This window comes from Tachysurus vachellii, chromosome 21 (genome assembly GCF_030014155.1).
Source record: "Tachysurus vachellii isolate PV-2020 chromosome 21, HZAU_Pvac_v1, whole genome shotgun sequence".
Lineage (NCBI taxonomy): Eukaryota > Metazoa > Chordata > Actinopteri > Siluriformes > Bagridae > Tachysurus > Tachysurus vachellii.
In genome coordinates this window covers 19,159,996-19,232,084 of record NC_083480.1, presented here as the reverse complement: position 1 = coordinate 19,232,084, position 72,089 = coordinate 19,159,996, and the positions used below count along the sequence as shown (strand labels likewise).

Genomic DNA, 72,089 nt, shown 5'->3' with positions numbered 1-72,089 from the left:
TTAACTGTGTTTTTTTATTAGTGTCCAACACCTTTGAGAAGCAGACTCCAGAACAGACTGAATGGAGGTTTTATACTCTGCAACTCTAGCATAATGGTTGGAATGTACATTATGTGGTTATACCACTAATGTCTGAGATGAACTGCACATGAAGCTTGTAAGATTCCACACTCTCCTAACACTGAGTTGTTTTTAACTGCACAGACATGTTCAGGTCACCAAGTTTTATTGGATTTCCTGTGCACTGTTTTTTTACACAGTGCAAATTAATATTTTCATTGCAACACCAGCTCAGAACCTGCCCCCTCCCTGCCAGTAGTAATGACCTCAATTTATTGTTTACTGCCTCATTTCATAGTCTATATTTTTAGTAACTACAAGTTGTCAGAGAATAGTCAAGAGATACAATCCGCATTTGCCTGTCAAGTTAAATTATTGGGAGCTCAAGGATTTGAGCCATTTCATTTGAGGAAGCAATGTCCTGAGATCTGACAGTCGTGAGTCATAAGTAAGTAACCTACTTAAACAATCTACCTCAGAAATCCATGGACACAGCCACTCATAGCAACATCTGAAGAGTAGACTGGGTCCCCAAGTAAATGTGATTCCCAATGCAGTAGTCTATTCTTTGTGCTAGTTCCTCCTCACTACCCCTGAAATGAAGAAAAGATCACTCATCACTACAAGGCTCTTATAGTCATTCATATAGTTTCTACATTCTTATATTAGCTGCTAAGAGCCCACAGAAACGTCAAGAATGTTAAATCACCTAAAAGACTGAATTAAATGCAAACGTTGTAATTTTCTTCTCTAACTTCAAATTTACACTCATAAATATAAATGTTTAAATATATTGAAACCATCTGAATTGTTTATTTATAATAAAAAGTTGGTTGTGATGAAAAAAAAAAAAATACACCATAGATTTTAATGGGATTTAAGTTTATAATGTGTTCATTATCATTAAACCCTTAGATTATTTCCATTAAAAGGAAAATTCCTGATGGAAACCAAGACAATGATCATTATGTGACGGAAACTATTGGAGTTTTTAGCAGAACAGTTCAGTTGACTTTTGTCTCAGACACAAATTTAATTTAATTTCTGATTTCGACACATTTATTTTCACATTCAGGACATTTTAATTACTCCTTATAACTAGCTGTAGCATTTTTTACATCATACTAGCAGTCATGTTAGTGCTGTTAAAAATAATACTCTAAGCCCAAGGCTAAATACTAGATAAATAAAAGAAGTATGCAAATAGCTCAGCTAGATCTTATGTAAACAAATTAACCTCTTAGTAAAGTAAACTAAACTAATCAGCAGACTCCGGTTAGTGCTTAGCAGATTTGCTAGCTGATTTAAGATTATTATCCTAAAAAAGCTAATGCTGACTTTACAAACTGCTGGCTCATCAGCTCCTGTCATGCTAGCCTCCAAATTAGTGCCCAAATCTTATGATGTTACCATTAGCAAGTGAAATTCATGATTAAAAATGAATAAATAAATAAATAAATAAATAAATATGTTCTGGAGTTAGATACTTATGTTTGCATCTTTTTATTTATCTAGATACGTTTTGTAATTTATCTAGTTAAATTAGCTCAATGAACAATCTAACTATTTCATTTTAATCACTAGATAATTATATATGCTAATACCGTTTTTAGAAAGTAATTTTATAATCGATCCAACTAAGCTTTGTAAATTTGGTAGCTGAATTAGCGATCTAGTTAAATCTTGAATACTAGCTAGCTTTTTTATCCCAATATGCTTTACCATTTATTCCAAAATGATTGTTAAAAATAAGTTAACCAGTGAGCCAAATTCTAATTCTAGAGAACTCAAGTCCAGTGATTAACAGTAAAGAACATGTATTTTTTACTCTTAAGCACTCGAGTATTTTTAAATGTTTTCACTTGAACACTTGCTGTTTTACTTGGGTGTGATGTTGAAATAGATTCAGTACTTTTATCCATTAGAGGGTTCTCTGTGTGTTTCCACCCTGTTTACAGTATTATTTATGTAAGTAAGCATTTGGCTGAAATAAAACCCTGGGGTTTGTTTGTGTCATGCTAACACTATCACAATGCTCACTAGCAAATCTGAGCACTGTTGGTATTCACACTGACAGACTGAGGCTTATGTTCCTACAAACAGACTGTGTGAATATCACAAGTTGGAAATTTTTTCATTTCTTCACTAAGAGTTTAAAGTTTTGTTGACAGTAAAGTGTCAGTTCTACTGTACAGAGTTCCGGACGCTGTACTGTGAGGTTGTGTGTACAGGTGAAGTGTAATACAGAATACATTAGTATTACCCTAGTATTAATATTATAAACATTAGGAAAGTAAAAGGCAGTGAAAATCAGATTGTGTGAATATAAATAGAGTGCAAATAGATTATGCGCAGGAAAAAATGCAAAAAATATGCTATATTACACGGCTGGGTAGCTGTAGTGTGTGTGTGTGTGTGTGTGTTGAACTTTTTCACATTTTGACACGTTACAACCACAAACAAAAATGTATTTATTAGGATTTTATGTGACAGACCAACACAAAGTGGCACATAATTGTGAAGTGGAAGGAAAATGATAAATGTGTCCAAATGTATTTTACAAATAAATAACTGAACAGTGTGGTGTACAGTACATTTGTGTTCAGCCCCACTGAGTCAATACTTTGTAGAAACACCTTTCACTGTAATTACAGCTGCAGGACCTTTGGGGTTTGTCTCTAACAGCTTTGCACATCTAGAGAGTGAAATTTTTGCCCATTCTTCTTTACAAAATAGCTCAAGCTCAGTCAGACTGGATGACGAGCGTCTGTGAACAGCGAGTTTCATGTCTGGACTTTGACTGGGCCGCTCTAACACATGAATATGCTTTGATCTAAACCACTCCATTGTAGCTCTGGCTGTATGTTTAGGGTCATTGTCTTGCTGGAAGGTGAAGCTCCGCCCCAGTCTCAAGTCTTTTACAGGTTTACATCTAAGATTGTCCTGTATTTGTCTCCATCCATCTTCCCATCGACTCTGACCAGCTTCCCTGCTGAAGAAAAGCATCCCCACAACATGATGCTGCCACCACCATGTTTCACGGTGAGGATGGTGTGTTCAGGGTGATGTGCTGTGTGAGGTTTCTGCCACACATAACCTTTTGAATTTTGGCCAAAAAGTTATATTTTGGTCTCATCTGACCAGAGCACCTTCTCCCACATGCTCGCTGTGTCCCCACATGGGATTTCTTCTGGCTTTCTTTCAACAATGCCTTTCTTCTTGCTGCTCTTCCATAAAGAGCAGATCTGTGGAGTGCACGACTAATAGTTGTCCTGTGGACAGATTCTCCCACCTGAGCTGTGGATCTCTGCAGCTCCTCCAGAGTTACCATGGGCCTCTTGGCTGCTTCTCTGATTAATGCTCTCCTCACACGGCCTCAGTTTATTTGGACGTCCGTGTCTTGGTTGGCTTGCAGTCGTGCTCATACTCTTACCATTTCAGGATAATGGATCGTACATCATGCTCCGTGAGATGTTCGAGGCTTGGGATATTAATTTATAACCATAAACCTGCTTTAAACTTCTCCACAACTTTATCCCTGACCTGTCTGGTGTGTTCTTTGGTCTTCATGATGCTGTTTGTTCACTAATGTTCTCTAACACACTTCTGAGGGCTTCACGGAACAGCTGTATTTATACTGAGATTAAATGACACACAGGTGACTCTTTACTCATTAGGTGACTTCTGAAGGCAGGTTCACTGGATGTTAGTTAGGGGTATCAGAGTAAAGGGGGATGAATATAAATACACATCACACTCATATTTATTTGTAAAAAATATTTGGACACCGTTTCTTTCTGTCTATTTCATAAAATCCCAATAAAATAAATTTTTCTTTGTGGTTGTAACGAGTCAATATGTGGAAAAGTTCACACACACACACACACACACACACACACACCCACACACACACATACTCGCATTACACATACACACACATACATTACACATACATACACACACATACACACACACTCACATTACACATACACACACACACACATACACACACATGCACATACTCACATTACACATGCACACACACACATTACACATACACACACATTCACATTACACATACACACACATACACATACTCACATTACACATACACACACATACACACACATACACATACACACACATACTCACACATACACATACTCACATTACACATGCACACACACATTACACATACACACACACACTCACATTACACATACACACACACACATAGACACACATACACATACTCACATTACACATACACACACATTACACATACACACACACACATTACACATACACACACACACACACATTACACATACACACACTCACATTACACATACACACACTCACACATTACACATACACACACACACATTACACATACACACACACATTACACATACACACACACTCACATTACACATACACACACTCACACACAGTACATGTATCATATCTTTACTTGTTAGCACCTGGAGCTGAAAACATTCCTGAAGCAGCTGAAACTAAATAAGTGACAGGACAAAAAGGTTGATTTGTTGGAGTGAGATATAGGGATAGTGGTCACATGTCCTGTTTGTGCAGCTGGAGTAGGTGTGGTTTGTACAAGGTGAGGCTCTGAGCTCTGTGTTTCTACAATTCCACATAAAAGAAAGAAACTTATATACTTTATGTACAATGAGTTAATATTTTATTAGGTATGAGTCTGTGCACATCCATTTATACTGCAAATACAACTCCAGCTTTATTTCATATATATGAATAAAGTTGGGTTTTGCTGAGCTTTAGTGGCGTCTGTCGTCCCTATAGACTACAGCAGAGAGTGTATGTACATTCTGAGTGGGCTCAGGACGGCTCAAGCCGGGTTGCAGTGTGCAGGAGTTCGGTGGGACTTTGAACAGCTACACCTCTGAAATTAGATCCTGTCTGATGCTGACACCTTGTAGAGAACACGTTTGTTTCTTTGTTTAAAAAGATGACCTTGTGTGTAAAGAACAATATAAATTAAATGTATTATTATTGTTGTTTTTATTGTAGATTTTACACTTTGTGGTTTCTCAGTGACCTCATCTGTGTTTATTACTCAATGTTTTTATTACAAAAGAAGAAAATACTTATCATAATGAAGTCTGCTTCTCTGCTCTATAAACAGTATAAAACTGCTTCTCTACTCTATAAACAGTAAGTGGTGAGCAATGAAAGCTCTAGTTTTTGCAAATGTGGAAGTGTTGAGTGTTCTGAACAAAAAGGGCTTTATACAGTGTATAAACTATGGGTGCAATGTGTTTGTATTTCAATCTAGATAAAAAAAAAGCTTGGTGAAATATGTGACATCAGTTCAAAGTGAAAACCTCAATATGTAAAGCTGTAGTCTAAAGTCTCAGTGAAAAATGCAAAGCAAGCTGATCATTATGAACTTGCTATAGGTAACGTCCATAAGAAGTGCTGCTGAGGAATTTAAACCTGAAGCAAAAAAACCCTGTAGGAATGAGAGGTGTTCCACCCCTGCTCCTCAGAGAGCATCTGCCAATCATACACAGTTCCCATAATCTCTAAAATCTACCTTTAAGGCACGAACCCATTAAAAAGACCTGATGATGATAAATTTTCTTACTTTACATAACATGAAATTGCTGTGAATCCATTGGAGTCAGTGGTGGGAAGATTCAACCAGGCTATAAAAGACTGCTGAACTTCTCAAGCTCACTCATTCTCCAGAGTAAGACTAAAACACCTCCATCAACATGGCTAGCACCTTCTCCACCTACGGCAGCTTTGCATCTGGATCAGGGTTTGGTGCTGGAGGAGGAAGCCGGGTCAGTGCGATGCGGGCAGGAAGTGTCTATGGTGGAGCAGGAGGGTCTGGGGTTCGCATCTCCCAAGCTTCTCGGGCCTTATCTGTTGGTGGATCTGGAGGTAGAGTTGGTGGAGGCTTTATCTCTGGTGCAGGTTTTGGTGCAGGATTTGGAGATGGTGCAGGGTTCGGTGGGGGTGCAGGGTTTGGAGGTGGTGTTGGAGAAGCAGACTCTAGCATCATTGGCAATGAAAAGTTCACCATGCAGAACCTCAATGACCGTCTGGCCTCCTACCTGGAAAAGGTTCACTCACTAGAGAAAGCCAATGCAGACCTCGAGCTCAAGATACACCAGTTCCTAGACAGCAAGTCCTCCCCTACTGCGCGGGACCACTCTGGTTCCTTGGATGCCATCAGTGAGCTTCAAGCCAAGGTAGATAATTTAAAGATCAACTTGTAGGAAAAACATGCTTTGATTAACTGAAGTATGCAAGGCATCCAGATGTGTTCTTCACTGCATTCAGAGCTATTCTTCCTCACAATGCTCCCCAGGGTTGACCCTTTGGATTACTGCATGTCCTCTTACTTTATGTATTTTAATTGATGTTTTCAGATTCTGGATGTCATTCAGGTGAAGGGTACAGTCCACCTTAGCATCGACAATGCCAGTTTGGCTGCAGATGACTTCAGGATAAAGTAAGATCTTATTATGATGTAGAAAGTCCTAACTTTTTGAGGGTTAAAGGAGAGCCTTATCTTTTGCATTTTTAAAAAAAAAAAAAAAAAAAAAAACCTTTGACACTTTTTCATTGTAACTCTGACCAAATGTTTTAAACTCATGGTATCTTAAGTATGTAACTTAGTGATCCAGCATTAATGTATTCAATGTTAGAGATTTAAGCTCTTATGTACGTTGCTCTGGATAAGGGCGTCTGTCACATGCTGTAAATGTAAATGTAAATGTAAATGTAAATGAGATACTGGAAGACACTCTTCACTGTCTTTACACAGGTATGAGAATGAGTTGGCCATGCGTCAGTCTGTTGAGGCTGATATCGCTGGACTGAAGAGGTTGCTGGATGATTTAAACCTGACCAAGAAAGATCTCACTCTGCAGATTGAGGCCCTGACTGAGGAGCTGGTCTTCCTCAAGAAGAACCATGAGGAGGTCATGAATATTTACAAGCAAACAAATTGATTAACATACTTAAATATGTCATGCAGATATGTTAAAGTAGGTTAAGTAAAATTTCAGAGATTTGCTAGAATAACTTCTTGTTGAAATTAAAAGGAAACATCTGCAAATGTATTCAGGTTCTAACTGATTCCTCAAAGTCCAAACATGCAACTCTTCTATTTCTCCAGGAGCTGCTAGCAGCAGGTAGCCAGATGAGTGGGCAGATTCATGTTGAGGTTGATGCTGCACCACAGCAAGATCTCACCAGTGTCATGGCAGAAATCCGTGAGCACTATGAAGCCGTTGCTGCCAAGAGCCAGAGGGAGCTTGAGGGCTGGTTCCAGAAAAATGTGCGTTCCTACTGGTGCATAAATGATCAAAGCTTGACTACAGCATTTGACTTAATAGCTTTTGCAGTATACAGAGTTCAGGCTGTAAATAATGCTAGAACAGATTTGAGTTCCAATGATGTGAATTCAGGCTCCTGTTGTGGAAACATTGTAAGCTATGTAATCACAGCAGCTTGGGCTTACCAAACCTGAGACCCTTTTGATTATATTCACATAAAGCTTATCGTAACTCAGTGCTGTTTGTACATCGGCAGTCTGAGAACCTGAAACAGGAAGTTGCTGCCAGCACTGAGACACTGGCTGTCTCCAAAACAGAAGTGAACAGTGTGAAGGGCACATCACAGTCTTTGGAAATTGAGCTCCAGTCTCTGTTGGCCATGGTGAGACTAATCACTGACATTCACATCATCAGAATCTTGGAAGTACATTTGTGATAATAAGGCACATTTCCACTGGTTATTACCACAGAAAGCCTCCCTTGAGGGAACACTCTCTGAGACTCAAGCCCGTTATGCCATGCAGTTATCTGGATACCAAGTGCAGGTAAGGATCACGACTTCGCAAAGTTCTTCATTTGATTTTTATGCAAAGTTTTTGATTTTTTTAACACAAAGTTAAAGTGGGATTCTTTACTGTAGCGTTGTTTTCTTTGTTATTTATGTTTTTTCGAAACTAGGTGACGAGTATGGAGGAGCAGCTGGTGCAGCTTCGTTCTGATCTGGAGCGTCAGTCTCAGGAGTACCAGGTGCTGCTGGACATCAAGACCAGACTGGAGCTGGAGATTGCAGAGTACAGGAGACTGCTGGATGCTGAGGCCAGCAGCAGGTACATTTATCTTGGTGGACTCATTTATCTATAAATGTCATTCCTGTGGACACTAACGTCTATATTCCCTCTCTGTGTTTTATTAGTGCCTCGATGTCCTCCACCAAGAGCTCCACCACCAAAACTGCAATCATCACAGTGGTGGAAGAGGTGGTCGATGGGAAGGTCGTCTCTACCTCCTCTACATCTTTTACCAAGTAGTAAAGGATAAACTGGAAATGTTTTTTTGGAGTATAATTCAACAAGCATTTCTGTTTAAAAATAAAACATGTTCAATTGTGTTATTTTGTGGAAAATCTAACTGTCTCAAACACACACACACACACACACACACTCACACACACACACACACACGCAATTTAACCATTTGGTATTTCAAGTCAAGTCAAGAAGCTTTTATTGTCATTTACACAATATATAGCTGTTACAGTACACAGTGACATGAGACATTTCTCCAGGATCAGGGAGCTACATAAAACACACACAGAGCTAGAAGTTAGTCTTAGATACATAAAGTGTGTCTGTGTGACCTGGTGTACACAGTGTAGGACACAGTGTTGCTCATTAGGGATAGGGATAAATAAATAGTATTTAAAATGTTAAGTTAATCTTTTTTAAATTAATGTTAAACTTTAATTGCATATATTCACTTATTTATTTTTATAACTTATTGTTATATATTTATTTCTTTTTCTCTTTCTTCTGTTTCCATACTTCTGTAAAGCTGCTTTGAGACAATGGGAAATTGTTAAATTTATAAATTCTATACAAATAAATTGAATTTAATTGAATTGGATTAAATGAACACATTATTGTTATAGCAGCAGTTACATGTGATAATGTAAAGTTTTGTGCAAAACAACAAATGACTGAAATGTGAGACATTTTAACAGATGGAATTGGATGAAATGGAATTTTGGTGGAACATTTTTCAGAAACAGAACTGGAGCTGATTGTCTGCTTAAACAAGCCATTAAACTTAAAGACATTTCAAACAGAAAAGTTCAGATATTAAAGACACTTAAAGCAAATCCTGAGAACAATATGTTCTTATAAAAGAACAGATTTATTTCCCATCTATTCTCCACACCCACAAAACCCTCAAATATATTAAAGTATTACAAAATCTGCTTTATATCTGCTGATGAAGTTCCAGCTCAGCTTTCACCTCATACAGAAATACCCTGTAGGCCACTTATAATAACACACAGCAGCCTTTCAGTTTCACCCTTAAGAGCATTCCTGTGTGAAAGGGGTGATTTAGTCACTGCGGTCCCTCAGGTAGGAGATCACATGCAGTTGGTCTAAAGACTGAACTATTGCAGGTTCTTGCATGATCTTGTTCTGGCATGTGTTCAAATTCTACACTCATACAATTATTTTTAAAAACTCGATCCCAGGGTGACATTTGACCATGATGTACAAATTCCTCAAGCATTCCAAAGATGACAAGAAATGAAACGTTTTGTTTAAGGTTCTACGTCCTGAACATCATCAGGCACAAGCCAGGACTCATGAATGGATTCAGTAACTTTCTCAAACCCAAAGTCACTTCTCTATTTTGGAAACAAAGGAGATAAAAGACACAAATGTTCAGATGCACATAATGTTCAGACAAACCGAGAGCTTCATCAGATCCATCAGGTGAAATTTCACTGGTGTTGTTGATCACCTACTAAAGGGTTAAAAATCACACTTTGCAGCTCCAGTGAAAAAATAGATGTAACAAAGTCCATTGTGAAAGAACAATAAAAAAGAAATGAATTGAATTGAAAAGATGAATCTGGTCTTCAAATAACGTTCACTTACCTCCATCTAGTGTTCTCTAATTGTTTTATTGGCACTGCTGGAAAATCTGATCTAAACTCATGATGAATCACACTAAGGAGAGTGTTAATCACACTGAGGAGAGTGTTAATCACACTGAGGAGAGTGTTAATTAATCTGAGGGAGAGTGTCAATCACACTGAGGAGAGTGTTAATCACACTGAGGAGAGTGTTAATCACACTAAGGAGAGTGTTAATCACACTAAGGAGAGTGTTAATCACACTGAGGAGAGTGTTAATCACACTAAGGAGAGTGTTAATTGCTCTGAGGAGAGTGTTAATCACACTGAGGAGAGTGTTAATCATACTGAGGAGAGTGTTAATTGCTCTGAGGAGAGTGTTAATCACACTGAGGAGAGTGTTAATCACACTGAGGAGAGTGTTAATCACACTAAGGAGAGTGTTAATTAAACCGAGGAGAGTGTTAATCAGAGAGTGTTACTACCTCAGGTAGTATCTTTACTATGTTAAGTACCATGGTCCATTAACTTTTGTTTTCCCTGTAATGCAGAATGAGGCACGTGGCCATGTTACAAACAGCAGGTTTAACTCTGACATCATGTTTGTCTTTATTTACTAATAATCCCAGAAAACCAGGACACTTTCTAGGCTTAAATAATCCCAACCTAATACTTTGTCTGGTGATGATTTATTAACATACAAAGCTAGAAGGTTAAGTGCATTGTGGATGTGTTGATCTGCAGGACCTTTGTAGCAGAGCAGCAGTAAATGTGACAGTTGTAATGTTGTAGTTGGACACATGAGATCTGGAGAAACATGGAGAAGAAAAATGGTCTTTGGTTTGCAGGCCTTAAGGAAGACAACTGGTTTTGTGTCTCACTGAACGCTGCTCGAGGGATGAAGACGTCTCAGTAGTGAGTGAAGAGCCTGCAGGGGGCGCCGTCACCACTCTGTAGACTAAACACATCAAGGCCTGTATGGGGCACAGAGTACAGTATAAACACAGTGTTAGTGTTTAGGAGACAATAAAGGAAACAGAAACACAAACATGGGCCACTCAAATGTTTGATAAAAGCAGCCTGTGTTTTATTTTATGTAGAAATGTAATGTTGATGTTTTATAAAATATTTTATTTTATAAAGTGTTAAAAGGAAACAAACTAAAGCATAAAGTATTAGTAAAGTGTTCAGGTAACAGATTATAATTAATAATAATCAGTTATGATGTGAGTCACTTTATAATCCTGTTAAAGATCTGAGAACATCTGACTGAACATCTGACTGAACATCTGACTGAACATCTGACTGAGAACATCTGACTGAACACATCTGACTGAGAACATCTGGCTGAGAACATCTGGCTGAGAACATCTGACTGAGAACATCTGAGAACATCTGACTGAGAACATCTGACTGAGAAGATCTGACTGAAGATCTGACTGAGAAGATCTGACTGAGAACATCTGACTGAGAACATCTGACTGAGAACATCTGACTGAGATCTGACTGAGATCTGACTGAGAACATCTGACTGAGAACATCTGACTGAGAACATCTGGCTGAGAACATCTGACTGAAGATCTGACTGAGAACATCTGACTGAGAACATCTGACTGAGAACATCTGACTGAAGATCTGACTGAGAACATCTGACTGAGAACATCTGACAGAAGATCTGACTGAGAAGATCTGACTGAGAAGATCTGACTGAACATCTGACTGAGAACATCTGACTGAACATCTGACTGAGAACATCTGACTGAGAAGATCTGACTGAACATCTGACTGAGAACATCTGAGAACATCTGACTGAGAACATCGGAGAAGATCTGACTGAGAAGATCTGACTGTGAACATCTGACTGAAAACATCTGACTGAGAACATCTGACTGAACATCTGACTGAGAACATCTGACTGAACATCTGACTGAGAACATCTGAGAACATCTGAGAACATCTGACTGAGAAGATCTGTCTGAGAACATCTGAGAACATCTGACTGAGAAGATCTGACTGAGAACATCTGAGAACATCTGACTGAGAAGATCTGACTGAGAAGATCTGACTGAAGATCTGACTGAGAAGATCTGACTGAGAAGATCTGACTGAGAACATCTGACAGAACATCTGACTGAGATCTGACTGAGAACATCTGACTGAGAACATCTGACTGAGAACATCTGGCTGAGAACATCTGACTGAAGATCTGACTGAGAGGCTCTGACTGAGAACATCTGACTGAGAACATCTGACTGAGAACATCTGACTGAAGATCTGACTGAGAACATCTGACTGAAGATCTGACTGAGAAGATCTGACTGAGAAGATCTGACTGAACATCTGACTGAGAAGATCTGACTGAGAACATCTGACTGAAGATCTGACTGAGAACATCTGACTGAGAACATCTGACTGAGAACATCTGAGAACATCTGACTGAGAACATCTGAGAAGATCTGACCTAGAACATCTGACTGAGAACATCTGACTGAGAACATCTGACCTAGAACATCTGACCTAGAACATCTGACTGAGAACATCTGACTGAGAACATCTGACCTAGAACATCTGACTGAGAACATCTGACTGAGAACATCTGACTGAGAACATCTGACTGAGAACATCTGAGAACATCTGACTGAGAACATCTGAGAAAATCTGACTGAGAAGATCTGACTGAGAACATCTGAGAACATCTGACTGAGAAGATCTGACTGAGAAGATCTGACTGAGAAGATCTGACTGAGAACATCTGACCTAGAACATCTGACTGAGAACATCTGACTGAGATCTGACTGAGAACATCTGACCTAGAACATCTGACTGAGAAGATCTGACTGAGAACATCTGACTGAGAACATCTGACTGAGAAGATCTGAGAAGATCTGACTGAGAAGATCTGACTGAGAAGATCTGACTGAGAAGATCTGACTGAGAACATCTGGCCTAGAACATCTGACCTAGAACATCTGACTGAGAACATCTGACTGAGAACATCTGACTGAGAACATCTGACCTAGAACATCTGACCTAGAACATCTGACTGAGAACATCTGACTGAGATCTGACTGAGATCTGACTGAGAAGATCTGACTGAGAACATCTGACTGAGAACATCTGAGAACATCTGACTGAGAAGATCTGACTGAGAACATCTGAGAAGATCTGACCTAGAACATCTGACTGAGAACATCTGACCTAGAACATCTGACCTAGAACATCTGACTGAGAACATCTGACTGAGAACATCTGACTGAGAACATCTGACTTAGAAGATCTGAGAAGATCTGACTGAGAAGATCTGACTGAGAAGATCTGACTGAGAACATCTGACTGAGAACATCTGACCTAGAACATCTGACCTAGAACATCTGACTGAGAAGATCTGATTGAGAACATCTGACTGAGAACATCTGACTGAGAACATCTGACCTAGAACATCTGACCTAGAACATCTGACTGAGAACATCTGACTGAGATCTGACTGAGAAGATCTGACTGAGAAGATCTGACTGAGAACATCTGACTGAGAACATCTGACATAGAACATCTGACTGAGAACATCTGACTGAGAACATCTGACTGAGAACATCTGAGAACATCTGACTGAGAACATCTGAGAACATCTGACTGAGAACATCTGACTGAGAACATCTGACTGAGAACAAATACAGATGATCTTCTAGTCTTTCTTCCTTTCTCACATATTCACCAGATTATCTGTACTGAGCAGCTCAATGTTAGTGAAGAACTCTATTTATTCCCTAGGACCATTCACAGCAGAATGGGAACTGCTACACGTGAATCAGTAACGTGGGTCACGTCAGACGGCAGGAAGTACAAAGATCATGACTGAATTAACTGTGAAAATATTTTCATCATCCTATCATCGTATCTGAGCAGGAATGTGACCAGGCTCTCTGTGACACTGAGTAAAGGAACTTAGTATGCAGGAATACATGGGCACAAGGCAGGTCATGTGTGGTGTTCACCATCTACCTTCTGCTTCATCTCACCTCATATGCTCTGTGGTGTGTTGGAGTAATTCTTGTGCTCAGTAAAGATGTTTGTTAGCTTTCACGTAGCCACACCACAGCAGTCACACCCTGAAACATGCCAACAGATGCCAGCTGACACACCCAGAACCCAAGGCTGAAAACCACCAAGCAAACCTGATCTCACAGCATTTATATAAGCAGAGAAAAATGTTTCAAACAACAAACACCTTTGTTTATTCCTTAGACTTGTAGATATATTGTTCTTCCCTTGAACTCTGAATAAATGGGTTATTACAATTTTTTTACTGTATCAAATGCATGAAAATTCTGACTTAGTGAAAGAATATACTTAAAAAATACTTTACTGACTTTAGCTCATTATATATATATATATATGTATATATATATATATATATATATATATATATATATATATATATATATACACACACACACACACACACACACACACACACACACACACACACACCCATCATCAAGAAATGCTACAAGAGGCTTGTCATGAGGTACATCAAGACCGTCCAAACCTCTCCACACACAAAGCCATTGTCAGAACCCTCCACTTGGACTTTATCCACCTGGACAAAAAAAGAGACACATCCCTATAAATACTGTTCCTATACTTCAGTTCAGCATTCATCACATTCCCCAGCACCTGATTGAGGGCTTGAACAACTTCCTCTGCAACTGGATACAGGACTGAAAGAGAAAAGTCAGTACAGATCAGGGACTAGGTCTCCAACACCGCCCACCACACTGAGCACTGGGAACCCACAGGGCTGTATGCTCGGTCCAAAGCATTGTGGATGACCCCTAATCAGCCCACACCGCTCACACAGACTCTTCACCATGCTGCCCTACAGGGTACAGAAACATCCACTCAAGCCATCAGACTCCTTGATGCTCAGAGACTGGTCTGACACACACACACACACACACACACACACACACACACACACTCATTCAACTATACATCTCTGTTACTCTTCTCACAGTTCTATAAACTGTCTTTTTTGCAGGTGACATCATACTGACGCTTTAAACTGCTGCTATCACATTTCTACATAAGTTTACAATACAATTCACACTAAAAGCTACACAGACTTGTCGGTGCTATTTTGTTTTATGTGTCTGTCTTGTAAAGTATTATATTGTGTGTGTGCACTGTCTATTTTCTTGCACTGTCTGTTATCTTTCACTGTTTGTACAAGATTGCACACATGCACTTTATGGGCCTTTTTACACCTGGTCACTTCATGTGTTGTCTCTGATCCGATAGCTATCTGATTTGTTAAAACTGTTCCATTTACATTAGACCACATAAATGCGTCTTGGCGAATCGGATATCGATCCGATCTTTCTACTCCCGCCCAAAATGCTAATATATTTTACACTCATTTCTGGGGTAATTGAAATGAAACACACTTTGGTGTATGCGGTTGCTACAAAAAAACAGCATTTACTGTTTGCTGCATTTTTGCTGGCAGCAGCAGCGCATTTTAAGCCCCAACGAGACACCTGGGTGAAAGATCACCTGAGTGACGTAGTTCCGTTTGGGAGGAGTTTAGCGCTGACGTATGTGGCTTGAACAACCACATTCATTTACACCTGTCCAGTTTCATCTGAAACGCGTCCCAGACCACCTCCTGAAGGGGTTTGTACCATCGGATTTATATCAGTCTCCAAAACGTTTCGGAGGGCATTTAGACCTGGTCTTTTTACCATCGGATAGATATCTGATCACAGAAAACACATGAAGTGACCAGGTGTAAAAAGGCCCTCTGTCTTTTATGTGTTTTATGCTTTTTGACTTAACGTGACTTGATTTTGAAGTAGTCCTTGCTGGTCAGGATGTCACCATGTGAACTACATGGATATATAGGACTGAAAGATCAAGCCTATCTATTCCCACTGAGGAATTCCCATCAAAATAGCTTGTTAAAGTAATTGAAATGTCAAAGTTCTCATGATTGAAATGAGATTTATCTATATGCAAAAATGTTAATAGTACAATGATCCTATAATTTCTGTAATACACTATTCCCTAATTATCAGTGTAAAAGCTCCTTTTGAAGGTGAGATTGGCAAATAGCAGAGAGATGTAAATTTTATGTATTTGCATTTCTGTGATCTCTCTCTTTTCTCAAACTATAAAGCACATAAGATGTCTTCATCGGGAAGATGAAACAATTTTGTCAACATAATAAACACTGTTGCTATCATCTCTTTACTCTGAAATCTCACCTTGAGGGATTTGGATTTGGAGCAAATCCCCCTGAAGGTGTGAGAGGTGATAGCACACATGCCCCTGACAGCATAGCTATTAATTAAATAATCTTTAAAAACTTACCTTTAAGGAATGTTACCTGTTACATAACATTCAGTTTGTACATCCATGGGAACCTCCACTACTCAAATAGAGTTTGAAGGTTCAGCCAGGGTATAAAACTCCACTGAATTTCAAGTCCTCACTCACTCTCTAGAGTAAGACCGAAGTCTCCATCAGCATGTCATCATATGGTAGAACTGTATCAGAGTCCATGTCCATTAGAGGTGGTGTTGGACGAAGGGCTGGTGGCTTATGGGCTAGAAGTGCCCATGGTGGAGCAGGAGGCTCTGGTGTTTATATTTCTCAAGCCTCTCAGCCTTTGTTGGTTGGCACATCTAGAGGAGGTGTTGGTGGAGGCTTTGTTTCTGGTGTAGGTCTCGGTGGAGGCTTTGTTTCTGGTGTAGGTCTCGGTGGAGGCTTTGGTTCTGGTGTAGGTCTCGGTTCAGGCATTGGTGTAGGTCTTGGTTCAGGTATTGGAGTAAGCTCAGGTTATGGTGCTGTGCTTGGAAGTGGTGCTGGGTTTGGAAGTGGTGCTGGGTTTGGAAGTGGTGCTGGGTTTGGAAGTGGTGCTGATTTTAAATTCGGAACTGGGTTTGGAGGTGGCATTGGACGAATGGATGATGGCATAGTGGGCAATGAGAAGTTCACCATGAGGATCCTCAATGAGCGTCTGGCCTCCTACCTGAAGAAGGTGCACATTTTGCAAAAGGCCAATGCAGAACTTGAGCTGAAGATCAGTCAATTTGTGGACAGCAGGACTTCACCTACTGCACGAGACTACTCCGAATCCTTGTCTACCATCAGTGACCTCCAGACTAAAGTAAAACATTTAAAGTTGACTTATACTGTAGTATATTTATTAAAGTGAAAATAGTGTGCACGGTACATTTAGCATTTCTGCCTTGACTATTCATTATCTTCTTACTCATGGTTACACTTGATGTATTTGTACTGATTATTTTCAGATTCTGGATGCCATTCGGTTGAAAGGTGTGGTCCATATCAACCTTGACAATGCCACATTGGCTGCGGATGACTTTAGGAACAAGTAAAATCTCATGTTGTATTATTACAAATGATTTATATGAGAGGATATTAAGATATCATTTGAATAAAATTTATGTGTCTTCACACAGGTATGAGAATGAATTGGCCCAGCGTCAGGCTGTTGAGGCCGATATCTCTGGACTGAAGAGGCTGCTGGATGATATCAACTTGAGCAAGTCAGAGCTCACTCTGCAGATTGATGCACTGAATGAGGAGAAGGTCTACCTGAAGAAGATCCACAATGAGGTAATGAAGCTGGACATGCAAGCAAAATTTGACATTTACCATATCTGTTATGAAATGTCACTGAGTCATCTAGAACAATAAGGAGAGATTAAAAAAAGGCACAGATTTGCAATCTACTCAAGTATTCTTGTGTTCCAGAATTGGTGATCTTTATAAATGTATGTAAATAACCTTTGTGGATTAGTGAATTAAGGAGCAATAACTCTGATGTATTCCAAGGAAATGGTGACCACACGCAGCAAGATGAGTGGACAGATTCATGTGGAGGTGGAGTCTGCACCACAGCAAGATCTTACCAGCGTCCTGGAAGATATGCGAGATCACTATGAGACCATCGCTTCCAAGAACCGGAGAGATCTCGAGGCCTGGTTTAAGGGCAAAGTGGGTTCCTCCTGTTACAAATAATCATTCCATTCAAGAGTCCATGACCTGTAGATATCTGGGATTTACAGAAGTTCTCTTTTATTACGGTAAATAAACCATAACTCTGTTTTTACCATTGGCAGTTAGAGACCCTGAAACAAGAGGTTGCTACCACCGCAGGGACTGTAGATACATCCAAAACAGAACTGACTGTAGAGAAAACCAAAGTGCAGAGTCTGGATCTGGAGCTGCAGTCTGTTCTGGCCGTGGTGAGATTTACACTTCAGCTTTTTTCTTTCTAGACGAGTTGTAGTATAATCTCAATATAACCAACATTAACTGAGATGGTGTTTATTGTGTAATGTGGTGCATGTAAACAAACACCCACTGCATATGTGCTTACAGAATAAACATTTACTGAAATCTCCCACTTTGTCTCAACACAGAAATCATCCTTGGTTTCCAAACTGTCAGAGACACAGGCTTTCTACTCTACATGCTTGTCAGGATATCAACAGCAGGTGAGGCCGGATGAACCCTCATTAAAGTTTCTTTGTTAGAGATGATTGTCAAGTGTGCAAAAGTTTCATTTCAAATCATTGTTATTTTGAAACTAGAGCAAAATATAAAAGTCAGGTCAACGCTAGGAGTGTTAGCTATTTCATGCAAAAAAGCTGATAAGCTGCTAACCGAAGAAAGACGTGACAGCATGCAAGCTGGTGTTATAAACAATACATACATTTACATTTAAGGCATTTGGCAGACGTCCTTATCTAGAGTGAAGTCTCTATTAATGAATACATCAACACTGGTACACTAGGTTGCAGACTTAGGAAACCATCAACCTAAAACTCTGTTTGGTGGACTTATAGTACAATTTTTAATATATATTTTTATAATATAATGGGGAAAAATAAGTGCTAGTTAAAGTTGTTTGAATATAGCCAGTGACTCAGCTGACACCTAGGGGGAAGTTCAATCCATCTCCTCCGTGGCAGAACAGAAAAGAGAGATTGTGGGACCAGTGGAAATTTTACAGTGTATTTACCATACACAAAAATCACACCACTGCAGAAAACTGTTTAAGTTTGAGATGAAGACTGTGATATGTTAAATGCCTGCTGTCCAATCAACATTAATATTTAGTCTTATTAAAAAACAGTGTACACACACGTAACAAACATCAAGAGACCCCCAGACTTCACTGGGTGTCTGTTAGCTCTGTTTCCAGGACTTGAGCCTAAAGCATAATTGCACATTATTGAGCATTTTAAACACTTGTAAAAACATGCCAAAGTACGGTTATGTGGATCAAATGAGTAATTATGTTCTCATAACAAAGGTAACAAGTGTAGAGGTACAGCTGCTGCAGCTTCGAGCTGATCTGGAGCGTCAGAGTCGTGATTATCAGATGCTCCTGGACATCAAGACCAGACTGGAGATAGAGATCGCAGAGTACAGGAGACTGCTGGACATAGGGGCCAGTGGAAGGTAAATAAAATCCACAGAAATCAGATTAAATTCTTTTATCTACTGTGTCTTTGATATTTGAGTATATTTATGCTGCATTTGTGAGACAAAAGTGGAAATTTGTAAATTATAATACCATCATTTCACAGTTACACAAGGAAAGTGAAAATATGTAGATCAAGCTCATAAAAACTGCTTTGTACAGTTACAGGCCTGAGTGGATATTGGTTCTGTTCATCTACAGTGAACTTCTAACATTCAGGCAACCATAAACCTAAGCCTAACCCTAAGTCTAACCCTAACCTTAACCCTAACCCTAAACCTAAACCTAACCTTAACCTTAACCCTAACCCTAAGCCTTGTCTGAAATCACATTGATGTTAAATATACATCAGTCTGAACACAGGGAATGAACTGGTATCAAGTTGAGAAGTTTTAGAGCAGTGTTACTCATTGCGCGGCTCGTGAGCCTAATGCGGCTCGCCAAGCTTTAATATGTGGCTCGCATGGCAGTAAATAATACGATGAGATGATCATGTGGTTAAAATTTATTTTTCATTTAAATAACATTAAAAACAATCAGGGAAGCATAGAAAAACGAATGTGCTCTATTACAAATAATAATAATATATTTATATATATTATTTGACTCGTCACTGACAAACTGTCAGAAGCTAGTTTGTGTTTCATGCTAGTTAACAACTTGTGTTTACTGTACACACGGACTAAAAAATGGATTGATTTCTTATCAAACAATCCCGCACACAAAATGAACAGCAACAAAGCAATGTGACAGTGACAAAAGAGGTAACTGATGGGGAGCATGCATCATCCGCAACTCGAGTAATTATTGTATTGCAATATTGTACATTGTATTTAAGCAGATAAGCTATTTAAGACTGAATAACTTGGCATACTTTGCAGTGAAAGTGGCTCTCCTATTGACTTTGTCCTATCAGTGTGGCTCCCATGAAAAAAATAGTGAAGACCAATGTTTTAGAGCATTTTATGTGTTTTTACTAGTTGTAGGCAAAAAAAATGATAAGTTGGCAATTTTCCTGAAATGCAGCATTTCTCTCTCAGGTAGCAAAGATTGTATTGTATTGTATTAGAATGTATTACTTCCCACTCCATGAATAAAAACTTTACGCAAAAGGGTAAAAGATCTAACATTGTTGTCAATCTCTGTTCCATCAGTGTCTTAGTTGCTACCGACAAGAGCTCTGCTACCAAAGCTACTACCAAAGCTGCTGCCCAGGCTAAAGCAGAGGAGGCGTCTGAAAAAATAAAAGATGTCCCTTAGACAACAACAAATGACACGGTGGAATGTATTTCACTAAAGCATTCAGACAAGTAATAAAGAAACATTTCAATCATGATGGTTTAATAGTGTGTTTACTGTTCACACACACACACACACACACACACACACACACACACACACACCATAAGCGAAACTGCTGAAAATGAATAATTAATAGATTTATTCTTCTTTTCCTTTGGTCTTTTCCCGTTAGGGGTCACCACAGTGAATCATCTGTTTCCACCTAACTCTATTCTCATCATCCTCGACTCTCACACCAGTCACCTTCATGTCCTCATTTAAACACATCCATATGTCTCCTCTTTGTCCTTCCTCTTGACCTCTTACCTGCAGCTCCATCTCCAACATCCTTCTACCAATATAACATCTCCCTCCTCTGTACATGTTGTCAGGACTCAGCCCAGACTTTGGCCACATGCTTTTGTTTATGTTTGTGTCTGCCTGGCCCTTGTCCCTCCCTCCCCACCTCTGCACACCCGTTCCTTGTCCCTCCCTCCCCACCTCTGCACACCCGTTCCTTGTCCCTCCCTCCCCACCTCTGCACACCCGTTCCTTGTCCCTCCCTCCCCACCTCTGCACACCCGTTCCTTGTCCCTCCCTCCCCACCTCTGCACACCCGTTCCTTGTCCCTCCCTCCCCACCTCTGCACACCCGTTCCTTGTCCCTCCCTCCCCACCTCTGCACACCCGTTCCTTGTCCCTCCCTCCCCACCTCTGCACACCCGTTCCTTGTCCCTCCCTCCCCACCTCTGCACACCCGTTCCTTGTCCCTCCCTCCCCACCTCTGCACACCCGTTCCTTGTCCCTCCCTCCCCACCTCTGCACACACGTTCCTTATGTGGTTGTGTCGTGCCGTGTTGCCTATTGGCGGCGTGGAATCCTCACCTTATGTTGTCCTCTGTTGTTGTGTGTCCTAGTCTGTGTCCCTGTTTCATGTTTTTTAAGTTAAATAAATCCTGTTTATTTTTACGCTATCCTGCATTTGGGTCTGTTTTTACCCCCGTGTCGCTGACACATGTCCAAACCATCTCAATCTAGTCTCTCTGTCCTTGTCCCCAAAACAGCCAACCTGAGCTGTCCCTCTGATGTGCTCGTACCTAATCCTGTCCATCCTTGTCACTCCTAAAGGATTCTTTTCCTTATGCAACCCTCTCTCTTTATCTGGGCTTGGGACCGGTACATAAGTCACTCACTTACAACCGCTGGGGCTAGAATAATTAATTGATTTAATTATATAAATTAATGAATCTGTTTTTTTTTTGTTGTTTTGTTTTAGTCAAGGCCCATGTTATTATTTGTAATGAAAGGCACAGGCCACAAACATAGTTTAAGTTGATTCCCAACATACGGTACAGTACATGTACCTCACCTAGCCATGCAAACACTTACCTGGTCACCAGATCATAAAGTCTATGTCCTGCTTCCAGCTTCCAGTTTTAGCCTAGTGGTTAAGGTGTTGGATTACTGATCAGAAGGTCATGAGTTCAAATATAAATATATTGTGTAGTTGCTGTAGTCATTATCTTGGATGAGATGTTCTACACCTATATTTGTTTTATAGCTGAAATACTTTCAAAGATCATAATTGTTTATTCAGCATAAAATACTTGCTGTAAAGCCTTAGCTAAAATCATTTAGACATAACTGGGGTAATTGTGGTTATTTGTGGTCATATTAAATTTGACTTTAAAATTTAGTTACATCATATTCAATTGGAGTGTTGAGTCCATTTAATGATCAATTATCTTCTGATGTTACTGCATTAGTTTCTTATTAGTTTCTCATTAGTTGGTACACAAAGCAATTCTGCAAGATTCTCTAAACCCAGTTCAAATGTTTCCATATTCAAATTCTAATTTATTTGTATAGCACTTTGAACAATTGACGTTGATGTCTCAAAGCAGCTTTACATCACATAAACATAGAACAAAAAGTTCATTTAAAGATTAATGTAATACAAAATTCTAGATTAATATTAGATATATTTAAATGTGTTTGTATTTATCCCCAATGAACAAGTCTGAGGTGACTCAGGTGACTGTGGGGAGGAAAAACTCCCTTAGATGGTAAAGGAAGAAACCTTGAGAGGAACCAGACTCAAAGGGGAACCTCATCCTCATCTGGGTGACACTGGGGGTGTGATTATAAATATACAGTCTGATAAATGTTGTACTGATGAAGAGATTGTTGTCCTCAAAGACTACATGGAGTTGGAATCTCCTCTTAGAATGTCCAAATACTTAATGATGCAGAGTCCAACTGGAGCTGGTAGATCTGTAGATGTCTCAGGATTCTCACAGAGTCGCCCTCAACTCAGTGGAGGTCCAAAATCTTCATCACACAGAAGACGATCGGAGCTGGTACAATCAATGTCTGGATGCCTCGGGATGGCACACTATCAGGGAGCTAAATAAGAAAACGCTCTACCACCTTTAGTAGACTTAGATATTCTGGGAACTACCAGAAGTCCTGAGTTTTGTGATCTCAGAGAGCGTGAAGGATTGTAACGTGTTAGAAGACTAGTTAGATACATGGGAGCTAAACCATTAAGAGCCTTGTACGTAAGTAGCAGCAGTTTGTAATCAATTCTAAACTTAACAGGTAGCCAGTGTAGAGATGATAAAATTGGGGTTATATGGTCATACTTTCTTGTCCTAGTGAGAACTCTGGCAGCTGCATTTTGGACTAACTGTAGCCTATTTATTAAAGATGCAGGACAACCACCTAGTAATGCATTACAATAGTCCAGTCTAGAGGTCATGAAAGCATGAACTAGCTTCTCAGCATCAGATACAGACAGGATGTTTCTCAGCTTGGCAATATTTCTAAGGTGAAGAAGATTGTGTTTGTAATATGGTGATATGATTTTAAAGACAAGTTACTGGTTATTGGACCAATAAGTAGTTTTTCTGTCTTATCAGGGTTTAACAACAGAAAATTACAGGTCATGCAATCTTTTATCTCTTTAACTCTGTTAACATTTGACAATTTAGATTTCATCTGGTTTTGATGAGATATATAACTGAGTATCGTCAGCATAACAATGAAAACTAATCCCATGTCTTCTAATGATGTTCCCTAAAGGAAGCATTTCATTAAAGCATATGCCATGTTATGTTTACCTGCTGGGGGGATGTTGTAGCTCAGTGGATAAGTTGTTAGACTGCTGATCAGAAGGCTGTGAGTTTGAATCCCCAGGCCACCAAGCTACCAATGCTGGGCCCTTGAGCAAGACCCTTAACCCTCAGTTGCTTAGCTGTACTGTATAAATGAGATAAATGTGAGTCACTATAGATGAGTGTCTGGTAAATGTGTGGACAAAGAGAAGTGCCATTTGTGGCTTTCATCCTCTACGTTTTGTAGATTTTACATATTAAATATTACAGTTCTCATGGGGTTTGTCATGCTATTGCCCACGTCAGCAGATAGCACTAGCACTAACCCTAGCAGACATGCCTGAAGCCTGAAGCAAACTCAGAGCATCTGAATAACTGAAGAAAATACAATTATTTTTATTGATATATTCATTCATTCATTCATTCATTCATTTTCTATCGCTTATCCGAACTACCTCGGGTCGCGGGGAGCCTGTGCCTATCTCAGGCATCATCGGGCATCAAGGCAGGATACACCCTGGACGGAGTGCCAACCCATCACAGGGCACACACACACACACACTCTCATTCACTCACACAATCACACACTATGGACAATTTTCCAGAGATGCCAATCAACCTACCATGCATGTCTTTGGACCGGGGGAGGAAACCGGAGTACCCGGACGAAACCCCCGAGGCACGGGGAGAACATGCAAACTCCACACACACAAGGCGGAATTGAACCCACAACCCTGGAGGTGTGAGGCGAACATGCTAACCACTAAGCCACCGTGCCCCCCTATTGATATATTATTGCTTGATATTTATATTATCATAAAAACAACTCTCACTTAAAATAAATCCTTGCTTATTTCCTGAGCAAAACCAAAAGTGACTACATGGAATTCCATAAAACTGGAATAAGGTGAATACAGTAATAAAGAGTGATACTGTACATCTGATACTCCACAGTGAAAGTATGAATGCTTGAGTTTATTGTCCTGATAGCAGTTTGTAAGAAACTTTTCTGTACACAAGTGCTCCTTAGAGCCCTGTAGTATTTGATGTAATATTTACTTAATGATATTTTTGCTAATACAGCTAGTTTGCTGACTAGTTGACTTTTCTCTCCTTGGACTAGCAGTCTTGTACTGTATGGGGTTCAGGTGCTTAGTTCTCAGGTACTCGAGGTTCTTTTGACTAGTATATATGAAAAATGGCCAACATCACCCAAGTGTTACGGGATAGAGATAGTTTACTATGCACTGGTTTAAGCCAATATAATGAAAGCAGGGTTAAAGGCTGTCCTGTTTTTCACCATGACAAAGAAACCTGCCAATGTCTGGGAAGAAGATGGTTTCATTGTTAAAGAGCCTCCTGCATATATTCTTACATGCAAGTTATGGGGGTAAATTTAGTTCTGGTGGTGGCATGGAACCTGGCAGGAAATCAAAGTCATAACGTCAGTATGGTATCTAAAAAAAAGAGAAAATTATTCTCTGCATATTATCAACTGTCATGATTTGACTTTGTAAAAGTTTCTTTTGAAGGTGAGATTCACAGGTTTAACAAAGAGATGCAAATGTCACACATTTACATGGTTGTGATCTTGTGATGAGTCTCAGTTGGGAAGATGAAACAAACTTGTCAACATAAAAAAAAAAAAAAAAACAATTATTATTGTCTCTTTACTATGAGAATTAACCCTGAGGAATTCGGATCATGAAAAAAACAAAAGTAGGCATGAGAACTGCAACTAAGTGGTAAAATCTACCTTGAGGAATCAAATGTTGAGTAATTTTGGAATGTGACATAACGTTCAGTTAGTTAATCCATGGGAATCTCACCTATTCATCAATATTTTGAAGCTTCCATCAAGATAGAAAAGTCTGTTTAATGTCTGACCCTCGATCATGCTCCAGAGTAAGACCAAAAAGACTCCATCAGTATGGGACCACAATAGATTTGGATCAAGATCCTTGTCTCTGTGGGCAGATGTAGAATCCAGGGCAGTGGCATACAGACCTTTGTTGTTTTGTGCATCTATTCATGAAGTCGTTACTGCTACAAATAGATGGTGTTCACTTTTCGACAGTGTTTTTATTCCTAGTTAATTTTGCTACAGTATTAAATAAAAATAGCATTATTTTTGTTATCTTCAATAAGGCTGGAGAAATACACCGATCTAGCAGCACTAAGAGATTTTTTGTAGCTATGAAGGCTTTTCTTCCATTTTAATCGAAATACTGATAATTTTAATTTGACGCCATTTACGTTCTAATTTCTTAGCTGATTGTTTTAAGGTGCATGTTGTCACTGTTCCAGGGTTTTTTTTCTCACTATTTACTTCCCTTTTAAGTGGAGCTACAATATCTCTGGTGTAGCAAATCACTGACTCTAAATAGTGTGTCACTTGACCAAGTTCTGTGGGTCAGATGGTGATCTAATCATGGACGATAATTCTGTGAGACTGTTGGTAAATCTCTCTGCAGTAGTGAATGTAGGTGTACGTTTAACACGGTGACGTGGCAAGTCACAAATATCGTCTCCGAAGCACAATTTAAATGAAATGACATAGTGGTCAGAGATAAATTCTGATTGAGACACTGTGACTATATTTTGTATATTTGATCTGAGGGTTAGAACAAGATCAAGAGTGTGACCTCCATTATGAGTGGGTCCTAATACATTCTGGTTAAACCCTACTGAGTCTAAGATGGAAACAACTGCTGTTCTCAGAGGATCTTCTAACTTATCAAAATGAATATTAAAGTCCAACAATTACTGCTTTTTCTAAAGAAACAACTAGGTTTGAAATGAAACCTGCAAATTCACAGATTTATTCAGAATTTGGTCCAGGAGGTCTGTAAATAACAATTAGAGGAAATGACTCAGTAGACTTATTTTTGTAGCTAAATATGTTAGTATGAAGAACTTCGAATGAGTTAAACGTGTCTAGATTCTTGCTTGACATCGAGCTTATCATCATGAATAACTGCGACACCCTCCTCCCCCGCCTGTTAGACGTGACTGATGTATATAACTAAACAGATAAACTAAATATAAAGTCATACAGAATCAGAGTCATGCGAAATCTTTAGGGTTTCACAACCTGTAACATTTGAGACTAGAGCTTTAACTCCCAAAAGACAATTTATAAAAGACGTGTCCATGTCAAAGACTTGAGCTAGGTCGACTGTATAAAAGCTTCTGTTGATGGTGAGATTTGCATACAAAGAGATTGGTTATAGATGCAAATTACACATAATTACATGGCTTTGATCTTTCTTTTTTCTTAAAATATTAAGCAAGACAGGTGTCTCTATGTGGAAGATAAAAGAATCTTGACAGCAAACAAAAGCATTTTATTAGAAGTAGTATTGTCTCGTAACCTTGAGGAATTTGGATAACGAATAAAAAACAATGCACTGCTACCCCAGATGCCCTTCATAGAATGGTGAAATCTACCTTTAAGGAATAAACCAATCCAAAAATAAAGACCAATGATTAATTTGTTACATGACATAACATTCAATGAGTTACTCCATGGGAACTTCACCTATTCAGTTTTTCAACTAGGTATAAAAGTCTATTGCATATCCAGCCCTAACTCACTCTCAGAGTAAGACCAAACAGCCTCCAACAGCATGGGAAGCAGAGGTTTTGCATCAGGATCCATGTCTCTCAGTGGGAGAAGAAGAAGGGTCTGGGGCAGTGGCATACAGCCTGGAAATGTCTATGGTGGAGCTGGAGGCTATGGGGTTCTCAGCTTTCCTGCTGTTCAGCCCTTGATGGTTGGGTCATATAGAGGAGATATTGGTAGAGGTTTCATCTCTGGTGCAGGTGTTGGTTCAGGTATTGGTGTAGGTCTTGGTTCAGGTCTTGGTGTAGGTCTTGGTTCAGGTATTGGTGCCAGCTCTGCTGTAGGTTTTGGTAGTGGATTTGGAAGTGGTGCTGCTTTCAAATATGGAGCTGGGTTTGGAGGTGGCATTGGTGGAGAAACTGTTCAAATGCTGGGCAATGAGAAGTTCACCATGAAGATCCTCAATGAGCGTCTGGCCTCCTACCTGAAGAAGGTGCACTTGTTGCAAAAGGCCAATGCAGAACTTGAGCTGAAGATCAGTCAGTTTGTGGACAGCAGGACTTCACCTATTGCACGAGACTACTCCGAATCCTTGTCTACCATCAGTGACCTCCAGACTAAAGTAAAACATCTAAAGCTGACCTCTTTTGTTTCAGTTAGCTCATCTATAAACGTGTAAAACATAGTTTTAATCAAGAGTTAAAACAATCATTTTTAAATAATTTTTGTAATTTAAAAATATTCGTCCTTTATTCTCAGATGAAGATAGTTTTGTAGCTGGTGAGTGCACTTATGTAGAAATGTACAGTTACTTTGAGTTTATTGTCTGTACCATAATCATATACTCTGCACAAGGTTTTAATTTTATGTCTTTGGGTTGATTGTTTCAGATTCTTGATGCTATCCGATTGAATGGTGTAGTTTTTGTCAGTCTTGACAATGCCACCTTGGCTGCACATGATTTCAGGATGAAGTAAGATCTCATATCACTTGTTCTACATGAGGGGAAAGGGGAGGTTATTAATTAGGAACATAAAATTGTGTGTAAATATTTGCTCAAGCCAAACTGAAGAAAAGTTTTGAAAACATTGAATTCCTTCATACTTGTGTGGAAAAGGTAATGAATGCCAATCACACGTAAATTACAAAGCACATAAAGAGCACAGCTGATCTGCAAATGTCATGTGTAAAGGCTCCTATGGATGAATTATGGGTATATTTGTTCATTATGAGCTTGATAAATAAGGTACCATGTCTTCACACAGGTATGAGTATGAGTTGGCCCAGCGTCAGACCATTGAGGCCGATATCTCTGTGCTGAAGAGGCTGCTGGATGAACTGAATCTGAAGAAGACAGAGCTCATGATGCAGATTGACACACTGAAAGAGGATAAGGTTCAACTCCAGAATCTCCACAGGGAGGTAATAACAAACTAAATGCATTTGTGTAAGAAAAAGTTTGCTGATGCAGGTTTTAAATGTCGGAGAAAACTAAAGTGGAACAAAAGCTAATCAATGATCAAGTCAAGAAGCTTTTATTGTCATTTACACCATATATATGTGACACAGTACACAGTGACATGAGACAACGTTCCTCCAGGACCAGGGAGCTACATGAACAACACAGTGAGTTAGTCCTAGACACATAAAGTGTATACATGTGTAATCTAGTGCAAACAATGTGAGACAAAAGAAGGTGCAGACAAACAATACAAAACACTACAGGACAAAAATACATTCTGTATATTATACAGTACAATGTGCAAAAATAGAGGATTCAAAAAGGTTCTAGTAAAATATATAGACTGATGTAATAGCAGCAGTTTGATGAGGTATTAAAATATGCTGTGAAAAAAACAGCAACTGACTCAGTGATATGATTCTGTACAGTTCCATGCAGTTCACACAGTAGTGTGTGTGTGTGTGTGTGTGTGTGTGTGTGTGTGTGTGTGTGTGTGTGTGTGTGTGCGCGTGTGTGTGTGTGCGTGTGTGTGTGTGTGCGTGTGCGTGTGTGCGTGTGCGTGTGTGTGTGTGTGCGTGTGTGTGCGTGTGTGTGCGCGCGCGTGTGTGTGCGCGCGCGTGTGTGTGCGTGTGTGTGCGTGTGTGTGTGTGCGTGTGTGTGCGTGTGTGTGTCCGTGTGTGCGCGTGTGTGTGTGCGTGTGTGTGCGTGTGTGTGTGTGTGTGTGTGAACTGCAACAGTTGCAGTGTAACAGTTCCATGCAGTTCACACAGTAGAGAGAGTGTGTGTGAGTGTGTGTGTGTGTGTGTGTGTGTGTGTGTATGGGTGATGTGTGTGTGTGTGTGGGTGATGTGTGTGATGTGTGTGTGTATTACTCTTTATAATAATCTTTTGTTCTATGTTTATGTTCTGTAAAGCTGCTCTGAGCCAATGTCAATAGTAAAAGCACTATACAAATAAACTTGAATTGAACTGAAATGTGTGTGTGTGTGTGTGTGTTGTGTGTGTGTGGGGGGGGGGGGGCATTTACAGATGTATGGAACTGCATTATTAAGGTTAGCAGCAGAATAACTCCACTAACTCCTCAACTACTCTGATGTATTCCAAGGAAATGGTGACCACACGCAGCAAGATGAGTGGACAGATTCATGTGGAGGTGGAGTCTGCACCACAGCAAGATCTTACCAGCGTCCTGGAAGATATGCGAGATCACTATGAGACCATCGCTTCCAAGAACCGGAGAGATCTCGAGGCCTGGTTTAAGGGCAAAGTGGGTTCCTCCTGTTACAAATAATCATTCCATTCAAGAGTCCATGACCTGTAGATATCTGAGATTTACAGAAGTTCTCTTTTGTTACGGTAAATAAACCATAACTCTGTTTTTACCATTGGCAGTTAGAGACCCTGAAACAAGAGGTTGCTACCACCGCAGGGACTGTAGATACATCCAAAACAGATCTGACTGTAGAGAAAACCAAAGTGCAGAGTCTGGATCTGGAGCTGCAGTCTGTTCTGGCCGTGGTGAGATTTACACTTCAGCTTTAATATATAGATCACTTCTGTGGTGGCAAAAAGACCTGGGAGGTTTATCAGCAAGATGCTACTTGGTTATAATCTGACCAACAAAGCTATTTATAATTTTATTTTGGGTATCAGATTAGCATTTGTTAAAATGTTATTGATTTATTATTATTACTCAATGACAGGACAAGATATTTGGCTGAACTAACACTTTCAAATTGAAGTCAAGGTGGACGTCAAGGTGAGGGATCTCACTCAGGGCCCCTTTACCTGCTCAGATGATCATAAAAATGTAGCAAAGGTGAAGTTAGAAGAATTTATTAATGCCACACTCAGAGCACAAGGTCAGCCATGATACAACCCCCTTGTGCAGAGAGGGTTAAGGGCTTTGCTCAAGGTCCAGAAGTGGCAGCTTGGCCTGATCTTCTGATCAACAGCCCAGAGTCTTACCCACTTGAGCTGCCCCTAGTGGTTGTTTGTTGTGTAACATAGTGCATGAAAATAAAAACCCACTGCATTGCCTTTACAAATAAACATTAAACAAATCCTAAACATTTTATCTCACCACAGAAAACATCCTTGGAGGGAAAGCTGTCAGATGTAAAGGCTTTCTATGCTGTGCAGTTATCAGGATACCAGCTGCGGGTGAGGTTTGAGGAACACTAATGTAAAGTTCTAGATAAGATAAACATACTGAGTCTTTTACTGTTCTTACTGTGCAACAAGCAATGTGTTGATCAGCAATGCAACCAAAAATTAATACTACAACATAATACAACATAATAATACATGCAATCTTTAATAGAGAACTAATATAGAAATGTGAAAATGAAGGCTTAGAGCAGGATGAGGGACTTCAGCAGGCTTTAGGGATTCATGTGTTGGTACTGTTACTACCTCTAGAGGACCCTTACAGGATCACCTGTACCTTCCTATAATGCCATGATGAGTTCAGGATCTCAGATAGAGTGATATTACCTGTGATGGCTCATATAAACATGTCAGGGTTCAGTGTTCTGGATGAAATAACACAGTCATGTTTTCCAAACAAAGGTAACAAGTGTAGAGGAACAGCTGCTGCAGCTTCGATTTGATCTGGAGCGTCAGAGTCGTGATTATCAGATGCTCCTCGACATCAAGACCAGACTGGAGATAGAGATCGCAGAGTACAGGAGACTGCTGGACATAGGGGCCAGTGGAAGGTAAATAATCAGAGTAAACCCTCCTTTCCATCTTCTGTGTCTCTGATAGATAAATAATGAATTAATTCTCAGCCTATAAATTCATTCTTCACAAAACATAAACAGTCTTCTGTCATTATCTGGATGTATCTCACAAGTTCTGTTGACAAATCTGCACCCATGATTGGCTCTGATTTCAGTCCTGCACTTCAGACTGATCCTGGACCTGCTCCTCTGGATAAAGCTGGTTCCAAGTCCAAACCTTAGAATTAAGAAGAGCTGGTTAATGAGAAAGTCTCCTCCATCACCACAAATAACGACTAACAGCAAGGAAAAATACAAAGCATATGAAAAATAAACACCACCTTTTTTGTTTGTTTTATTTGCACACAACTTCAAAAAATAAAATGTGCAAATCATCTGCAGTGTGAAATAAACATTACATCCTGGATAATTAAATACTTCAACCATAGCTGATGTATAGTGTTTGTTCATGTGAACCAATAGAGAGCTGCAGGGATGATGTTCATTAAGTCCGACCCAGAAGTGATGATCAGCTTGGTTCTCTCAACAGAAAGCCTTGAGGACTTCACCACTGGGTTTTGGATTATTGCAGAAAATAATAACTTGGTCATTAAGATACAAATGAACGCATTTATGAATTTTGAAGCATAACTACAATCAGCAGAAGAAAAAAGCTAAACATATAAAGGTTATTACTTTAGCTGTATGACTTTATATATAAACGAGGGGAGTAAACGAAGGCGGGGCAGAAACGTGACATGGAACATACACAAACGCACATGGCCAAAAGTCCAGGCTGGGTAATGACAGCAACTTATATGGACATTAATCCTAAACTCATTGTATTTAAATGTTGTATTATAAAATGTGGAAATATCTTGGGCTCGTGTTAAATATCTTGGGCTCGTGTTAAATACCTTGGGCTCGTGTTAAATATCTTGGGCTCGTGTTAAATATCTTGGGCTCGTGTTAAATACCTTGGGCTCGTGTTAACTATCTTGGGCTCATGTTAAATATCTTGGGCTCGTGTTAAATACCTTGGGCTCTTGTTAAATATCTTGGGCTCTTTACATTAATTCTATTTAAAGCTGTTTATTTTCGTACCTCTTCATTTAGTTCCATTCAGCTTTAAAAATTCAATATTTGTCACATACATAAACATACACAGCATGACGTAGTGACATGTGTTTTATGACTGGTCCTTGTAGTGAAAAGAGAAGGTGCAATAAAAGGATAAATAAGAAAAGAGAAAATAAACAATAAGCATAGATATATGAATCTTTAAAAAATGAGGATAAATCCAAAAAGTAAGAATAAAAACAGGTCTGTACAATGTACATGAATGGGGTAGGAATGCAGATAAGTATGGTGTATATAATATAGATGTGCTATATACATGATAATGTGCAAAATATGTCAAGTGACCAGTGCAAAAAGAGTTCCAAAGTGATTTGTGCAGTGTGCAATGTATGGTGTCCAAAAGGGTCCTGTGTGCGGTGTGCAAAAGGGTCCTGTGTGCGGTGTGTAAAAGGGTCCTGTGTGCGGTGTGTAAAAGGGTCCTGTGTGCAGTGTGCAAAAGAGTCCTGTTTACGGTATGCAAAAGGGTCCTGTGTGTAGTGTGCAAAAGAGTCCTGTTTACGGTGTGCAAAAGGGTCCTGTGTGCGGTGTGCAAAAGGGTCCTGTGTGCAGTGTGCAAAAGGGTCCTGTGTGCGGTGTGTAAAAGGGCCCTGTGTGCGGTGTGTGAAAGGGTCCTGTGTGCGGTGTGTAAAAGGGTCCTGTGTGCGGTGTGTAAAAGGGTCCTGTGTGTGGTGTGTAAAAGGGCCCTGTGTGTGGTGTGTGAAAGGGTCCTGTGTGCAGTGTGCGAAAGGGTCCTGTGTGTGGTGTGTGAAAGGGTCCTGTGTGTGGTGTGTGAAAGGGTCCTGTGTGCGATGTGTAAAAGGGCCCTGTGTGCGGTGTGTAAAAGGGTCCTGTGTGCGGTGTGTGAAAGGGTCCTGTGTGCGGTGTGTAAAAGGGTCATGTGTGCGGTGTGCGAAAGGGTCCTGTGTGCAGTGTGAAAGGGTCATGTGTGCGGTGTGCGAAAGGGTCCTGTGTGTGGTGTGTGAAAGGGTCCAGTGTGCGGTGTGTAAAAGGGTCCTGTGTGCAGTGTGAAAGGGTCATGGTGTGCTGTGATTCTAGGTGTACTGTTAGTTGAGGGCTCGGTTGGCCTGTTGGATGAAGCTCCTCCTCGTTCTCTCTGTGTTTGCCTTTAGGGAACAGAAACGCTTTTCCAACTGCAACAGAGAAAAGAGTTGCAGTAGATCGCCTCCAGGTCAGGGAGCTCAGTGCAGATGGTGCGTATGGCTGACCGCTTGTCTGTCCTACTTGGTGCTGTTCCCAAACCAGACTGTGATGCTTCCTGTCAGGATGCTCTCAATGGTGCAAGTGTAGAATTTCTTAGCACCTTAGGGGCAGTTTGAAGTCCCTTAAGCACCTGAGGTGTAAGAGACGCTGCCGAGCCTTCTTTACCAGAGTGTTGATGTGACAGGACCATGACAGATCCTGCAAGATGTGAACACCAAGGTACCGGAAACTGTTCACTCTTTCCACTGGGTCCTGTTGATCAATAGCGGATCGTATTTTCTCTCCTGCTTTATGCTCCTTCGTTTTGCTGGTGTTGAGAAGGAGATTTTTCATCTGGCACCTGTCTCCGGAAGGTAGGTCATCTTGTCATTGTTGGACATGAGGCCCACCACAACAGTGTCGTCAGCAAACCTGATAATGTTGGTGGAGCTGGTAGTGGCCACACAGTCATGAGTGTACAGTGAGTACAGCAGGGGGCTTAGAATGCAACCTTGGGGGGCTCCAGTGCTGAGGATGAGAGGGGGTGAGACATGTTTTACTACCTGAACTGCTTGTGGTCTGTCTGACAGGAAGTTGTAGATCCAGTGACACAGAGACGGGCTGAGTTCCAGTTCTTCTAATTTTGAGTTTGGATGGAATTATGGTGAACTGTAGTCTACAAACAGCATTTTTTCATAATCCCCATTTCTGCTGACCAGGTGGCTCAGGGCGGTGTGGTGAAGGTATGCGATGGCGTTCTCTTCCTCACATGACCCTCGGAAATTCCACAACATCATCTCTTCTCTGCTCAAACGCCCCCCCACCCACCACCCCCACCCCAGCTCCACCTGACTGCAGAAGACTTTGCTTCTTTCTACCAGGAGAAGATTGAGGAAATCTGCCAGACCTTCACTTCAGCCCCGACTGCACTTACATCTCAGAGTATGGATTCCCCTACACATTTGTTGTCACATTTCTCAACTGTAGCAGCAGAAGAGATTTTACAGCTCATCCAGTCTTGCAATCCTACCACCTGCCCATTGGATCCACTCCCTTCCACTATGCTCCAGACCATCTCGCAAGACCTTCTGCCCTTCATTTCCACTATCGTCAATAGATCCATAGCATCTGGTCAGGTACCAACTACTTTCAAGAGAGCAAGGGTTATTCCCATCCTAAAGAAACCTGCTCTGGATCCATCAGACATCAGTAACTACAGACCGGTATCACTTCTCTCGTTTCTTTCAAAAATTCTTGAACGCATTGTCTATAATCAACTGTCTGTCTATCTCTCACAGAACAACCTCCAAGACCCCAACAGTCTGGCTTTAAAGCAGCTCATTCCACAGAGACAGCCCTTTTGGATGTCTCTGAGAAACTACATGCTGCTAGATCAGCCAAACTGTCATCTGTACTTGGTCCTCTTCTTTTCTCCCTGTATACTCACTCTCGGTGAAGTTATTTCCTCACATGGGTTCTCTTACCACTGCTACGCTACACTGATACACAACTTATCTTCTCTTTCCCACCCTCAGATGCCACAGCTTCTGACCGGATCTCAGCATGTCTGGCAGAAATGTCATCATGGATGACTGCTCATCAGTTAAAGCTCAATCCTAGCAAAACTGACCTGCTGATCATCAGGTGATTCATCCCCAGGTCATGATCTTGCTATATCCTTGCACAACGATCTGATCTCCCCTTCAGCCACAACTCGCAACCTTGGGGTAACCATGGAAAATCAACTGTCCTTTTCCGCTCATGTTGCTAATGTGACTCGCTCATGTCGGTTTCTTCTCTACAACATTAAAAGGATTCGGTCATTTCTGTCCACACAGGCTGCTCAGGTACTTGTTCAGTCTCTTGTCATTTCAACACTGGATTGCTGCAATGCACTGCTGGCAGGTCTACCTATGAACGCAATTCATCCTCTGCAAATGATCCAAAATGCAGCTGCACGGCTTTTTCAACCTGCCAAAGTTCTCCACACCACCTCACTGCTGCGATCCCTCCACTGGCTTCCGGTAGCTGCATGCATAAGATTCAAAACACTGATGCTGGCCTACAAAGCTAAAAATGGACCAGCTCCCTCTTACCTCAAAGCCCTCATCACTCCTCGCACTGCACCCCGCACCCTCCGATCAACCAGCACTGCTCGACTGGTTCCACCATCTCTCAGGGTAAGAGGTAAGTTTACTACAAGACTCTTCTCTGTTCTGGCACCAAGGTGGTGGAATAAACTTCCCCTAGAGGTCCGGACAGCTGAGTCACTGGATATTTTCAAGCGGCGGTTGAAGACCTACTTATTCAGGAAACACTTCAACTAGCACTTCTTTATTTATCTTTTACATTTAAAAAAAAAAACCTTTGACACTTTTTCATTGTAACTTTGAACAAATGTTTTAAACTCATGGTATCTTAAGTATGTAACCTAGTGAGCCAGCGTTAATGTATTCAATGTTAGAGATTTAAGCACTTATGTACATTGCTCTGGTGTACGTAGTCATTTATGCAGGAGGGCTGGGGTTTCTTTGGGACAGGAACGATGATGGAGTGTTTGCAGCATGTAGGGATTACAGACTGATCAGGGAGAGGTTGAATATCTCTGTGAACACAGATGCTAGCTGGTCAGCGCAGGCCTTCATGACCCAGCCTGTGATGCCGTCTGGTTCTGCTGCCTTCCTGGTGTTCACTTTCCTCGCACTGATCTCCATGACCTGGAGTTGATCTACAGCAAGTGGTGCTGGACCAAAGCCAGGAAGATTGTGAAGGACCTCAGCCATCCCAACAATAGACTCCAGTTTCTTCCTGTAGCACCGTTTCGCCTTTTTCACTGCTCTGCGCACGTTATAAGATGCAGCTTTATAGTCATCCATGTTCCCGGTGGCGAGCCCCATGTTGTAGGCAGCAGAGCGGGATTTCAGAAAGTCGCAGATGGTTTTATTCACCCACAGCTTCTGGTAAGGAAACATCCTGATGATGGTTTTGTGAACTGTATCATCTCCTAGTTTCCCGATAAATCCCATGGCCGTTTCTGTACACATGTTAATGTCATCAGAGCTGCACCAGAACATGTCCTAGTCTGCTTTGTCTAGAGTCTCCTGCAGATTACTGATTAATCTGTCCAGCATGCGACCTCCCTCTGAAACGAGCTTCCCGTTTTAGCCTTTGTTAATATTTAGACATTAGGAAAATGACGGCATGGTCCGATTTACCATACGGTGAATATAACTGAGCCTTGTAGCTGTCTTTGTATGGACTGTAGCAATAGTCTAGTGTCCAGTTGCCACCGGTGGGGAAGGTGATTTGTTGGTGGAGATTTGGCAGTACATGCTTGAGGTTGGCACTGTTAAAATCCCCTGACACGATGAGTGCAGCGTCCTTGTGCAGTGTTTTTGTTGTGTGGTGAGAGCCTCATGTAGGTCCAATAATGCAGTGTTTGTGTCTGCCTGATGTGGAATATAAACAGCACCTACAACTCCTGAGGAAGAAAGGGTGACATTTGATGCTTAGAAGTTCCAAGTTGGGTGAGCATTAGTATGAGAGAGGAACAATGCTCGCACTGTCGCAGCAGCTGTTGTTCACCATCAGACACACTCCACCACCACTTGTCTTCCCCGATTCTATTGTCCTGTCCATACGGTGGATCGAGAAGAACTCTGCTGACTGTATGGTGTGGTTTGTCACTGCTGGGTTCCGCCATGTCTCAGTGAAGCAGAGGAGTTACAGTCACGGATGTCCCTCTGGAACATTATCCTGGCCCTGAGGTCACCGAGCTTTTTTCCAGAGACTGGATGTTGGCTAACAGGATACTAGGCAGGGGAGCCGGCTATGCTCGTGCTCTCAGCTTGTTCCTGACGCCAGCTCGTTTCCCTCCTGGTCGCGTTTCACATTTTCAAATTCAATTTATTTGTATAGTGCTTTTAACAATTCCCATTGTCACAAAGCAGCTTTACAGAAGTATAGAACCCGAAGAGAGAAAAAAGAAATATACATTATAATGATAAGAAAAACTAAGAATAAAAATAAATTAATTAATACAGACAAGTATGTATGTATGTAAGTTTAATGTAAAAAAATTAAAAAATATTCATTTAAAATTTAAAATACTATTTATCTATCCCTATCCCTAATGAGCAAGCAAAAGGCGACGGCGGCAAGGAAAAACTCCCTGAGATGATATGAGGTACAAATGATATGAGACCAGAGAACCAGACTCAGCATGTGTCTGTGTGTGTGTGTGTGTGTGTGTGTGCGTAAGTGTGTGTATTTGAGTGTGTGTGTTTGTGAGGGTGTGTGTGCGAGTGAGTGAGTGAGTGTGTGTTGTGGGTATTTGTGTGTGTTTGAGTGTGTGTGTGTGGGTGTGTGTGTTGTGGGTATGTGTGCAATGTAAAAACTGCTTCTGTTTTTCTTTCACTTGTTCTACTAACTGCTGTGTTGATTGATTCTATAATTAATCACACAGCTGTGAGTGAAAAGTGTCTTTTAAGTGAGAAACACCATGAGGAAATATTAAGCTACTGGACTTAAGGCACTGATAAATCAGTAACCCTGAACATCTGACTGTGTGTCTGTAAAAATAACTAACATCAATAATTAAACCATAAAAGCAGAGCAAGTTTTACTCAAAAACTGTGAGAAAAATAAATAAACTGTGTACGAACTCTGTGTTTGTGTGTGTTACTGAGTGTGTGTGTTAGTGAGTGTGTGTGTATGTGTGTGTGTGTGTGTGTGTGTGAGTGTGCATTTGTGAGTTTATATATAAAATCCTGCGTTCATCAGCATGTTTACTGTTCTGTAACTGTGACTGGAGATTCATACAGTGTTATGTGTGTTAAAGGGATTGTGAGTATTAGAGCTGCATTAGGTTCAGCTTTTACACTAAAATATCCAGAGCCATCGTCATGGTTACTGCAGTATGTGGTACATCCGCAGTCATCTCACGGTGAGATACGATATAGCTTTATTCATCCCAGGTATCTGATCTCACCGTGACATGACTGTGGATGGTGAGCTTTAGACTGGTCCATCCTCAGCAGCAGCGAGTGTGTGTGTGTGTGTGTGTGAGACCTGCAGGCAGTGAGTGTATAACTATAATGCTGTCACTGTGGAATTTACACACCTTACTGCTGCTCCCACAGAGTCACACCCATTCAGCTGCACGTTCATGTGAAACATTCTTGACTTATATAAGAAAACAGTTTTAAAAATTCATTACTTTCATCATTAGCATTCAGTTTGAATCAAATCTGCCAAAATTCACCAAAGAGATTAATTAAGTCTGAGAGTCTTTTGCTCATTCAGCAGGTTCTTAGATAAGTCAGTAAAAGCTTTAACTTCTTTGTGCAGCTTCTTTTATCTGTTATTTATCTTAAAAATCTTAAAATCTTAAAATGTTTAAAATGAAACCTTCAGGAAATCTAAAGATGAGCCAAAGATAAACTTAAAGCGTATGTGATAAACTTATGAAGCCAAAGATAAACTTAACTATGAAGTGTATGAGAGAAGAGAAGTGTATGAGAGAAGAGAAGTCTACAAGATGCCATTTTCAGTGTCATATTTTAAACACTTGCCCTGTTTATTAAGGTGTTCCTGGGTGTGGACAGCCGATGACTGACACTGATTGTGTTCAACAGCAGTGTGTATCATTGATGTCGGACTGGATTTACCTGTGCCGATAATAATAATGTTGTTGTTATCAGGTCATGTATAAAATTCCTGGAGGTCAAGTTCTACAGCTAAGTACGAGTATAAAAAGGAATCTTGAATCGTTCGTTTCCTCACTGTCTGTTTCGAGTTGAATTGTCTCATTAAGAGCTACAAGCGCAAGAAAAGCAACATGGCAAGTTACTTCTCCAGCGTCTCTTTGAGTGCTCGATCCAGCAGGTCGGGTCGGATTTCTGGTGCTTCTCGTGCCGTCAGCGTTTACGGAGGAGCAGGAAGTTCAAATGTGCGAATCTCCACTGCGCCCATGAGTTTCCTGCAGACCAGTCACAGCTCCACGGGCTCAGATGGCTCGGCTGTAATCGGAAACGAGAAGCTGACGATGCAGAACCTGAATGACCGTCTGGCCTCCTACCTAGCAAAGGTACGGTCTCTGGAGAAGGCCAATGCCGATCTGGAGCTCAAGATCCGCCAGTTCCTTGAGCACAAGGCATCACCCAAGGCCCGAGACTACTCTGCCTATTTCGCCACAATCAGTGACCTGCAGAACAAGGTAACATCCATCACTGCTCCATCAGCCCTCATTACTCAGAGCTCTTCTGTCTAGTGGTCACAGGTTTAATGCTAACGTGACAGTTCTTTACATCACACCATGGATCTAGAAAGTCTTAAACATTCAAACATTCAGGTGATTAATACTGTGAGAATGCTGTTGCTAGGTAACCAGGAAGTATGGAGCATGATCGAGGTAAAGACAGGGGTATGTTCATATATAGCAACTCTTATATACAGACAGCATGAAGACTCAGTGACCATGTGGACATGAGACAGAACCATATAGATTTAGCAGGAAAATACTACAATAACACTGATATTACACTTTAAAAGTGTTAACACAGAGTAGCAGAAGTAAATATTTTCCTTTCTACTGTGTTGTAGATCTATGCAGCTATCCAACTGAAGGGAGGAGTCCTCATCAAAATGGAGAACTCTCGTCTGACCACGGAGGACTTCAGGATGAAGTGAGTGTAACAGAGGGAATGTTGGTTAATGTTGATCCTCCTGAACAGTGTACTTTTAATATCTGTTAAATTTATAGTGTTGTTGCTCCCAAGAAATGAATAAAAATTGTTAATGAAGAATCGATTCTGTGATCCAGAAACCATGTATAATAGTGAGCAGGTAAACGAAGAAATGGCCTCATGTCATCTTTCTTTACCTAATAACTTAGTATCACTAAATTATCTAACCACATCGATGCTACTACATTTCTGACAGTCAGTCAGTGATATTTTAGTACCGTAGTTTTACACAGATTCTGTAGCATAAATGTTTCTAGGTGCCAGATTGTTGTCCATGATTGACATAGTGACACAGTCTAAGCTCATAAGGAGCTCCACCTGAGAATATAGCAAGTTAACACAAAGATCTACATAAGGCTTCATTTCTTCTCACCAAATCTTCTTGGTCTAACTTTATAAAGGTATGAGCACGAGTTGGCGATGCATCAGATGACGATGGGTGAGATCGCTGGGCTGAAGCAGCTGCTGGAGGAACTCAAATTGTCAAAGCAGGATCTGATGATGAACCTGGAAAACCTGAAGGAGGAACTCGCCTTCCTTAAGAAGAACCATGAGGAGGTGAGCCGTGCTGTTTCCTGTCCCCCTGAATGAATCAGTCCAACACAGACTTGATCATATGACCTTTTACCAGTTTTTGTGTTAATTACATTATCTTGATGAGGTGATTTTCATAAAACACAGACATTATTTACACAACGTAACAGTTTAGCAAATAATGACATGTAGCTAAATGTTATAGGTATGCGATACGAGTCAAAGGTAGTAAAAGGTAGCTGCAGTCACTAACCTAGTTATCTGAGCTAGTTGTCCCATGTCTAGCTAATAAACAGATGACAAAACTCTAAGGGTTGTGACTAAAGTCATGGTTTGACAGAACCTAAACAGACGGTGTGTCACAGTGCAACACAAATAAAGGAACCTTAGCATAATCCTGATTTTGTGCTATGTTTATAAATGACAGATGCTACACCAGGCACTGAGTGTTCATTTATGTAATTGAGTGTTTTTGTGTTTATGTTGTAGGATATCTCAATGGTACGTCAGCAGGTGGGCGGTCAGGTACAAGTGGAGGTCGACGCTGTGCCTCAAGAGGATCTGATTAAAGTCCTGACAGAAATCCGGGAACATTATGAAGCGGACATTGTGAAGAACAAAAAAGAACTGGAGCTCTGGTTCAAAAACAAGGTGAGCTCATTATTAAACTCTTTTAATTTAATGAATTATCCAAAACTATTTTTCCTTTCCCAAAAGGAACCATTTTGATGGTCGTCACTGTTTCTGATGCATTCTGGGTAACTATTACTGCAGCTTATTTTTGCACTGGTTCTAAAAAAGAATCTTAATGTTGCAGACAGATTCACTGAAACAGGAAGTGGTCAGTCACACTGAGATCCTGCAGACGTCTCAAAGTGAAATAAAAAACCTGAAATCCCGTCTTCAGGCTCTGCAGATTGAGCTCCAGACTCAACTGTCCATGGTGAGGAACATCATCACACACACCACTACTGTAGCCGACTTAGCAGTTAACGAATTAAGCCTGAAAGACTGTCCACTCTACAGCTGTTCATTTTTTCTGTTGATTTTTGGTTCAACACAGAAAGCATCGTTAGAGAGCACGCTGAATGAAACCAGGGCCCGTTACTCCACACGATTGTCTACACACCAAACAGAGGTTAGTTTTCTGACATTTCATTGTTGAATTAGTTCTTTATTTAATGTTAGTATTTCAACAGAAATATAAATCTGTGTTCAGGTGGCCAGTCTGGAGGAACAGCTGGGGCAGCTTCGTTCTGATATCCTTCACCAATCTGAGGAGTATAAGATACTGCTGGACATCAAGAGCAAACTGGAGCTGGAGATCGCAGAGTACAGAAGACTCCTGGATGGAGAAGCGTCCACCAAGTGAGTTTTAAAGAACTACAGTTTGGGATTTAACAATTGGAGTGTTGCACTAATTAACATTAGCATGTGAACAAAATAGCTAACGAGCACAGGTTACCTCGCTCAGTAAAGGCCTCCATTTTTATTTTATCCAATAAAATGAGTCACTGCATTTCATTTACAGCTTTCTAAGAAACAAATGAAATTATGATATATTTCTAAAAATAAACAAGCAAAAACCTTTTAAAAATTGTGTGATAATAAATAAATGGATCATCCTATACTAATAAGTCATTATAATCATTTTCCCCCTGAAGTACGAAGACAACCACCAGCAGCACTTCCAGAACTAAGGTGATCACAGTGGTGGAGGAGGTGGTGGACGGGAAGGTGGTCTCATCATCCTCCTCCTCCTCCGTCATTAATAAAATAAACTGAGAGTCAGAAGCTTCAGAGCTCCAACGTGTGACTGAGAGTTAAACACCACACTGTCTGAGCTGAATAAACACCACAACTCACTGCAACTCACTGTGTTGTGTCTTATTCGCACACACATGCACACACAAAACACACACACATGCACACACAAAACACACAAACATAAACACTCACTCACACACACATGCACACACAAAACACACACACATGCACACACAAAATACACACACACACGCAAACATACTCACACACACACACACACACACACAAACATACTCACACACACACATGCACACACAAAACACACACACACAAACATACACACACACACACACACATGCACACACAAAACACACACACAAACATACTCACTCACACACACACATGCACACACAAAACACACACACAAACATACTCACGCACACACACACACACACAGAAACACATACACATACTCACACACACAGACACACAGGCACGCACACACACACATATATATATATACACCCATACACACACATTCAAATGTTCACAAATTAATTACATTAAAAAGTATAATAATAATAATAATAATAATAATAATAATAATAATAATAATAATAATAATAATAACTAGAATGTACATTTCCTGAAGAAAATGTGAATGGTGCTTGCACGTGGCAAGTTCCCCTCATTGGGCTGAGTTTTTTGATATATGACGTCCATGTTGTGCTAACTTTTTGATTTCGCTTATTTTGGGGGCGGGGCTACACGTGACGTCACGTGACGTGACTAAAACACGCGTGAGGCAGTTCCCCTCACTGGGCTGAGTGTTTTGATATATGACATGTCTGTGTTGTGCAAAACATATGATTTCAATTATTTTGGGGGCGGGGCTACACATGACATCACGTGAATACCCGGTGGGGTGCCAATACTTTTGGACAAAAGTGTATTGACTGGGGGCCAATACTTGTGGAATCATTGGATTGATAGTGTGGAGTTGATAGTTACATGTATTGAGAGTGTGCTTTACATCTACAGAGAGAACAAAAGAATTTTAAGAATTCCCCATTCAAGTCTATGGGAAAAAAAAACCCTTTGAGCTTCCGTACCGGGAATTCTGGAATTCCGATCGCTTATAAAAGTCATAACACACCTGTCCTCAACGAGCCGGTCGATTTGACACCTCATTCATGGGTCTAGGACAAAAGCTGCGGGACAAGTTACGCACCGAAAAAGTGTCCGGAATAATAATAATAATAATAATAATAATAATAATAATAATAATAATAAAATTACGAAACGATTATAAGCATTTTAATTAAAAGTAGCTACTACACATGAAACAAACAAGATACAATTATTAGACAGTAAACAACATAAATGTTATGAAATATTTAGAATTAATTAGATCTGAATAATAATGTAATAATAATAATAATAATAACAACAATAATTATTATTGTTGTTATTATTATTATTATTATTATTATTATTAATTAACTACAGCCATTAATTCTACATTAACATATACATTATACACAAACACACACCTGCTGAGGTACATGGGCTGGTTATTGTCCATGTATTTATTAATTAATAAATCTTAATGAAACAGCATATGAACAATAAAAAACACTAAATCCACATTTAAATAATGTGGTAATAAAATCAAAACAAAACACATTCCGTGTGACTTTTTCTTATGGTTTAAAATAAGATTTTTTTTATTTTTAGATCTAAATTTAGATTTTTATGAATAAAATATTTTCCCTCAGTGAGTATTCTGTAGATCAGTGGCGCCATCTAGTGTTGTGTTTAATATCCTCACAAATGGAAGGTCAAATCATCCAAATCTTTAATATTTCATTATTCCCACCTCAAAGCTCCAGGGTGCTCAGTGTGATCGTGAGCTTGGGTTCTCCCTGTCCTGGGTTCCTCTGGGTCCTTTGGGTTCTCCAGGTTCTCCCAGGTTGTGTTTCTACTGTGCATTTTGATAAGATCCTGTTTAAAGCAGAGCAGTATATCAGTAACTACGCTACTGCTACAATATTCCATCATCGATCCGGACTACACAAAGTCACTCAAACTCAAAACCCTGTGTAAACGACCATAGAACAACGTTGTCATGGTTGTGTTTGTCTGATAGTTTACATTTTTGCAAAGATTATTAATAAAAGTGAATTAAAAGACTGATGTGGAATATAGTAATGGACCATTTTAATAAAAATGGCAGCGTGACCATGAATAACAATGATGTCATGAGAGCCGAGAATCCAGGAATTTTAAAACTTTTTTTAGATTAACAGAATTTTAGTCATAGTTTAACTGAAGAAAGTCGTCAGAAAGTCTGTTCACTATTTTATATCATATGGCCTGAGTTAATGAGTTGGTATGTCAGAGACCTGATGATAAATGTGAGGCCGTTAAGAAAGTGCTGACTGATGCCTCCTCCCATCACCACAACCTCACACGCTGGATGTTCCTGTATTTGAATGGTTTGTCTCCATCCCAGTGCAGCATGGTGTCGCAGGTGATGGTGTCCAGGTGGTACAGAGACAACGTGGGCTTTATAATATAGCAGTTTTGAGGCTGGTCTTTGAGGGCAGGACGGTGTTGGAAAAGAGCTTTCTCGTGTCCTAGAAAACATAGTCTCATGACATCCCTAGTGAAGATAACTGACTTATCACTTGGTAGATGTAATTGGTAACTTCTCTACACATATTTAAGTTTCATCACCCCAAACCCACATGACTCTCAGTGTTCCTGACCCTGTCTGCTCTTCAGACCTGCCTGATCCACACATAAAACTCTTCTGATGCTCATAACTCAAGTTCCTTGTAACCCTGTGACTGTACACAGTAACAGTGTACCGATGTATGATCACACTACCTGCTGTCATCCAGACGACGAAGGATTCGTTTTGTCCACAATATTGTCCACTGCGTGACTGATTAGCGCCGCGTCCCCTGATGCTTCCTTACTGATAAAGGAATCTCTTCCACTTTTCATTAGTTTCTTTAATAACTCGTTCCAGTACATGATGTAAAGAATTACATGGTTTCTTGATAAACGTGTACACGGTGAGTATGAAAAGAAATCGTCACTAAATCAAATAGAAACAGATAAAACGTATACAAAACATTTCTACCAGATCCCCCCCCCCCACGTAATAAAGAAAGACACTTGCATAAGAGCAAATCAGTCACAAACAGGTATGAAAACGTATATAATTATATATAATGTGGGCTTTTTTGTTTTAAAAAAGAATAATACTTTGAGAGGTGTGTGTAACAGAGCATAGAAGACAAAATCAATACATTAATGTTCATCTGTAAAAGTCTTCATGTCATCTGTCAATCGTTCTCATGGTGTGGGATCAGTGATTATACCAGGTTTGATGACATGAGTGTTATCTCTGACCCTGATGTTCTGCACCTCAGAGCCCCTGTTCATACCAACATCAGTGCATTCACATTACTGATGCCTAATAAGATTTGCTAATATAGCTATACTAACATCAGCTAATGTTACTGCATTATTCCACCTGACCTACGACCCAGAAGGCTCCTTCATGACTGGGTTCTTTTGGTTCTAAAACCTTGATGACATATATTATGTGCTGTCACTAAATATTTTGGTCCTAGACAAGTACACTGTGGTCATTCTAACAGCTTGTTAAGTCAATAGAAGAAATTTCCTGTTATCTAATTAAATTCTGTCACGTTTATGCCATAAACAAAACTTTATCAGAACAGAACCATATCCACTCTACAAAGTACGGAACCAGATGCCATGCTAGACTTTAACTGACATGGAATGTATTTGATAAAGTGAACAAACCATAAACTATTCACTAGCCCACTGTCAGAGTGAGAGCTCCAATGTGCCGGTGGTTCCACAGGAACCTAAGTAACAAGGCATTAATACTGATGAGGGTTGTGCGTGAGGATGTACCATAACCACACAATTTCTGTCTCTAATGGAGTATAGTGTGATGGTTAACCTGTAGTTCTCACACAACATGTATAACATGTTGTGTTTGGCCATTGCTTCGGTTCTGCTCAACATGTGTTTAAACATGAGGTATCTAAGAGGTAGCAGATCCTTCAGTGGACCCGACCATGTCTGCAAGTGCCAGGATTCTGGGAACGAGTAGCAAGCTACAGGAACAGCATTTAGATGGTTCACAAGACCAAGAACCCATTCAAGAATTCAAGAACCGCATGAACCACCTGGAGCAATAAGTTTTAATAAACAGGGGTTTCCTTCTTCTTCTTGCTGGATGAGGATAAAACACTGTGGTGACTTCCACAAGTCCTGTCCACTGGGAAGCTGCAGAATAAACACATCCTGGGTTCTGGCCAAGACTGAGTAAGCAGGTAGTCAAAACCCTCTCTACTGATCACAACTGATCCACCCTCTGAGGCTGACTGACAGATACACGTGTGAAGAATCAATCTATTCAAAGCCTTTAGGCATTCATAAATAAGTACATTTAATAATATTATATATGCGTTTAGTTCCGTTATCATTATTACGAACATTAATATTTTGCTTTCTCTCCTGTGCTCCGTTACGTTTTAGCTGCACTCGTTCTCCATTATTGCGCTGTCTCTCGTTTGTGGATCTGTTCGTGTGCTTTGAGGTGACCAGACTGGCTGAAGCTCTTGCCGCACTGTGAGCAGGTGTATGGCTTCTCACCCGTGTGGATCTGCTGGTGTGCCTTTAAGTGTCCGAGGCGGCCAAAGCTCTTGCCGCACTGTGTGCACTTAAACGGCTTCTCCCCGGTGTGGATCTTCTCATGAGTCTTGAGCACGCCCGAGTTCCCAAAGCTCTTTCCACACTGGGAACACTGGTACGGCTTTTCACTTGTGTGGCTCTGCTGGTGATTGCGGAAGTTCACCTCCTTCGTGAACGCCTTGCCACAGTGCTGGCAGGAGAAAGGCCGCTCACCTGTGTGTACAAGGCGGTGTGCCTTAAGTTCCTTGGAATGGAAAAAGGCCTTTCCACAATCGTCACAAGTGAACGGCTTCTCACCTGTGTGGATACGCTGGTGCGAGCGCAGGTCGTCTGCCTTGGTGAAACCTTTGGGGCAGAAGCTGCAGTTGTAGGGCTTCTGGCCAGTGTGTATCAGTTGGTGCCTCTTCAGGTTGCCTGCTTGGCCGAAGCTCTTGCCACATTGCGAACAGGAGTATGGCCGCTCACCTGTGTGGATTCGCTGGTGCGTCTTCAGGTTTCCCAGAGTGCTGAAGTTCTTTCCGCATTGTGTGCAGGAGAATGGCTTTTCACCTGTCGGGTTGCGAGGTTTGCGTGGTTGTGTTTTTGCTTTCGCAGTGTCTGGGTTTGTGGTGTTTGTATTTGTATGGGCAGACTGCATGTCATACATGTGAGCGGAAGAAAATTCTATAACAGCTTCAGGGCGAAGCTTATTGAGCTCAGTGCGGAGCTCCGCCATACGGATGGACTCAAGAATGTTTGACTCTGCTGTATCCGATGTCTCAGACTTCTCTGATGCGAGCGTTGAGTCATATTCGTACCTGCTAGCTTCAAGTTCCATTGCATAGTAACACTGCAGGTCGGAACTTTGATCCGACTTGATGTAGTCCAGGTTGTCATGCGACACGTAGTCAAAGGCATCATAACTTGCACCGTGGAATGAGTGTAGGTCCGACTTGATGTACTCCAGGCCACTGATCTCCATCCTGACTTGTTCCGTACCCAGTTCCGCAGTGTTCAATGGCTGGATTTGGGACACGTCCACGGTGCGGATGGGAACCAGCTCCAGGTCAGGGTCGCTCTTTACACATGGAAGCATGGCAGTTGGCTCTGCAATCTCTGAGCTAAGTGTGTTTAGCATGGCCAGTGTCGGCGTCACACACTCGGCAGGCAGCGGCTCCAGAGCAGGTGATATACACTCAGAGGCCAGAGTGTTCAGGCCTATTGTGATACACTCCGTCTCCAGCTCAGCCATCATCAGCCAGATTCGTCCCTTAGCAGCCTACTTAATGCTGTGCTGCTGATCTCTTCCCTGATTCTGGACCCTGTAGAAGCCACGCACAAACACACACACACACACACACAAACACACACACAAACACACACAAACACACACAGGTTAGAGTAACGTTAGTGGTTGAGATGTGAAAGAATGTCTCAAGTAACTTTAACTGAGGCAAAAACTCAGTTTAAAAAGCTGGTATAGCACAACAAACACACTGGTGTAACACAACAAACACACTGGTGTAACACAACAAATCCACATGTTGTTGTAACACAACAAACACACTGGTGTAACACAACAAACACACTGGTGTAACACAACAAACACACTGGTGTAACACAACAAATCCACATGTTGTTGTAACACAACAAACACACTGGTGTAACACAACAAACACACTGGTGTAACACAACAAACACACTGGTGTAACACAACAAACACACTGGTGTAACACAACAAATCCACATGTTGTTGTAACACAACAAACACACTGGTGTAACACAACAAACACACTGGTGTAACACAACAAACACACTGGTGTAACACAACAAATCCACAGGTTGTTGTAACACAACAAACACACTGCTGTAACACAGTAAACACATGTTGCTGTAACACAACAAACACACACTGGTGTAATACAACAAACACAGACCGGTGGAACAGAAAAAACACAGACTGGTATAACACAATGAACACCGGTGTGCGTTTGTTGTGTTACACCAGTGTGTGCTTGTGCACCAGTATTGTTTGCTGTGTTACACCATTGTGTGTTTGTTTTATTACACTAGTGTGTAATAAAACACTGGTGTAAAACAACAAACACAGACTGGTGTAACAGAATAAGCAAATACTGTTGTAACACGAATAAGCAAATACTGTTGTAACACAACAAACACACCCTGAACAAATGCACAATGGTGTAATAGAACAAACATACACTGGTGTAACACAATGAAAACTCACTGGTGTAACACAACAAACACACAATGGTGTAACAGAACAGACACACATTGGTGTAACACAACAAACACACACTGGTGTAACACAACAAACGCACATTGGTGTAATAGAACAAATGCATAATGGTGTAATAGAACAAACATACACTGGTGTAACACAATGAAAACTCACTGGTGTAACACAACAAACACACACAGCTGTAACACAACAAACACACAATGGTGTAACAGAACAGACACACATTGGTGTAACAGTACAAACACACACTGGTGTAACACAACAAACACTCAATGGTGTAACAGAACAGACACATATTGGTGTACCAGTACAAACACACACTGGTGTAACACAACAAACACTCAATGGTGTAACAGAACAGACACACATTGGTGTAACAGTACAAACACACACTGGTGTAACACAACAAACACACAATGGTGTAACAGAACAGACACACATTGGTGTAACAGTACAAACACACTGGTGTAACACAACAAACACTCAATGGTGTAACAGAACAGACACACATTGGTGTAACAGTACAAACACACACTGGTGTAACACAACAAACACACAATGGTGTAACAGAACAGACACACATTGGTGTAACAGTACAAACACACACTGGTGTAACACAACAAACACACAATGGTGTAACAGAACAGACACACATTGGTGTAACAGTACAAACACACACTGGTGTAACACAACAAATACTCAATGGTGTAACAGAACAGGCACACATTGGTGTACCAGTACAAACACACACTGGTGTAACACAACAAACACTCAATGGTGTAAAACAACAAACACACATTGGTGTAACAGTACAAACACACACTGGTGTAACACAACAAACACACAATGGTGTAACAGAACAGACACACATTGGTGTAACAGTACAAACACACACTGGTGTAACACAACAAACACTCAATGGTGTAACAGAACAGACACACATTGTTGTACCAGTACAAACACACACTGGTATAACACAACAAACACTCAATGGTGTAACAGAACAGACACACATTGTTGTACCAGTACAAACACACACTGGTATAACACAACAAACACACACTGGTGTAAAACAACAAACACACATTGGTGCAACAGTACAAACACACACTGGTGTAACACAACAAACACTCAATGGTGTAAAACAACAAACACACATTGGTGTAACAGTACAAACACACACTGGTGTAACACAACAAACACACAATGGTGTAACAGAACAGACACACATTGGTGTAACAGTACAAACACACACTGGTGTAACACAACAAACACTCAATGGTGTAACAGAACAGACACACATTGGTGTACCAGTACAAACACACACTGGTATAACACAACAAACACACACTGGTGTAAAACAACAAACACACATTGGTGTAACAGTACAAACACACACTGGTGTAACAGAACAGACACACATTGGTGTAACAGAACAGACACACATTGGTGTAACAGTACAAACACACACTGGTGTAACACAACAAACACACAATGCTGTAACAGAACAGACACACATTGGTGTAACAGTACAAACACACACTGGTGTAACACAACAAACACTCAATGGTGTAACAGAACAGACACACATTGGTGTAACAGTACAAACACACACTGGTGTAACACAACAAACACACAATGGTGTAACAGAACAGACACACATTGGTGTAACAGTACAAACACACACTGGTGTAACACAACAAACACACAATGGTGTAACAGAACAGACACACATTGGTGTAACAGTACAAACACACTGGTGTAACACAACAAATACTCAATGGTGTAACAGAACAGGCACACATTGGTGTACCAGTACAAACACACACTGGTGTAACAGAACAGACACACATTGGTGTAACAGTACAAACACACTGGTGTAACACAACAAATACTCAATGGTGTAACAGAACAGACACACATTGGTGTAACAGTACAAACACACACTGGTGTAACAGAACAGACACACATTGGTGTAACAGAACAGACACACATTGGTGTACCAGTACAAACACACACTGGTGTAACAGAACAGACACACATTGGTGTAACAGAACAGACACACATTGGTGTACCAGTACAAACACACACTGGTGTAACAGAACAGACACACATTGGTGTAACAGAACAGACACACATTGGTGTACCAGTACAAACACACACTGGTGTAATAGAACAGACACACAATGGTGTAACAGAACAGACACACATTGGTGTACCGGTACAAACACACACAGGTGTAACACAACAAACACTCAATGGTGTAACAGAACAGACACACATTGGTGTAACAGTACAAACACACACTGGTGTAACACAACAAACACACAATGGTGTAACAGAACAGACACACATTGGTGTAACAGTACAAACACACACTGGTGTAACACAACAAACACACAATGGTGTAACAGAACAGACACACATTGGTGTAAGAGTACAAACACACTGGTGTAACACAACAAATACTCAATGGTGTAACAGAACAGGCACACATTGGTGTACCAGTACAAACACACACTGGTGTAACAGAACAGACACACATTGGTGTAACAGTACAAACACACTGGTGTAACACAACAAATACTCAATGGTGTAACAGAACAGACACACATTGGTGTACCAGTACAAACACACACTGGTGTAATAGAACAGACACAGAATGGTGTAACAGAACAGACACACATTGGTGTAACAGAACAGACACACATTGGTGTAACAGTACAAACACACACTGATGTAACACAACAAACACACACTGGTGTAAAACAACAAACACACACTGGTGTAAAACAACAAACACACACTGGTGTAAAACAACAAACACACACAACAAACACACACTGGTGTATCACACACACTGGTTAAACAAATATACACTGATGTTGCCCAACAAACATCTAAACAATCTACAAATTGTGTAATTTATCATAAAAATCCAAATGTATATCACAGGTGTACAACTGCCTTAAACACACACACTCTCTCTCTCACACACACACACACACACACACACACACACACACACACACACAAATAGCAAAAAAAGAGCTAGACTCAACACAACACTATAAACTGTGTTCTCTATTAGCTTTAATAATGGGTCATGAGAAGCGCGTGGAGGTGTCAGTCAGTCAGTCAGTCAGTCAGGACGTCAGTCAGTCAGTCAGTCAGGACGTCAGTCAGTCAGTCAGGACGTCAGTCAGTCAGTCAGGACGTCAGTCAGGACGTCAGTCAGTCAGTCAGGACGTCAGTCAGTCAGTCAGTCAGGACGTCAGTCAGTCAGTCAGTCAGTCAGGACGTCAGTCAGTCAGTCAGGACGTCAGTCAGTCAGTCAGTCAGTCAGGACGTCTATACGAGGCCGCGGTATGAATAATGAGCGAAATCACAACGTAAAGCAGAAATAAACCTTATGCACTGATATTTAGCATTAGCATTGTGTGCTAAAATGCTAATCTGTGTCGTGCTAATGAAGCTTCGATACTTTCTGATTTTATTCAAACAGTCGATGTGTTTTTACACAATAAATCTGTGTGTGTGTGTGTGTGTGTGTGTGTGTAGCGGAACTCGGATGATATGATGTTTATACACAATGTAACTGTGCGGAATTTTCGCTTTCTGTCAGTTTTCTGACCGCAGTGATAAAGGAGTAATAAAGAGAGGTGTGTGTGTGTGTGTGTGTGTGTGTGTAGTGTGTGTGTGTGTGTGTGTGTAGTGAGTCTGTAGTGAGTCTGAGGCCCACAGTGCTGCTGCTGCTGCTGCTGACACAGAGGCCATCTTGTTTATGGCTAACGCTAATCTGCTACAGACACAAACTTCAGCACTCTCATTACCGCATGTAACTTTTCTCCGTTTTGGATTTTGTGTGTATTTTGCTTTGCGGTTTTGCACGCGCCGTCTCACCGCTTCCGTGTGTTCACGTGTGTATAATGAAACGGAAACAAACGGAAACGCAACAATTTATTGCTGTTACTCTGAATCTTATGCATGAATTCGGCCGCACGTGCAGACATGAGAAAATAGATGCAGAAAATTAATAAAAGGATGAAAGTTATAGAAGTACGAGGGAGAATTATGGGATGTTTGCACGCGCTTTTATTTTACCTGCAGTTTCCCCGGTGCATTGCTTCTCTCTCTCTCTCTCTGTAGCGCGCGGGCTCGTCGCTCAGCCCCGGAGCCGCCACGTCCGCGAGCCGTCTCTCTCTCTCTCTCTCTCTCTCTCTCTCTCTCCTTCCTCCCTTCTCGCGCCTGCCTCCTGCTTCTCCTCCTTCTTTCCCCCGTTTCCGCAGCTCGCGCTCGCTTCTCTCAGCCACACCGGTTTAACGGCAGTGCGCGCGCGCAGCTGCAGCCACATCAGGAACAGCAGCGCGTGCGGAGTCTCGGTGACCTACTTCCGATAAAATGTGGGTGTTTTATCTGGTCGAAATAAACAGCGTCAGAGCCTCGTGCATTGTGACAGATTGACATGTAGTAGAGCATGTGGTAAATCTGAACACGTGTTTACACGTTTAGTGATGCTGTAGTGTAGTGACATTAACACTATACAGTATACTGTTGTGTACGGTGTTATAATCACCGTCATGTTGTGTATGTACATGACATTAACACTATATACTGTTGTGTACGGTGTTATAGTCACCGTCATGTTGTGTATGTACATGACATTAACACTATATACTGTTGTGTACGGTGTTATAGTCACCGTCATGTTGTGTATGTACATGACATTAACACTATACAGTATACTGTTGTGTACGGTGTTATAATAACCGTCATGTTGTGTATGTACATGACATTAACACTATATACTGTTGTGTACGGTGTTATAGTCACCGTCATGTTGTGTATGTACATGACATTAACACTATACTGTTGTGTACGGTGTTATAGTCACCGTCATGTTGTGTATGTACATGACATTAACACTATACAGTATACTGTTGTGTACGGTGTTATAATCACCGTCATGTTGTGTATGTACATGACATTAACACTATACAGTATACTGTTGTGTACGGTGTTATAATAACCGTCATGTTGTGTATGTGCATGAAATTAACACTATACAGTATACTGTTGTGTACGGTGTTATAATCACCGTCATGTTGTGTATGTGCATGACATTAACACTATACAGTATATTGTTGTGTACGGTGTTATAATCACCGTCATGTTGTGCATGTGCATGACATTAACACTATATACTGTTGTGTACGGCGTTATAATCACCGTCATGTTGTGTATGTGCATGACATTAACACTATATACTGTTGTGCACGGTGTTATAATCACTGTCATGTTGTGCATGTGCATGACATTAACACTATATACTGTTGTGCACGGTGTTATAATCACCGTCATGTTGTGTATGTGCATGACATTAACACTACATACTGTTGTGCACGGTGTTATAATCACCGTCATGTTGTGTATGTACATGACATTAACACTATATACTGTTGTGCACGGTGTTATAGTCACCGTCATGTTGTGTATGTACATGACATTAACACTATACTGTTGTGCACGGTGTTATAGTCACCGTCATGGTCTGGCAGAAGCAGTTTGTGTGCACGTGCGCAGGATGTCACTAATGTATTGCATAATGACTACAGCCCCATTGACTCTCTATGTAAGTGCATTGATGAAATTAACAGTTGGATGCGTCAAAACTTCCTCCAGTTAAACAAAGACAAAACCGAAGTCATTGTATTCAGAAATAAAGATGAAACTCTCAAAGTTAACACACACCTTGACTCTAGGGGTCTAAAGACACAAAATAAAGTCAGAAATCTTGGTGTAATTTTAGAGTCTGACCTTAATTTCAGTAGTCATGTGAAAGCGATAAGCAAATCAGCTTACTACCATCTCAGAAATAGAGCCAGAATTAGATGTTTTGTCTCAAGACAGGACTTAGAGAAACTTGTTCATGCTTTCATCACCAGCAGGGTGGATTATTGCAATGGACTCCTTACTGGGATCCCCAAAAAGACCATTAGACAGCTGCAGCTCATACAGAACGCTGCTGCCAGAATTCTGACCAGAACCAATAAATCTGAGCACATCACTCCAGTCCTCAGGTCCTTACACTGGCTTCCAGTTCCATTTAGAATAGATTTTAATGTATTGTTACTCGTTTATAAATCACTTCATGGCTTAGGACCGAAATACATTACAGATATGCTAACTGAATATAAACCAAACAGACGACTCAGATCATTAGGATCAGGTCAGTTAGAGATACCAAGGGTTCACTCAAAACAAGGTGCGTCAGCATTTAGTTATTACGTCACCTATAGCTGGAATCAGCTTCCAGAAGAGATCAGATGTGCTTCAACAGTAGACACTTTTAAATCAAGATTAAAAACACATCTGTTTAACTCTGTATTTACTAAATGATCACTGTGATGCTTCACACTGACTGCACTTTTTATCCAAATCACTTTTACTCCTGTTTTATTCTTTTTAACATATTTTAAACTGTTTTTATTAAAATCACATTTATTTTCTTTAATTGTTCTTTGTTTTTATTATGATTTTATCGTATGTCTCTTATTTTTACATATATTTTTTTTCTCTCTTATAAATTGTTTTCTAATTTCTATGTAAAGCACTTTGAATGTCCTCTGTGTATGAAATGTGCTATACAAATAAACTTGCTTTGCCTAAAGAGCTCAAATCAAAATGCTTCTGTTTAGGTTTCTGATTATTTTTAGATTATTTACAATTTGAACTTAATGAGTGTTTAGTATTCACTACATCTCCTTTTTGCTCTAATGACATCGAGCACTCGAGCTGATCTCATGGTCCGTTTAGATCAGATCCATCTTCAGTGGAAGAGATCAGACATGAGAAAAATCTGACCTTTAACATTCTCGATATCACACACATTGAAATTGGGAAGAAGAAATAGTGCAGATTACTGACCACTTCAACTGCAAAAGAAAAGATGTCTTTTATTCATCATCATCATCATCATCATCATCACTGTGGACACTGAGTACAGCTTGTCCAGGCAGTGCAGTGTTCAGTCTGACAGGTTAGGAGTGTTAAAACACATCATGCTGCTCTTTGCGCTCTGAAGTCTGAAGTTCACACATTCAGTGATTTTATCTCTGCAACCCTCCAGTTGCTGTACCATGAATTCACCACTAGGTGTTCTTACTACTGGTTGCCATGGGAACAACATTTACCAGTCAGCAACATTAGCATTCCATACATGTATACCTTCATCACCTCATTATAACACCTCACTGTTACACCTCATTATAACACCTCACTGCTACACATCATTATAACTCCTCACTGTTACACCTCATTATAATACCTCACTGTTACACTTCATTATAACACCTCGCTTTTATACCTCATTATAACACCCCACTGTTACACCTCACTGATACACCTCATTATAACACCTCATCATAACACCCCACTGTTACACCTAACTGATACACCTCATTATAACACCTCACTGTTACACCTCATTATAACACCTCACTGTTACACCTCATTATAACACCTCACTGTTACACCTCATTATAACACCTCACTGTTACACCTCATTATAACACCTCACTGTTACACCACATTATAACACCTCACTGTTACACCTCATTATAACACCTCACTGTTACACCTCATTGTAACACCTCACTGTTACACCTCATTATAACACCTCACTGTTACACCACATTATAACACCTCACTGTTACACCTCATTATAACACCTCGCTGTTACACCTCATTATAACACCTCACTGTTACACCTCATTATAACACCTCACTGTTACCCCTCATTATAACACCTCGCTGTTACACCTCATTATAACACCTCGCTGTTACACCTCATTATAACACCCCACTGTTACACCTTACTGATACACCTCATTATAACACAGCACTGTTACACCTCATTATAACACCTCACTGTTACATCTCATTATAACACTTCATTATAACACCTCATTATAACACCTCACTGTTACACCACATTATAACACCTCATTATAACACCTCATTATAATACCTCATTATAACACATCATTATAACACCTCACTGTTACACCTCATTATAACACCTCACTGTTACACCTCATTGTAACACCTCATATTACAACTCATTATAACACCTCACTGTTACAACTCATTATAACACCTCACTGTTACACCTCATTATAACACCTCACTGTTACACCTCATTATTACACCTCATTATAACACCTCGCTGTTATTTTTCACGGTTACATGTCAATATTAAACGTTATTATGTCACTGCTGCAAATTGTTACACAGAGATTGAGGATACAATAAAAACTAATTTCTTGTTAATACATAACTCATTTATTACTTCTTCACACAATTAACTACTGAGATTACAACAAAAATCAGAACATCAAAATGAGGGTGAAACGTTCTACAAAAACAATCTTTCAGTTAAGGACAAAGCTTTGTTGCATAATTCATTAATACATTTCAAGAAATCATCTACAGCCTCAGACGAGGTGTGAAGTTTATTTATTTGTTTGTTTAAACACACAAATGCCCTCTTCAAATGTACTGGAACACAAAAGAAGTTCCTTTGTTTGTTCTTTACACTGAAGATTTAGGTTTGAGCTCAAAAGATGAACAGGAGTTGAAAACAACAGCCAAACCTCCACGGGGCAGAGAGAAGGTCTCACAATCTGCTGGAAAAGACTAGAGCAGGAATATAAAGACCATAAGGTAAGCTGCAAACCAAAGTGGAAAAGGTTTAAGACTGGCCAAGTCAAACAGACCTTTGGTGACGTTGGAGTCTGATGCAGTTAAGTGTTACTGACTTGAACTTCCTTTAAGAATATCTGTTCCGATACTTTTGTTCACACAAAGTGAGGTGTGAGACCCAGGTGTCATGTTTTTAGGTGATTAACACATCTACATGTAAACATCAGGAAACGTGCTAAAATTCTGATCGTCTCATTTTCATCAACACAAATGTCTTCAGTATAAAGGACAAACAGAGGAACTGCTCTGGTGTTCCAATACTTTTGGAGTGTGTGTGTATAAAAGTAAAATCTGTAAGCAGACAGAAACAACTGCTATTATTACATTGCTCCATTCTCATTTAGTGCATATGTAAAATATCATTCCTCACTTAACATTTCCTTATGTTTCTCTTTAATGCAGCATTGCATCATTTTAGAACATTGTTTGGTAATAATCTGACATTTTGTTCTTTTTGACAAAGTCATTATTTGTATAAACTGTTCAAAAGAAAAACTAAATCATGACCCACATCAACATTCTTTTGTCAGGAATGTTGTATATTGTAAATAATCAAAAAAAAAATCACAATTAGTTAAAAATTACAAAACAATCTATACAGAATAAAATGATTGGCCTTATATGTGACTTTTGCATGGCTTAAGCGTAGAGACTTCATTCACACCTTTTCTTTGTCTTTGAGTGGATTATAAAGTCAATTATAAAAGTCTGTTTGCTTTACTGTTTTTTTTTTTTTGTTTGTTTTTTTTTACCAGTGCATTTCAGAATAAAACCTGTCTGATAGCCAAATAACCTTTTATAAAAACATATAAACATAAATGAGATAAAAAAAAACAAATACATGCTAAAATAATCACCCTGTGTTGAGAGGTAATGAGCTATGGGGACTTTACGCCACAATGAGGTACGTTTGTGTGGAAAAGAACCGAAAGTGCAAAATGGTCTTTGTAAGAAAGCGCCGTAACGTTCGGTTTTACTCCTCATCATCATCATCATCATCATCATCATCACTGCTGAAGTTAATAAAGTTTATGGTTAGAAAGGGCTGGTGGGTCATTACAGCTCCACACATGAAACTGGTCACAACACAAAATGTGAAAATGTAAATGCTCAACGTTTCGTCCCTTCTGGAAGTTCCTCTTGGAGCTGGCAGATTAAAATGCAGATCAAATATCGACATCGTGATAAACGATGTCACACCGTGCTGAGATTTCCTGATAATAATCTTATTTATTTAATATCATTATGAACTAAATGGAAGCAGCTGGAGTTTGTTGGTGTGAAACTGTTGACGGTAGAGACTCTGAGTCTTTATATACAAATCTGACCTTCTCCTCAACACCTTCAGTCTAATCTAATCTGGAGAAGGTCTGATTATTATTGATCACTTCTTTATTTTTAATCATTCAGCGTGCACTAATGATCAGTTGTACAATATACTGCAAAATCTATTATTATTATTATTGTTGTTGTTGTTGTTGTTGTTATTATTATTATTATTATTATTATTATTATTATTGTTGTTATTATTATGACTCTTTAGCCTATAACACACAACCGGGTAAACTATGGAATTTTTTATTTTAGATTCTTATATTCTTTGAAGCGATGTCTGTAGTTAAAAGCTCAGACTGTTTGGGATTTCCAGTTTTACAGCTCCAGAAGAAGGAACAATGAAAATTTGCATAAATCTCCACATGATGGATGTTGGATGAAGTCGTGCACTTCTGAAGTTTGCAGAAATCGAAATCTTTAGTTCCTCATCTGTGTTTAGATTCGATCAGAAACTCAGATAAATCTAGTCCGATTGTGTGAAGAGGTATTTCTGAAAGTGAAGACTGGAGTTTATGTATTTATTTACAATTAAAATGTTCGTAGGCTGTTTTTTTTAATCTTCCTGTCACATGACATGACCTCGTGTTTGTGTTTCCATCCAACTGTGTTTGATGAACCGAGCTACTCTGTGATGTATTTCAGAACGATCCGTGTCTCAGAAACGGCTCAGTGTCTGACGACATGCCATCTCATACAGCGGCCCTGTTCCTGGGGAAGTGGGCGGGACTTTAACATGTTTAACGATGAAATCTGTCAGTAAGCACAAGTGAAACACACAATGATCTCTTCCTAACCTGAATGTATGCTTAGTTCTCTGGTAAGAGTTTTCCCTCTGTCACCTCTCAACACTGTGGAACCACCCTACATATCAGGTGTCAAACTGGGGTACAGGGAAACGCTGGTGTTCAGGTAAATGTTTTGAGATGATCTGAGACCTGGACTTGAATACATGGATGGAAACACAGCCAGAGACAAGACTTTATTTCAGCACAAAACTCTCTCTGGTTAATCTGTCATATATTTAAATATAGTTAAAATTTAAGATCACTTCCTCACAACACACAAACACAATGAATTGGAGAATCAAAAGTTCCTTACGTTGTTTGATGTACCTTCACACGCTAAGTTTTTGTTAGCTGCGTGTTTATGATCATGAGTTTGTGTGTCATGGTGATTCCGTGCGCCGTGTATCGTCAGACCGTCGTCACTGCCCCGAGTCACGAGTCGTGTTGGACATGTTTCTGATGTGATACTGTGATAAAATGTTGGGAAATGATGGTGCAACGTCAGCACATCTGGAAATGTATGGAATCTCCTGCTTCACGCTGGAGAACGTCCTCTCATGTGGTTTTCCCCGAATCGGTGCATGCGTGAGTGTGGAGTTTGGAGAACGGCGAGTGAGCTTCCTTGTGTGTAAGCTTGTGCACTTTGAGCAGATGAGCTCGGCTGAACTTCTTGCCGCAGGTCTTACAGGCATGGTTCTTCCTCCCGCTCCTGCAGGACCTTGGCTTGGCTTCTTCTTCCTCTCCTTGCAACTCCTCCTGGTCCTCGAGGTCTTTGCCACCATCACGTTCATCTGCTCTGATGGTGTCCTGATGAGGCGTTTGAGCCCTGTGCAGTGAGGTGATAGCATTCAGCAGACTCTCCTCTGACTCCATTGACTCGTCTTCGCCATCTAACAGCTGAGACGGAAGCGTGAGCAGGCGGTGGAGCATCGACGGCGATTTTAACTGAACATCGTCTTCTAGAAAACAAAAGCACAGGGCCACAGTGTAAGGAGCCGCATGACCCAGACACACAGCAGCATTTAACTTCTACTTTCTAACTATAATCACGAACAGACGGCTGAAATAAATCTGCGATTAACAGTTAATTAACTCTTTTTATTAACCATTAAATGTGAGTTTATTAGCCATGTTTAAATCAGAAAGCAATTACAAGCAAATGTTTGTCTGTCTGTCTGTCTGTCTGTCTGTCTGTTATTCTTTATTTGTGGTGTCTCACCCTTCAGGCTTGTCTCGGAAGTCTGCTGGGTGTCAAAGTTCACAGTCGGGGCCTGAGTGTCCTGCAGCCATTGTGGCCGATCTGATTGGCTCTCGTCTTTCCTGTGTGGCCCTGAGTCTGGTCTGATTGGTCCTTCAGAAGGGAAACATGACTGTTCTGCTTTAATGTCTCCGGGTTCTTTAATGGGCCAAATGTCAGCACACCACTTCTGACCGAACACCTGATCCAGCACTGGAACCCAGTCCTGAGACACGCTGATCACTGTCGGGGGGGCAGAGTCTGACACACACACACACACACACACGCCCCGCAGACAGAAACACACTTCTGCTTAACTCACTTTGTACTAGAGTTGTGTGATTTGAATTGTTATATTCTATACCATTGTTGATGTTATAATGTTGGTCTTTGTTGTTCTCTCAGCTGATTAATCAGGAATAGTTTCAGTCTACCTTAAGGTGTGAATTGTGGGCAGGTTTTACTCATTTAAACTGAAGGTCTTAAACTGAAGGTTTGTAAGTATCTCTCAAACACATTGTGTATAAGTGTCTAGTGCTGTTTGATATATTCTATGCTTGTGCTGTTTAATATGTGCCTTAAACCCATCTCTGTAGTCACTTCCTACTGTCACAGACGCTCTCGTCTACAGAGCAGAGGTCACAATCCCACTAACCTCATCTACCCTCCTCTGTTGTGTAAGTCTCAAACAGTGGTGGTAGGTGGGCTCTGGAATTGCCAGTCTGCTGTGAAAAAAGCTGATTTTATCTCTGCTTTAACTTCCCATTACTCCTTTGATTTTCTTGCACTAACAGAGACCTGGATATCCCCACAGAACACTGCTACACCAGCTGCTCCATCCTCTGCCTATGCTTTCTCTCACTCACCACGAGAGAAACAGGCAGGGGTGGTGGTACAGGTTTACTGTTGTTAAGGAGATGGTGCTTTACACCTCTCCTCTTGTCTCATTTAACCATCTCCTCTTTTGAATTCCATGCCATTTCAGTTACCTCTCCAATTAACCTTGTTATCATTGTTGTTTACCGCCCTCCTGGTCCCCTAGGTGACTTCCTGGAAGAAATGGACACACTGCTTAGTGCTTTCCCTTCTGATAGCTCCCCCCTGACAGTGCTTGGTGACTTCAACCTCCCCTCTGACAAGCTACGTTCTTCTTCCCTCCTGTCTCTTCTCGACTCATTCACACTCACACTCAACAACTACATCCCCACACACAAAGGAGGCAATGTCCTGGACCTGGTTTTCACCCGTCCTTCTCCAGCTACAGACGTGACTGCTACCCCACTACACGTCTCAGATCATCACCTGGTGTCCTTCACCATCACTCTCCTAAAACTAGCTTTCAGCATCTCAGTCTTACCTGTCGTAACCTCCACTCTGTCTCCCCTTCTTCTGTAGCTTCTGGAACTCTTTCATGTCTTCCTGATCCTGACTCTTTTTAGTCATTACACTTGGACTCAGCCACGGACACTTTCCTCTGCTCTCTTTTCCATCCTCAGATAACACAGCTTCTGACCGGATATCAGCATGTCTGGCAGACATTTCATCATGGATGACTGCTCATCAGTTAAAGCTCAATCCTAACAAAACTGAACTGCTGATCATCAGGTGATTCATCCCCAGGTCATGATCTTGTTACATCCCTACATAATGATCTGATCTCCCCTTCAGCCACAGCTCACAACCTTGGGGTAACCATGGACAATCAACTGTCCTTTTCCTCTCATGTTCCTAATGTGACTCGCTCATGTCGGTTTCTTCTCTACAACATTAGAAGGATTCGGCCATTTTTCCCCACACAGGCTGCTCGGGTACTTGTTCAGTCTCTTGTCATCACAACACTGGACTACTGCAGCTCTCTCTATCAGGTCTACATATGAACACAATTCATCCTCTGCACATTTAAATGTGGAAGATATCCCTCAGACACGTGGTATCACCCCGACACGTACCCTCATCCCCAAATACCTTCAAACACACAAACTTCGAACAGCCTCCACCTTCGACATGTGGTTCATACAGAGAAACAGGACGTGAGAGAGGAACAGGTACCTTCAGTGTTCTGCAGCTGTTCCATTCCCTGTTCTTTTGCATCTGCTCTCTCCTCATCCTTCACTACATCAGTGATGTTTGGAGATCCCACCTGGTCTCCCTGAGACTCGTTTATCTCCACTTTGCCAGCTCCGTTCTCCTCCACCACACCACGTAGCTTCTCCATTAGCTCCTCATTCTCCCGGTCTGTCTTCCTGAGCTCCAGAAGAACATCGTCAAAGCTGTCCTCTACAATCTTACTGAGCTCACGCACAGCAAACTCCAGCACACGTTCCATCACCACCTTCAGCTGGCCTGCAGGGGAAAACACACACACGTAGGTTACAAGAATCCCGAACTGTCAAATCCTCAACAGTAACATGTTTTCCTGATAAAGACATTTTACATTTACAGTATTTAGTAGACGTCTTTATCCAAAGCGTTGTATGAAGGTGCCTTTAAAGTCTCTACCACAGACTTAAGATACCATCAACCTAAAACTCTGTTCAGTTTTGTTCGTTTTTTTTACACACATAAACAAGGGAAAAAGTGTTAGCTGAAGTGTTTCAGGAAGAGGCAGGACATCACATGGGGTTTAAAGACAGCCAGTGACTGTGCTGTTCAGACGTCTAGGTGAAGTTGATTCCACCCCCTCGGTACAGAACAGAGAAGAGTCTTGATGTGTTCCTCTCTCTTACCCTGAGAGATGGACCAGTGGTGCAGTGCTGTAGGGCCTCAGTGCTCTGAGGGAGCAAGGTGCAGTGTGAGGAGTGATGAGGGCTCTGAGGTAAAAGGGAGCTGCTCTGGTGTTGTAAACAATCATCAGTGTTTAAATCTGATGTGTTCAACTACAGGAGCCGGTGGAGGAGCACAGCAGTGGGGTGGTGTGGAGAAAAATGACCGAATGCTTCTAATGTTGTAGAGAAGAAACCGACATGAGCGAGTCACAGTAACATGTGAGGAAAAGGACAGTTGTGTGTCCGTGGTTGTATCCAGAGGTTGTGAGCTGTGACTGAAGGGGACATCATAACGATATCATAAAGAAACGTTGTATAGGTACTGCGTCACCTATAAATAAAATGTCAATAAAAGCTTCTTGACTTGACTAAAGCATCGTGAAGTCTTCCAGGACAGAATCCTGACGTTATCCTGGACAGTAGTTTGAGATCATCCTGGATCATTTTAACACAACTCCCCCCTACACAGTGAAACTACAGGACAAGTAGCACAGCATCCTGCACAGTACAGTAACATGTTCCTTATGACACTGGGATTATTTCTGATAGCAGCGGAACATCATTTAGGAATCAGAAGACTGTTCTGTATTGTGGTCACTTTGACCCCCAAGAAATAACCATCTAAACATACATGAGACAAGATCAGTGCTCAGAGTCAGTAAAACAACACAGCTGGGTTAACAGCGTCCACACCAATATACTCCACACATTCTTTCTCTGTCAGAAAAAGGTAATACTGTGTGTGTGTGTGTGTGTGTGTGTGTGTGTGTGTGTGTGTGTGTGTAGAATCACGGCCAAAAACACACAGATGAACAATGTTTACAGATGCTACTGTAGAGCAAGACACGCCCACAGGGCGGGACTTATACATTTTATAGTGAACTTAATTGGATAAACACAAGATTAGTGCAGGATGAGTCACCAACAACGTCGTGGTTTTATTTTAACACCCAGTTTCTTAACGGCTCTGAAACACTTTACATTATTTATTATCTTTCTCTTATATTAGTTAGTGTTTGTGTTGATGTATATAATGATGGTTTACAGAGGAGTATGTAGCAATCCCACACACACACACACACACACACACACACACACACACACACACACACTTCGTGGCATGTAAATTACTGGTGCATATTTAAGCGCCCTGGAAGTGAGCGACCTTCCCCCTGCTTCCGCTTTTTAAAAAAATCTCGTGTTATTATTTTTCCCTAAACACAAAGAGTTACAGACACTACAGACACTACAGACACTACAGACACTACAGACACTACAGACACTACAGACTTCCGCCACTTTCTTACCCACAGCTCGTCTTTTCTGCTCGTGCCGGACAGAGTCGTGTTGATATGCGGGCCTAGAGGCGGCATGTTGCGGCTCGGGGTCCTCCGTCTCCCCGCTCTCTCTCTCCGCGCGTCCCGCAGACTGCAGGGTGTCTCTGAGCCGCTGGTTCTCCTGCTCCTTACGGGCCGTTTCCAGGAGCATGGAGCTCAGACTGCCCCCGACCGTCCCTGTGATCTCGGTCACTGCGACCTGCACCACCTGCTCCAGCACAGACTCCAGCTGGCCCTGAAAAAACGAGATGTACAGCGAGCCGTTCATCTTTTCTCCTCCGTTGTGTGGACACTAAGATCTGGTCTCATTCTTCTGTTAAAAACAAATCAGGAGACGAGAACCAGGAGGGGAACAACACGGTGATGCCTTCCCTTTCTGCGCAACACACACACACACACACACACACACACACACACACACACACACCCCTTTGTGACATTCTGTGCCGTAACGACACACAACAACGCGCATGCACAAAGCGCCTCGTCTTTATTAGTCATATTCCTGGTGTTCCTCACGATTTACACACTTTGTACATCCCATAATACCAGATGCGGTAGATCAGCGGTAAAGGTGTTGGTCTAATGCTCATAAGGTTGTGAGATCAAATCCCCTGGCTCATTGAGCAAGGCCCGTAACTGCTCAGATGTAACTGGATTCTGTTAAAGTTGCAGTTTGTAACCTCCATCTCCATTAAAGCAGCCATCCGTTTATTTCCCAAGATATCCTTGGGGATGAAAAAAGTGGATCTGTCATAACAAGTGTTTGTAGTCAGTGGTGTAGGCTGTAAGATCTTTCTGTTTGGTTGTGTATGAGAACTGGTCGTCTCACGTTGTCTCATGTCATCTCATGATTTTTCATGTTTTCTCACGTTGTCTCATGTCTCATGTTGTCTCATGTCTCATGTTGTCTCATGTCTCATGTTGTCACATGTCTCATGTTGTCTCATGTCTCATGTTGTCTCATGTTGTCTCATGTCACTGTACTGTGTCAGCTATAGATGGTTGAAATGACAATAAAAGCTTCTTGACTATAGTTCTGCTTAACATTTATTTACCACTGCCGTTTTCTCTGGGGAAGGATTTTGTTGTTTTGAGGCCTTTTTCTGCCCTTTTCTCCAGTTTTCTGCCCTTTTCTGCCCTTTTGTTGCAGTTTTTTGCCCTTTTCTGTGCTTGATATAAGTATACAATTCTTTTAACTAATTTGGTCTCATAAATCTGATAAAGTCCATCTTTTGAATGTAATTGAATATAATTATATACAGCTCTAAAATGTTCATGTTACAATAACATTTTGTCTCCAGCATTATCTCACACACCGGAAGTGGCTGTTGTTGACTGATGAACTTCCTGTGCGTTGTTGCATTAGTAACGTAGTTTATATACAGTATATATAATAAACCCGCGCTAACTGCAGTCACTGGGCTTCTCATCCGGGCAATAAGGCTGTAGCAACGCTAGGGGGCGCATTGAGGCGTCACAAATTAGCTTGAAGCTAAAAATGCGGATTAAACTTTAGTCATAAAAGCAGAAAATGTGTCTGATAAAATGTTCTACAGTCGAGCTGAAATACTAAGTAACATCCCGTCCTGTCAGTGGAGGTTTAAGTGAAGTACAAACAGCTTTAATGACACACGCATATTATATATTCGTGTAAATACGACACCGGAAGTTGTGCTTATGGAAAATGGCGGCTGATGACGCGCTGCTTTTGTTGTTCGTCAGTGTTTGTGGTGTCTTTGGTCTAAATACCATCAGTGTTTCTTATACACATTTATTTCCTTTCTGTTTCACCGTGAATCAGTCGGTTGTGTTTATCTTCACTGGTTCTATGTGTACAGTTTAATCACAATATAAATGTTATTTAATGTGAACAGTTCTAGTGAATATCAGTACAGACATCCAGCTGTAGGAGCTCACTGAGGTTCACATCAGCACTGTAGTTATCTGTAATATATATCATGTGTGAATGTAGTCACACCATAACACTGTTATTTTACAGCTATAGACTAATTCATTTACATAAAACTTAAGTTTTAATGTCATTAAAATATGACATGAGCTCTAATCAGAACATAATAAACTATTACTCTCTGTACGTTTATTTAAAACGTTTTTTTCCTTCATATCTAGGAATCAAAGTTACTGATGACTTTGAAGACCTTTTAAAGAAATTTTCCAATGATCTGAAAACTCATAAAAAATGGCAATAAACCAAACCGTAATAAAATGTTCATATTTAGAAATGCTTAGAAACAATAATAAGTAAATATTTGTACTGTATAAGGGAGAGGACACAGAGGATTATAACTACTGAAGCGTGTCATGCATTTCCTTTACACACAAACACATTTTCCTTTAAAACTTTACTAATCTGCACTAAAGTCTAAATCCTAGAGTAAAAAAAAAAACTTGCTAATTTCTTTGTATTTTTAGACATACTCACACGGGAGTGTAAATCTACTGTAACACATTTTAGGAGCTTAAGCAGTAACTGCAAAGGCCCATTACATTTTTTTACACACTGGGTGACAGAAATGTACCTGAACATTTCATTCTATCTTTAGATTAGATTAGATTAGATTAGATTCAACTTTATTGTCATTACACATGTACAAGTACAAGGCAACGAAATGCAGTTTAGGTCTTACCAGAGTGCCATAGCAGTAAGTGCAGGATATACAGTGTTTACATTAAATACAGTAAGTTAAATAAAATGGTAATATAGAAGTAATTTACAGATGTGTGTGTGCTATGAACATAATATACAGATGTCTATTACTATAAACTGAATTAACAGAAGGATATGTGCTATAAAGAAAATATATGACTATTACTATAAACCGAAATATACAGATTTGTGTGTGCTATGAACATAATATACAGATGTCTATTACTATAAACCAAAGTATACAGAAGGATATGTGCTATGAACATAATATAATGCTGTTACTATAAACAGAAATCAGGTGGATACACAATGGTATATCTTTAATCATGATATTGATATTTATGTAAAACTTAAAAAGAAAAAAAAACTGATTTGGGAAAAATTACTTTTTGTTATACTGTACATCACTGTATACATCCACAACAATGTTGAACTTAATTAACTGGAAAGTGATTCAGGGTGAGTTACTAATGGTTATAAACACCACAGTGATAAATAAGTGTTAATTAATGGCTTTACAAACTTATAAACATTAGACAATAAAATAATTGAACTGTCAAACTGTTGTTCTGAGAATTGATATTAAACACGTCATTCCTCCTCCATTTTAATGTCAGTCTGAAGGGATCAGACATTTAAATGTATAATCTGATTGTCTGATTATTTTGTCAAATCATACATAATGTCCAACAGTTTATATTAGTGTATATTTAAATTTCTGCGCAGGATGTGTGTGTGTGTGTGTGTGTGTGTGTGTGTGTGTGTGTGTGTGCATTTAATCATCATGTCCAGCACAATATTATAAATCCATGAGACTGACGTAGACTCACTCGCTCGCTCACTCACTCACTCATCTTCTACCGCTTATCCGAACTACCTCGGGTCACGGGGAGCCTGTGCCTATCTCAGGCGTCATCGGGCATCAAGGCAGGATACACCCTGGACGGAGTGCCAACCCATCACAGGGCACACACACACACTCTCATTCACTCACACAATCACACACTACGGACAATTTTCCAGAGATGCCAATCAACCTACCATGCATGTCTTTGGCCCGAGGGAGGAAACCGGAGTACCCAGAGGAAACCCCCGTGGCAGGGGGAGAACATGCAAACTCCACACACACAAGGTGGAGGCGGGAATCGAACCCCCAACCCTGGAGGTGTGAGGAGAACGTGCTAACCACTAAGCCACCGTGACCCCCGCTGACGTAGACACATCAGAAAAATAACACAGAAAAACTAAACAACATGCAGTTTGTCTTGTAATGTAATGGTTTAATAGTCAACTGACCAGCTGTGAAGACACGAAGGTGCTACAGAACACAGTGCAGCCCTCCAAAAACTGCACTCATACAACACACTGAAGCTGGGATTCAGCGGTGTGTAGAGATGTCATTACAGACAGAAGCAGAGGAGAACCTTATCATGGAGTAGAAGAGTGTATCAGGATGTGGACTGAGGAAAGGCCACACTGTGACTCCTACATTCACACTCGCAGACAGAATAAAAATCAGTGTGAGAAATCACTGATATGGCTAGTGTAAGTTTTCTGTAAGCAGTCATGTGTATGTATGATGTGCTGAAGGAGTCTCCAGTCAGAGGTAAAGCTGGAACTTAAAGTTCTCCACATCTTCAGGACAGAGGAGTTTACACTTCTTTTTGTGTAGTTTGTTTGTTCTTTTTATTAACTTAAAGAAAGATACCAAGTTGTGGCTGGTGAGAGAGCAACTGTTTATAGTCCACCTACTGGCTTGTTTTTTTTGTAAGGAGGAGGAAACCCAGAGGAACCCCAGAAGAACCCCAGACTGACACAAAGAGAACATGTGAAAACTGCACACAGTCAGTATCCTGAGCGCTCACAGTGTTTACCGTGTTAAATATCTGCTGTAGACTGTAGACCAGTAGACTGGTCATGACCTGTATAGATAGATGGTAGTGCTGATGACCAACCAGTGAAGATCTCTATGATGTTCTCTCAGGAACATGAGCTCCACTTTCTTTCAGGGACTAATAACAATTACAATCTGAAAAATAAAATCCAGGTTAAAGACTGTTACAGACAGGACTGAGTGTTGTTCTGGGTTTGTGATCTCCATGATGGAGGTCTGGTCACTGATGTGGTCTTCAGCCTTCGGAGCAGAAACTCAGCTTTACACGAGCTTCACGTCTGAAAACTTTCAATACAATCGTACAAACTCTGGGGCGAGTAAACAAAGGCAGATTTCATGGAAGTCTGATGGTGTGTTTACAAAGTGACGCTGTAAGCGAGTCCGCAGCTCGCCTCCTCCATCCGCCTCAGCTTTGTTTAATCCACCCGTATTCCGCTAAAAAATCCCGCCTTCTGCGCGTGCCACGTCACGAGCGAAAAGCCACACTCTAATTGTAGGACTGAGCGCGAGCAAGAAGCAACAACGAATCAGCGCGCTCCATGACGACACGTCACTGCTCGGAGGGGGCGGGAGATGCCTGGATACGGGTGCTGAAAAAAGACACCAACCAAGGCGCTCGAGAGTCCATTGAAGCCTGCAGGAAGTGTGTTGAACAGGGCTGAGGAGAAAAAAGACGTCGTCGTCGCTCGAGCGCTTTCACTGAAGAGGGATAAAAATATGGCGAGAGAATGAGTTTATAATTAATTCGCGCAGATTAGCAAAGAACAGACGTCCTGATCGCTTCGCGTGCTATCGGGTAAGTCTGAGTTTTATTTATTATTTTATATAAAACAATGGTTTCCAGGCGGTGAGATAACGGCGCTCTCACACACACCCGCCGCGGAGCTTTGTGTTGATTCAAAGCTAACTAGCTAGTTAGCGACGGTTAGCCTGGTTAGCCTGGGGATTTACCTCACACTCAACTGAGGCCCAGAAAAACGGCCTTACATTTTATCTGCAATACACCAAACGTTATTATTATTATTTTTATGCTTAACTTGCAATATTTTAACTGCCACTGTCCATTTTTGCCTTTCGACACCGCGGAGGTGTTAGCATGCTAATTATGTTAGCTCGAGTTAGCTGGTTAGCGCTAAGCTAACTACACCCACAAAGCCAGCTGGCTAGCAGGGCGCGGGTCCGATATAAAAATACACACGTACCGCATTTACCGCGTAAACTATAAAATGATAAAGTACGATATAAACATTACAGTGTAAAAACTAATGTTTTATATTTTCTCG

General features: G+C 40.7%; 6 protein-coding genes and 1 pseudogene across 10 annotated transcripts in view; 5 read left to right on the top strand and 2 right to left on the bottom strand.

Moving 5' to 3' along the window:
* Positions 1-5,810: 5,810 nt before the first annotated feature.
* LOC132863959 (keratin, type I cytoskeletal 50 kDa-like) lies at positions 5,811-8,419 on the top strand (annotated as a pseudogene).
* An 8,058-nt stretch (positions 8,420-16,477) lies between these two features.
* Positions 16,478-20,855, top strand: LOC132837499 (keratin, type I cytoskeletal 50 kDa-like). The gene is made up of 8 exons (XM_060857197.1): positions 16,478-17,173; positions 17,319-17,401; positions 17,490-17,646; positions 17,866-18,027; positions 18,153-18,278; positions 18,456-18,530; positions 19,352-19,500; positions 20,677-20,855. Exons 1-8 carry the CDS (start codon positions 16,532-16,534, stop codon positions 20,780-20,782), a joined length of 1,500 nt encoding a protein of 499 aa, XP_060713180.1. The 5' UTR covers positions 16,478-16,531; the 3' UTR covers positions 20,783-20,855.
* A 6,644-nt stretch (positions 20,856-27,499) lies between these two features.
* On the top strand, positions 27,500-32,116 carry LOC132864059 (keratin, type I cytoskeletal 50 kDa-like). Its single transcript, XM_060897282.1, has 8 exons — positions 27,500-28,105; positions 28,374-28,456; positions 28,749-28,905; positions 30,051-30,212; positions 30,338-30,463; positions 31,034-31,108; positions 31,517-31,665; positions 31,845-32,116. Exons 1-8 carry the CDS (start codon positions 27,548-27,550, stop codon positions 31,909-31,911), a joined length of 1,377 nt encoding a protein of 458 aa, XP_060753265.1. The 5' UTR covers positions 27,500-27,547; the 3' UTR covers positions 31,912-32,116.
* A 7,636-nt stretch (positions 32,117-39,752) lies between these two features.
* Positions 39,753-43,138, top strand: LOC132864060 (keratin, type I cytoskeletal 13-like). The gene is made up of 8 exons (XM_060897283.1): positions 39,753-40,204; positions 40,591-40,673; positions 41,135-41,291; positions 41,757-41,918; positions 42,085-42,210; positions 42,331-42,405; positions 42,487-42,635; positions 42,932-43,138. The coding sequence occupies exons 1-8, from the start codon at positions 39,827-39,829 to the stop codon at positions 43,050-43,052; spliced, it is 1,251 nt and encodes a 416-aa protein (XP_060753266.1). The 5' UTR covers positions 39,753-39,826; the 3' UTR covers positions 43,053-43,138.
* Positions 43,139-46,039: 2,901 nt separating this feature from the next.
* si:dkeyp-113d7.1 (uncharacterized protein LOC407709 homolog) lies at positions 46,040-54,410 on the bottom strand. The gene is made up of 2 exons (XM_060897589.1): positions 54,124-54,410; positions 46,040-49,078 (listed from the first exon to the last, which is right to left on the bottom strand). The coding sequence occupies exon 2, from the start codon at positions 49,009-49,011 to the stop codon at positions 47,638-47,640; it is 1,374 nt and encodes a 457-aa protein (XP_060753572.1). The 5' UTR covers positions 49,012-49,078; positions 54,124-54,410; the 3' UTR covers positions 46,040-47,637.
* A 3,945-nt stretch (positions 54,411-58,355) lies between these two features.
* On the bottom strand, positions 58,356-66,677 carry si:dkeyp-113d7.10 (uncharacterized). The gene is made up of 4 exons (XM_060897412.1): positions 66,212-66,677; positions 64,189-64,482; positions 62,122-62,400; positions 58,356-61,861 (listed from the first exon to the last, which is right to left on the bottom strand). Exons 1-4 carry the CDS (start codon positions 66,507-66,509, stop codon positions 61,458-61,460), a joined length of 1,275 nt encoding a protein of 424 aa, XP_060753395.1. The 5' UTR covers positions 66,510-66,677; the 3' UTR covers positions 58,356-61,457.
* A 4,738-nt stretch (positions 66,678-71,415) lies between these two features.
* si:dkey-89b17.4 (zinc finger protein 646) overlaps positions 71,416-72,089 on the top strand; it is a 13,438-nt gene continuing 12,764 nt past the window's right edge. For 3 of the 5 annotated variants that reach the window (XM_060897464.1, XM_060897465.1, XM_060897462.1), the window contains exon 1: positions 71,417-71,602. The gene's annotated coding sequence lies outside the window, so the exon portion shown is untranslated. Of the gene's footprint in view, positions 71,603-72,089 lie in introns of all 5 variants that reach the window. The other 2 variants (XM_060897467.1, XM_060897466.1) reach the window with 1 other exon arrangement.

Bases quoted from the DNA above. Each gene is read 5' to 3' on its own strand.
- LOC132864059 (XM_060897282.1), top strand. From the start codon at position 27,548: ATGGGAAGCAGAGGTTTTGCATCAGGATCCATGTCTCTCAGTGGGAGA. The intron at 30,464-31,033 runs GTGAGATTTACA...ATCTCACCACAG, and splicing joins TGCAGTCTGTTCTGGCCGTG to AAAACATCCTTGGAGGGAAA. The intron at 31,666-31,844 runs GTAAATAATCAG...CTCTGATTTCAG, and splicing joins GACATAGGGGCCAGTGGAAG to TCCTGCACTTCAGACTGATC.
- LOC132864060 (XM_060897283.1), top strand. From the start codon at position 39,827: ATGGCAAGTTACTTCTCCAGCGTCTCTTTGAGTGCTCGATCCAGCAGG. The intron at 41,919-42,084 runs GTGAGCTCATTA...TTAATGTTGCAG, and splicing joins AGCTCTGGTTCAAAAACAAG to ACAGATTCACTGAAACAGGA. The intron at 42,636-42,931 runs GTGAGTTTTAAA...TTCCCCCTGAAG, and splicing joins GATGGAGAAGCGTCCACCAA to TACGAAGACAACCACCAGCA.
- si:dkeyp-113d7.1 (XM_060897589.1), bottom strand. From the start codon at position 49,011: ATGATGGCTGAGCTGGAGACGGAGTGTATCACAATAGGCCTGAACACT.
- si:dkeyp-113d7.10 (XM_060897412.1), bottom strand. From the start codon at position 66,509: ATGAACGGCTCGCTGTACATCTCGTTTTTTCAGGGCCAGCTGGAGTCT. The intron at 64,483-66,211 runs GTAAGAAAGTGG...TTTCCCCTGCAG, and splicing joins GCAGAAAAGACGAGCTGTGG to GCCAGCTGAAGGTGGTGATG. The intron at 62,401-64,188 runs GTACCTGTTCCT...TGTGTGTGTCAG, and splicing joins ACAGCTGCAGAACACTGAAG to ACTCTGCCCCCCCGACAGTG.
- LOC132837499 (XM_060857197.1), top strand. From the start codon at position 16,532: ATGTCATCATATGGTAGAACTGTATCAGAGTCCATGTCCATTAGAGGT. The intron at 17,402-17,489 runs GTAAAATCTCAT...GTCTTCACACAG, and splicing joins GCGGATGACTTTAGGAACAA to GTATGAGAATGAATTGGCCC. The intron at 18,279-18,455 runs GTGAGATTTACA...GTCTCAACACAG, and splicing joins TGCAGTCTGTTCTGGCCGTG to AAATCATCCTTGGTTTCCAA.